Below are 55,012 nucleotides of genomic sequence, written 5' to 3'. Positions count from 1 at the left end.
GGCAACAACTGCACACTTGTAGTAGGTTGTCAGGGCGCTGGTAGCAGCTTCTCCACCTCCCCTGACCGGGACGTTGCTCGGACTCTGGCTGTTCTTCCTTCTTGACAAGGGGTGTTCCCACCCCTCGGAGAGTCTAAACTTGCAGCAGGACCACAGACTTTTATACCCCAAAAACAATTAATCATGCACCCACTCCCTCTAACATTTGTCAGTCAAAATCAAAGCTGAGCATACTATTCTACAATTTAGAAGATTAATTATTATGGAGCAGGATGCTATGATATCCTGGTTTATCTCGTAGATACAAGGACTCATTAAAACTTCTTGAGCAAGACAGGTTGTGACCAATACGTCAATTTCAGAGTGTCGTATTTGACAACTGCTTTCCCTGGGCCTCACGGTGGAATTCCATTTCAAAGTGTATCTTCAGATAAGTCCCCATGGCTGAGTTTAATTACATCTGCTAGTTCTGAAAGTAAGGTGACCTGCGTGTGGACCCAGTGTCGTCAGTTCCACATAAGCAAAAAGCATCTGAGTACATGGTTTTAATCCTCCATTACATTCCACCCCTTGGTCACAATCTGTCATTTGCGAGGCCTAACCAGTATTTGAGTACAGAGGGAGCGAAAAAAGAGAAATCAAAACAACAATTACAAAGATAAGCAATGACGCGAGCAACCAACGGAGGATAGTGTGGCCCACTCCCCCAAATGTAGCAGTTAGCCATGAGAAAGGATTCCAACCAAGGCTCAAATTATCCTTGTTGGCCACAATACCCAGATACTGGAGCTCACGAACAGATTTTGAAACATGCTGAACAATAACATATTTATATAAGCTGCACTTGAGGCTGGTGACCGAGGACTTCCTTGGTGTAATGCATCGGACCGTGTTTCCCACGGGGAACTCCCTTGGAACGTCCTCGACATTACAAATCCAATTGCTGGCATCAAAGCAGCTGTTAAGCCAGATCACCAGGAGTGTAAAATGGAGAACCTGGAACAAAGAAGCCTGACACATGTCACCTACGATACCATAAGCGTTCAGTGTTTAAACAGACTAAATCATCCTGTCCCTCAATAGCTACCCACCGAGTGTTACCCTGGGCAGGTGTCACTATTTCCCCTTTTACAGGAGGGCCACTACCTGGTGGTGCCACCCATACCTTTTGTCCAACATTCTCTAGTTCGGGGATGGGGGGCAATGACTGTTATTCCTCTGGAATAGGCTGTAATTCAGGAGCGTGAAGAAGTCGGTGGAAAGGTGTACCTCCTTTTAAAGGGCGATGATTCAAATTGTCGACTGCCTGCTGCAGCACATGGCACCATCCCTTCTGGGTCCCCAGTGATGTTAACAAATGAATTTGTTCCTTCAGTAAGCTGTTCATTTGTTCAACTAACCCGGCAGCCTGCGGGTAATAAGGAATATGGTGGACCCATAAAATACCGTTGTCATTTGCCCAATCACAGATTGCTTTCCCGGAGAAGTGCGAGCCATTATCAGAGTGAATCTCCTCTGGAACATCATAACGATAAATCAAATGGTTTTGTCCTTGGATAGTGCTAGCTTGGTCAGCCGTCTTGGTGGGAAAAGTAAAAACCAGGCCCGAAAAGGTGTCAACCATTACTAGGACGTAATATTTACCCATGCAGTCTAGCATGGGGCCTATGTAATCAATTTGCCAGACCGCAGCTGAGTGAGCACCCCGTTTTATTCGGCCATGCGGACCAGGTGGAACGGTATGGAACTTCACAAGCTGACATTCTGGGCATGTACATACGACCATGCGGACATCATCCTTATGGATGGATAAAGCATGTGTACGGGACCACATAGCTGATCCCTTCTCCCCCAAATGACCACTCTGTTCATGTGCCCATCGAGCCAGGGGGACGGTATCAGCACAGCTGATAGTGGCAAGCTGATCTGCTACTGCATTATGTTGAGCCATGTTAGTCGCCATATTGGTATGGGCATCAACGTGATAAACGGTTATCTCACGATGGTGGGAAGCATCCCACAACAGCTGCCACAACTCTTTGCCCCATACTGGGCGGTCATGTATCATCCAGTTGTTCTTTTGCAAATCAGGCATCCATACCACAAGTCCATTAGCCAAAGCCCAGGAATCAGTAAACAGGCGAAGAGGGTGATCATGGGGATCTAGTGGTAAAGTGACTGCCTTCAACTCAGCATACTGACTGGAGCCACCATCCCCCTCCTCCGATAACTGAGTTCCTGACCTGGGATGGTAAGCCACCTGTTCGTGTACGCGGCCCACCCCTTCAGGCCCTCTGGTCGCACGACTCTGAATATACCACTTCCATTTAACAATAGAAGACTGCTGAGCCCGCCGGATCTTTAGATTAGCATCATTAGCCAGGACCCAATTCATTATAGGAAGTGCAGGTCGCAATTGAACATCTGCATCGCCTGTCATTCTTTCAGTCTCTAGCAGGGCCCAGTAACAGGCTAGTAACTGTTGTTCAAAAACAGAATAACGAGTGGCAGCCTCAGGCATGGTACGTGACCAGAATCCTAGTGGGACTCGGCGACCCTCTTGTTTCTGCCAGAGGCTCCAGGAGGCCACATCATCAATATAATGGTGAATTGAGAGGGAAGGCGATACTGGAAGGTGGGTGAAGGTATACTGGCGCCCCTTCCAGGTAAAGGCGAACTGATCCTGTGAGTCCTCAGCTATAAGAATACTGAAGAAGGCGTTAGCGAGATCAATGACAGCATACCATGTTCCTGAGTTCCCAGTAGCAATGTTTTCAATAAGGGTGACAATGTCCGGAACTGCTGAAGCAAGTGGTGGGGCATGTTTGTTCAAAAAACGATAATCAACTGTCATTCTCCAGGAGCCGTCCGGCTTCTGGACCGGCCAAACAGGGCTATTAAAGGGCGACGTTGCGGGCCTCACTACCCCTTCTTCTTGCAGAGCATCGATGGTGGCAGTAATCTCTTCCTGCCCCCCAGGGAGATGATATTGTGGAATGCACACTGGTTTCGTGGGGGCTGGCACCATCACAGGATCCCACTTAGCCTGACCCACTACTAGTTTTTTTGTAATAGTTCGAATTCCAAATTCAAATCCCCCTTGGCTAGTATTAAGGGCCATACCGGCCAACATATTAATACCCAGGATACACTCGTCAGTAGCAGCCACCAGGGCATGTAACCAGACAGGGGAAGGGCTATCACCCACCATGGCACAGACTTTTATTTCCTTTGCCAGGGTGACCGCTCCTCCCAACCCCTCTATTCGAAAGGCCGGTCCAGTCCAGAGGTCTGGATTACCAGGAATCACCGAGTGCTCTGCACCGGTGTCGACCAAAGCCAAGTATTGGCGATCATTACCCCCACCCCAGTGGATTGTTAACGGTATGTAGGGCCGCGGATCCCCGTGTGTGCGCCGTGTCTCGATGGAGTAGACACGGGAATCCTGCCCACACCTTCAGGCTTCAGAAGGGTTCGGGGGCTTCCAGGACCACATGCTATTGTTATCTTTAAGAGCCTGTTTAACCCATTGTTTTACCTCATCATGAGTAACTGGAGCAGGAGAAGCCAGCTCGATAGAAGCAGCAGTGGGAGCAGAAAGCACAGCTGGGCCAGGAGGACTCAGCAGCTGGGGATGATGTTCCCCTGCTTTTTGCCTAAATCGATCTCCAATGGCAGCCAGCTCTTTTACAGAGAAATCACGGATCATTGACTCCTTCCGACCCCTGTTCCCACTTTGGCTCACAGGGTCCTCCACCCAGTCTAGGGGAGGAGGTGGAGGCCATCCAACAGAGGGAGTAGGCCATAGAGCATAAGCAGGGGTTTGGGTATTTTCCCCTGGGTCCACATGGGAAACCGGGGTATCTATCCCTTCCATCTCTACCCTTACATCATCCCCCCTTCTGTCTGTTTGGGAAATCTGCTGCCTTATAGTGCGGGCATGAACAGCAGATGGAGAGGGTAGTATGTTAGACACATGCTGAGGAGTATCTGCATTATTACCATTGTCATTCCAGATATTCCCATCCCAATCCTCAATTACATCAGGATCGTCACCATTCCTTATCATGGCATGAATACGATATGGATCGGGTTCTACTCCATGCCTTTCCTTATCTGCACAGAGCTGCTGCCGGAGTTTAATATTACGGCAAATCATTTGGACATGCTTATCTTCCCATTCTTTGGCTCTGTCCTGACTGGTACGAACAATCTCGCTCATCATGGAATAGCATTGTCGCAGGACTTCCAGCTCCTCCTCTAATTGCTTTCTTTTGCACTGAGATTCTACTTCTCTTTGAATTAATTCTGCTTCACGCTGAACGGAGTGGCGTAATGCTGTGGCCAGCAACCAAAAACCATTCGTCAGCATTCCCTTTTTATCAGGAAATTTACTTTCTCGAAGGAGAGTGGCAACCCGCTCTCCCAGAGGTGCACTTGATGAGTCTAACTTCTCATCCCAACTAATGGGTGGTCCCAACAAAGACAGGGTATTGGCCAACATGCCAAACCCATCGTCTTTGGAAGTCCATCCAGGAATCAAGAACTGCTCAGGGCTCACCTCTTTCTTTCGGTGAAACATCTTGAGACCAACCCTGCTCGCAGCGCCAATTGTCTTGGGTAAACTTATACCTCTCATTTTGTTCATTTTAGATTGGTCACAGTGTTTGAGCTACCGAAAGAAAATAGACACACACACCGAGAGCAGTTCAGTTTATACAAATGTTTATTACTAATTCAAAAGCTGATTTCACACTACAATATGCAAGCCCTTCCCAACTATACTTATCAACGCTTGGACTGGTCCCAACTGCCGAAGCGAGGCAACAACTGCACACTTGTAGTAGGTTGTCAGGGCGCTGGTAGCAGCTTCTCCACCTCCCCTGACCGGGACGTTGCTCGGACTCTGGCTGTTCTTCCTTCTTGACAAGGGGTGTTCCCACCCCTCGGAGAGTCTAAACTTGCAGCAGGACCACAGACTTTTATACCCCAAAAACAATTAATCATGCACCCACTCCCTCTAACATTTGTCAGTCAAAATCAAAGCTGAGCATACTATTCTACAATTTAGAAGATTAATTATTATGGAGCAGGATGCTATGATATCCTGGTTTATCTCGTAGATACAAGGACTCATTAAAACTTCTTGAGCAAGACAGGTTGTGACCAATACGTCAATTTCAGAGTGTCGTATTTGACAACTGCTTTCCCTGGGCCTCACGGTGGAATTCCATTTCAAAGTGTATCTTCAGATAAGTCCCCATGGCTGAGTTTAATTACATCTGCTAGTTCTGAAAGTAAGGTGACCTGCGTGTGGACCCAGTGTCGTCAGTTCCACATAAGCAAAAAGCATCTGAGTACATGGTTTTAATCCTCCATTACAATAACAATGCCTGAAAACCAGGCAAATGCAAAGAGATGGTGTTTTAATGCTACATTGTTGAGAAATCCAGACTTCTGCTCCTTTGTAAGAGGACAGATTGTCCTGTTCTGTGAAACAAACTGCCCCTCAATGGATAATAAATTTTTAGTATGGGATATACTAAAGGCCTACCTAAGGGGGCTAATAATTTCATACACCAAAAGTATCAAATGAAAACATCTAAGGGAGTTAGAGACACTGGAACAGGAGATCACAAAATTAGAAAAATACCAAAATTCAGGATCAAATGAGAGCTATTGGGAAATGGAAAACAAGAAACTTAAATATAATATTCTGGAAACATACAGAGTGGAAAACCCGCTCTTGAAATCCAAACAAAGATATATTGAACTAGGTGAAAAAACACACAAAATATTGGCATGGCAACTGAGAGCAGAGGAAACTCAACAGACAATTAATGCGATTCAGTAACTCAATATCTGGACTCAATAGCACACAACCTGAAATAAATTAATGATACTTTTAAAACTTATGAAAAATTATATAAATCTGAGGCGCCAAGAGATAAGGATAAAACTGAGGAGTTCCTGGCAAGGACTGAGCTTTTGAGACTGGTCCAAGAAGACCAGATAGAATTAGATGCCCCACTCTCTAAGGAGGAAATTGAACAGGCCCTGGGAACTTTGCAAACAAATGTCTCCAGGACATTCCAACCACCACCCCCCCCCCCCCACCCCCGAGTTCTACAAAGAATTTAAAGACTTACTAATGCCACTGTTAATGATGGTAGTGGATCAGGCGACAGGGTCATGAACTCTCCCGGAGTCTTTTTCAACAGCCATTGTTGCGGTGATTCCGAGAAAACACAGGGACCCAACAAAGCCATCCTCATACAGACCCATATCACTACTGCATACTGACTACAAAATAATAGCCAAGGTACTGGCCAACACTGATAAACCCTAACCTAGTGGGTTTTTAATCAGGAAAAGGCACACCACCAATAACTTAAATAGATTGCTCAACATTATTCACTTGGTGCAAACAAAGCAAGATCCAAGTATAGTAGTCTCAATGGATGCAGAAAAGGCCTTTGATCAGCTAGAATGGCATTTCCTTTTAAAAGTTCTGGGAAAGTTTGGAATGGGACAAGCATTTGTCAACTGGGTAAAAATGCTGTTTGACAATCCATGGGAAAAAGTCAGTACAAATGGGAAAACATCATCAACATTACCCCTTAGTAGATCGAATAGGCAGGGATGTCCCCTGTCACCAGGACTGTTTGTCCTAGCAATTGAACCATTGGTAGAGGCTATGAGAAAAGATCCATTGATAAAGGGATTCAAAGTGGGTCAATGTGAGCACAAAATAAACTTAATGGCAGGTTAACATTATTGTTGAACTTGACAGACCCGGCCAGGTCCTTGCCAAAGCTGCTCACTACACTGGAGGACTACGGAACAATATCGGGCTACAAGGCCAATGTAGAGAAAAGTAATATTATGTCACTGAATAAATTTAACTATGAAGAGCACCAAAAAAAAAGGCAACTTTAGTTGGCAGGCAGGAGCCATAAAATACCTCGGAATAAAGATTGATAACAATTTGGAAAACCTATATAAACTTAACTACCCCCCTATTGTTGCGGAGAAAGAATCAACTACCAACGCCAGGGTAACACTTCAGAAGAGTTTTATTAACAAGATATCTTGAAGAGCATGCCCAGCACCCAGCCTGAGCTTACTCTGCTCACAGCCAGTTTTAACAGAGTTTATACACAATAAATGGCAGTGCCTTCCTGCATGTGATCTTCCTGTGCAGTCAACCTGACAATAGTTTATCATTGTCAACATTTGCCAATAATTTAACCATTGTTTCACATAATTCCAAAGCTTATCATGTTTGCAGATAAGCGTGTCTGCAGATAAATCGCAACTTTGAGGTTCCCTGCCTCCACTTAAGCAATATGCAACTGTTCTTGTAAGCAACTTATGGGTGAACCCTTAATGCTCAACCCTTTGTGTTCAAATTTTCCTCCACACCTATGCTTGAGAAGATTGATGAAGATCTGATGAGGTGGAGGGAATCACTCTAATGGGGAAGGTCAACTGCATAAAGACAAAGGTGATGCCAGGTCTTCAATACCTCTTCCAATCGTTTCCAGTTCCACTCCTGCAATCCTTTTGTTTTAAAAATGCTGAATTGGGAAGTACCCAGAATAGCCTTAAAGAAATTGACATGGGATTACAGCCCGGGAGGGTTAAAATTACCTGATTTAAAGAAATACTACCTAGCAGCCAAGTTGAGGTTCCTCACATCCTTCTTTGAAGAGAGAGGGACACCCACCTGGGTGCAAATGGGATAACATGTAATGGGGGAGGAGATGGTGAAGTATTTTATATACAAATGGGACCCCAATCAATAATAAAAACACCAGGCAATCCTGTACTGAAACAAGATCAAAATTTGGTTCAAAATGATCAAAAGCATGGGGGTGGGGGTGGGGAAAAGAGTGGAAATATCATCTAATGCATCACTGATTCAAAATGAGTTGATGCCCTTGAACAAGGGCAATAAAATCTTGGAGATTTGACACCGACAGGGGATCCAATATATTAAGGACTGCTACGAAGGGAGACCACTCACATCTTTCGAGCAGCTAAGGGGAAAATACGATTTGTCCTATGGGACCTTTCTCTGTTTCCTCCAATTAAGATCATTCCTGAGGGACAGGAATGACCCTGCAATGACCCCGCCTGCACCTAGTGAGGCGAGAGGTTGCTTTGACAGGGAATTGCACTTAAATTTATATCAAGAACATCCTTGGTACTCCAAGCTGAAAGCTCAAAACACAAGAGTTATATAGATCAAAGAAAAGATGGGAGTCGGACCAGGGCATCACAATTGACGAAAGATGCTGGTCAGACTGGTGCAAGGACAGCGTCACAACAGTCATTAACTACAGGTACAGATTGGTTCAGTACTATTTTTTTTTGGATCAGCTGTACCTCACACTCCCAAAAAATCCACAAAACAAAACCCGAGGTGCCAGACACATGCTTCAGATGTGGAGTGGAGCAAGGAACATTTCTTCATGCAACCTGAACCTGCGTAAAGGTAGCCTCATTCTGGCAAGATTTGGCCAACACACTAGCCAAAATAACAAAGGTAACGTTCCCACCAGACCCAACACTATATATCTACTAGGGAATCATGGATTTAGGCTACAAATTGACCAAATTCCAAATTCAATTGACATTTATATCCCTGGTCATAGCAAATTTTTAAAAATGTATAGCGATGACCTGGAAGTCCGACTCGCCTCTTCTTATCAGCAAATGAGCTACCGAGATGTATAGCTGTGTTCCAATGGAAAAGATTACTTTAGGAACCAATACAGCACCTTCATTGGAATATGGCAACCATATCTGGAATATACGGGAGCACAACTGCAGCCAGTCCCCAACAAAAAGGTTTATCGAAAACTGCTAACAGATAGATTAAGAAAAAATGATGACACAAGGGGATGGCCCCATGGACACACATGGGAAATGCTGATGCCACATTCAACCTCTTGTTTCTTCTCTTTGTTCTTCTCCACCTTTTCCAACTTTTGTTTTATATTACATCTATCTTTTTTTCTTGGGGGGGAGGGTTAGGGGGTGGAAATGGGGGAAAGAGAGATGTCATAGATAAGTAAATCACTTGATAAAAATGACATGATCTGTAACAACCAATAATATACTCTCCTGTTTAAGATTGAAAAGTCAATATAAAATATTTTTAAAACCTATTTGATCCTGGGAAGACTGGAATTGTATTCTCCTTTTCACATTGGTGGCACAAAAGATGGTCACTTCAATTTAAAGAACATCTCTCAAGACATCTCATCAAAAGAATTGTGAGTAAAGAGGCCCGAATATATGATGTTTAAAAGCACTTTATAATTATTTCTGAACTGAGAATTCAAGACCTTCAAGTAAGACTAAAATGATGCTGAACTTTTAAAGATTGACTTTTCAGAGTGGGACTTTAATTAAACACACAGACATTTCACATTTCCGCATAGGGGGTTAAGTTTAAAGTTTAGACATAAACTATCAATAACATAACATTTCTTGCTTGATAAAAACTATTATTTTGAATTTACCATTGTCTGGTGAATTTTCCATTGTTAGTGCTAACAAAGACCCTTTAGTCCCAAACAAAAATATGGAAAAGGCTGTTAGTTCATAACAACATTTAGTTGACCTACCTTTGCTACAATTTCCCAGTGGTGTCTCAGGAGAGACACCATAAGCCAAAGGCCTCCCCCTCCCCCCAACGACTCCCCTCAGTCTCAGGAAACCCTGACTTCTAAAGAAGAGATATCATGTGGTGCTCAATCTTCTCCCCTTGCAGTTCCAAACCGTCAGCCCAGTCTACGAGTCTCCCGTGATCTGCCAGTAAAACCACTAACCTGCTAAATCCTGCACTATCATTAGTCCACCTTTGTTTTTGTACAGGGTGATGATGATGGCATCACGAAGGTCCTGAGGCAGCTTTCCTTGGTCCCAGCAGAGCTTGAAAAACTCATGCAGTTTGGCATGCAGAGTTTTGCCGCCAGCCTTCCAGACCTCTGGGGGGATTCCATCCATACCTGCTGCTTTGCCACTTTTCAGTTGTTCAATTGCCTTATATGTCTCTTCCCGGGTGAGGACCTCATCCAGTTCTAGCCTTAAGGGCTTTAGTTGCCCATTCAGAGCCAGCTCTTCAGAGTTTGACATCCTGTTTTGCGGAATCTGCCAAAATGTTTGGCCTGGAAGTCAGCCTGAAGAAAACTGAGGTCCTCCATCAGCCAGCTCCCCACCATGACTACCAGCCCCCCCACATCTCCATCGGGCACACAAAACTCAAAACGGTCAACCAGTTTACCTATCTCGGCTGCACCATTTCATCGGATGCAAGGATCGACGAGATAGACAACAGACTCGCCAAGGCAAATAGCGCCTTTGGAAGACTACACAAAAGAGTCTGGAAAAACAACCAACTGAAAAACCTCACAAAGATTAGCGTATACAGAGCTGTTGTCATACCCACACTCCTGTTCGGCTCTGAATCATGGGTCCTTTTACCGGCATCACCTACGGCTCCTAGAACGCTTCCACCAGCGTTGTCTCCGCTCCATCCTCAACATTCATTGGAGCGACTTCATCTCCAACATCGAAGTACTTGAGATGGGAGAGGCCGACAGCATTGAATCCACGCTGCTGAAGATCAAACTGCGCTGGGTAGGTCACGACTCCAGAATGGAGGACCGTCGCCTTCCCAAGATCGTGTTATATGGCGAGCTCTCCACTGGCCACTGAGACAGAGGTGCACCAAAGAAGAGGTACAAGGACTCCCTAAAGAAAGCTCTTGGTGCCTGCCACATTGACCATCGCCAGTGGGCTGATATCGCCTCAAACAGTGCATCTTGGCGCCTCACAGTTCGGCGGGCAGCAACCTCCTTTGAAGAAGACCGCAGAGCCCACCTCACTGTCAAAAGACAAAGGAGGAAAAACCCAACACGCAACCCCAACCAACCAATTTTCCCTTGCAACCGCTGCAACCGTGTCTGCCTGTCCCGCATCGGACTTGTCAGCTACAAACGAGCCTGCAGCTGACATGGACATTATCCCTCCATAAATCTTCGTCCGCGAAGCCAAGCCAAAGAAAAAGAAATTAGTCCACCTAGGGATTCTACTCTCGTGTCCAGAGATTTTGTTACTAGGAAGATGGGACTCTTCCTGCCGATCCTGTTCACAAGTCTGCTATAACACACACATACATACATTAAGATCACTTTAAACCTTGTGACCACGCGTGTCCAACCAAAGCCCCTTGAACCTTGCTTGCAGCGCTAATTGTTGCGTTGGAAGCGAATTGTTTGGTAGGTTCAAAGACTAGTGCAGCTAGACACAGACTGAATGCAGAAATAATCTTTATTGAAACACACAAGGGGATCGCAACAGGGATAACACACGCAAATACTCTCAGACACACAGCAGAGTACCACACAGTCACATCGGACTTAGTAGTACCAATTCTAGTGTTGAGCCCAGAGGACCGCTAAACCCAACAGCAATAGATATTCACCACGACAAATGGTTACTTAAACAAAATTTGTTTTTAATGATCTTCAAACATGAAGATCCAACTTTAACTTATTACTATTAACTTAATCTAACAACCCCTTTCTAATTCTAAGTGTACATGTGTGTAATGTGTAAGTTTAGAAACGTTATTTAATTCACAGTCCAATCTCACTTCTCATTCCTCCGAGTTCACTGGTTGCAGGCAATTCTTGTACTGTACACAGAATTGAACATTTATGAAGTTCACCAGGCTTTGGTGCTTGAAAGGTAAATGGTTACCGCTCAGGAAGGTTCTTGACAGTTTTCAGAGAGAGATTTGTTGGTCTCTGGACACAAACTGATTCTTTCTAATCAGCCATGTCAGTGTCTTGCTGAAGAAACTTGCCCCAATCGGGGTTTTCCAGATGATAACCTCTTTCTTTCAGGTCATCACAGAGTTCCTTCCCCCACCCCCCCTTATTTCAAGTGAATCATTAGGCAGCCAGTCCTCTCCTCTTGTTTGGACCACAAGGGCCTTGACTAAGCTGAACTTGGCACTCACAACCCATCTTCAAAATGGGGGGTTTCCACAAGCTTGCCAGCTTGTCCTGTTCCAGTCCCAGCTACTGCTGAACTATAGAACTGCAGAACTGAATTTTCTCTCTCTCTGAGAAAAAAAACCTGTTTGTCTCTCTCTGCTTGCAAAAACCACATGACCCTCTTAGAACAGCAAGCTGCACTCCAGACATCCTGTGGCTCTGAACCTAATCCTCAGAGTTCATTCATCTGCTGCTTTTCAAAACAATCCATTAGTGAAGACCCTTGGGCACTCTTCAGTTTTTGCAATGGTACTTGGAGCTGGGCTTGTCTGGCTTGGACAGAGCTCCCGTATTTTAAATGAGATCTGTTTTGAAATGTGTGTATGTGACCTACTCTAAAAACCTGCCCCAATTTATCTCCTTTAAAACATATCTATTGACAATATAAAATAGAACATAATCTATCACACTAGCAACTGTTTAAAGACTTAACACAACCATGGACTGCAATATGCAGTCCCCACTGTTCCTTGTCTAATGTAGGCTCGGCTCAGATGCTTTCTACAACTATGATATACAAGAGCCCCAATCCCTATGTAGTGCACATCTTACTGACAACTCCTCCAGCTTCATCCACAGCAGGATTAATCTCAGGGTCAAAGGACAAAGAGAAAGAGCTACTCACGTGGTGAATTTTATAGAACAGTATGCTGGCAGGTCTGGCCCAGGTAATCACTAGCTGATTAAAGGGGCCAATGGACAGGTGTGCACTAATGGGTGGACAGAGTCCAACCTTGATTGGCAGGTGATGGAACTTCCAACTAGGTTCCAGACACTGAGGACGTAATCCTCCACAATCCTACCAGGTTCCTGATGGAGAGGTCACACTACCTTCCACAATCCCACCAGGTTCCAGACAGAGGTCACATGACCCATTACACTACACTGATGTGCAAACTGCAGAAAGCTGCTGCACTGGCAGAGTGCTCAGGGGATGTGTGGCTCAGCTAGATGTTCTCACTAACATCTTTAACATCACCCTGAGAAGTGTCATGGTCCCAAAGTGTTTCAAAACTGCCATCATTATCCCCATGTTGAAGAAGTCATCTGTGTCCTGCCTCAACAATTACTGCCCTGTCGCACTCACGCCCATCATCATGAAGTGCTTCAAGAAGCTCGTCACGGGGCATATCAAGCTCCTGCTGCCCCCATCACTTAACCCCCTGCAGTTCACATAGACCCAACTGCTCTACAGATGATGCCATTGCCACCACCCTCCATCTAGCTCTCACCCACCTGGAAAACAAGGACTCGTATGTTAGAATGCTGTTTTTTTTTACTTCAGTTCACCATTCAACACAATCATACCACAGTACCTGATAAGGAAGTTGAACCTGCTGGGTTCAATTGGATGCTTGACTTCCTGTCACGGAGACCTCAAGCAGTCTGGATCAGTAACAGCACCTCCAAGAGCATGAGGGCTCCCAAGGGCTGCACATTTAGTCCACTGCTGTTCACTCTGCTGACCACAGCTCAAACCAAATCACCAAGTTCATTGACGACACAACCATGATGGGCCTGATCAGTAAAAATGAGGAGTCAGCGTACAGATGAGGTGCCGTCGCTAACGGACTGGTGCAGAATCAACAACCTGTATCTGAACGTTTAAAAAAAGGATGGTTGTTGACTTCAGGTGGGCCTGGGGGGGGGGACCATACTCTGCTGACCAATGATGGCTCCACTGTTGAGGTCATCAAGAGTATCAGGTTCCTTGGAGTGCACTTGGCAGAGAATCTCACCGTTTCCCTTAACACCAGCTCCATAGCCAAGAAAGGCTAGCAGTGCCTCTACTTCCTGCAAAGGCTGAGAAAAGTTCATCTCCCACCCTCCATCCTCACTACATTCTACAGAGGATGTATTGAGAGCATCCTGTGCAACTGCATCACCACTTGGTTTGGAAGATGTACCACTCGGACCGCAAGACCCTGCAGAGGATAGTGAAGTCGGGGGAAAAGACCATTAGAGGCTCTCTTCCTACCATTAAGGACATCTACAACCCTCAATGAAGGACTCCACACACCCCTCATGTAATCGGTTCTACCTTCTGTCATCTGCAGCACTCAGGCCCTAACGTCCAGATTGGGCAACAGCTTCCCCCACCCCCCTGCCCAAGTCATCAGACTCCTGAATTCCCAGAACATTGTGGATAGGACTGTGACTGTACACGTTCAATATTTTAAATGTGTTTAACTTCTATTCTATTTATGTAAATATGCTCCATGGTCCTGGAGAAACACTATCTTGTCTTTACCGTGTGAGCATGGTATGAACGATAATTAAAGGTGACTTGACTTTTTTAAGCCATTGAGGCATCTGTTGGTCTGCGAAGTAAACACTTCAAACTTTTACCGTCCTCTTGGAACATTGGCACACAGAAGCCATTATCTTCACAACCCCAGCCATTTTATCAAGTATTCTGAAATATCTTCACACAAAATGTTATACCCTTCCACTTTTTAAAAATTCTTAGGCATAATTTGGGAAAACACATGTCTAGGAACATTCAGTAGAACCATGAATCCTTGCAACCATGATCTCAGCCCTGATTCATCTGGTACCTTGCTGGATAATTTCACAGTTAAACCCTCACACATCTCAAGAGCACAGTACACTGGATAATGATGATCTTTCTTCCTGAACACTCTTGGGTATATTTTATGGATTTTGGGCTGCTGATCACAAAAATTACCTTAAGAATTTCCTATCATGTAATATTTTTTCAGATATAACCTATTTTTGTGATTTCTTGCCATATTTTAAGTCTACTTCAAATACAAAGCCATGAAGTGCAATATGTCATTGAAAATTAATTTTCTGCATTCACACTTTTGGATTTCTTCCCTGCTGACCTTGGTGTAGTCAGTGAAGAACATGGAGAAAGGCTTCACCAGGAGGTTGTGACAATGGAAAAGCAATATCAGGGCAACTGGAATCCATCATCACTGGCTGACTATTGAACACTGACACGAGAAGCATCAGATGCCGAGTACAAATGAAAATAAGCGGTAAAACATTTTTAGGTCAGATGAACTAATGCAATGTCTCAGGATCATTATGCGATTAAACAAGCTAAATTCAATAAAAGTAAATTTAATGTTTCTCGAACTTCCAATGTGATGCAGCAAATCTGAAATTATTTTTGAGCTTATCTTGAAGTTGTCCATCATAATCCCCAATTTTCTTTCAGAAAGCAAACCTTTTGGGAAAAAAAATGTCCAGTTTTATGAAAGGGTGCTGACAATTCTTAATGTATCTGTCACCAGAAACATCTTCACTCTCAAATGAATTTTCTGTAAGCTCGGCTTCCTCTTTCTGCAGCATGGTCCTCTGCCTTGTAGAAACTCAGTAAAGGTGTGGAAGACTCAAATTTTGAGCACTTACCCACCTCTGCCAGGAGTTACCATCACTTCAGCTGAGAAGTTAGGATCTTCCAACACGGAGAGGTAACCATTTTGATGCCATTTACACTGGCTATTGATATCTCGCATCAGTGAGAGTAACTACTTAGTGTGTCACTAACAAATGCAATACCAATAGAGGTACAGTTATCCTACAAGTGCTCATCAGTTGCTGCTTGGGAATGGTGGGAACAAGGAAGTGCAGATGTCATGGGCTAGGCAATGATTGCTACACTTCTGATCCGCCATAATTTATGCACTGTTTGGTCGCAGAATATTTTTGAGGGGCTCCCTTGAGAGGTTCTCTTTGTCACTGAATTTTTAGTTTTCCCAGACCTCCTTCGTACAGAAACCATTTACAGAAACAATCTTTGTCTCTGCTTGATTTCAATCTTTAGAGCTACAATACGTTAATAAATTTGATCATCCTTTCACAAGTAATTTCAAACCACCAGACAATTCTTTAAATGGATCGCCGTCAGTTAAGAAGCAATTACCTGGGTCCCAAAGTACAACGATTCTTCTGAAACAGTTAATGTATTCTTATTTATTGCATTTGCATGTACGAACAAAATTCACGTCCGTTATGTGACACAGAACCACAATGTGTTGAATTAACAATGCTGAAAACAAACCTCAAATATAATGATCCACAAAAGATCAAAACAGACATTTTATTAAACTAAGGATCTTAGTGCACACAATGTTTTTTTTTTAAACATAATTTTCACAGGAGCTTTGGCAACCAAAGTACAAGAAAATAGCCTCAAATCCATTGAGGATGTTTGACTAGAAAGGATATCTGTAATAAAAAGCCTTTTCACTGTTTGGCCAAGTTTATTCTGCCAGTTGATAATGAACAATAATAGTGCAGGTCACTTCTTGACTTCTCCAAGGTCTTCAATGGAGTCATCATCCACCTGCAAGAGTAATCTACATTCAGTAACTGGAAGCTGAAACAGTTTAAAACCGGATTGATTGACATTGAACAATGCAAGACAAAATTTAAAAAAAATAAATCACAGGAGGAATATTGTGTTATTGAATAGTCCTTAAACACCATGCACATTCATAAAGTAGCTGCATCAGAGGGGGAAAAAGGAGCCAACCAGCAGATTATTTCTAAATCCTGTATCTACTGATGCAATGATGCTTCTGCGCTGATCTGAGAACACAGTTATAAGTGTTATGTCTTTATAGTCCCACTTCATTGAATTGAATTTGGCACAATGTGGAAATCTGCTTATCTTGTTGGGAATTGACTGCTTTGCTAATCTTTCAAATTCCTGTTTTACCTGGATCCTTCCCTGGTCACTTGCCTCCTTGTTCATTTCACTAGGAAGTGCTAATGTGAATCATCTCCATCCCTCTGCAATGATCGACCAGGAAATTTAGAACATCTTACTCACCAAGATCCAGTCCTGTTACTGTAATATAATCGATGAAAATGCTGATACAAAACAGAACAGTAACTCTCTGGACACTACCTCCTATCTATTTGAACTACCTCGACGAAGGGCGAGGTAGTTATCCATTGTTTCCTAGAGATGTGTGACCTGCTGGTTTTCTCCAGCACTTTTATGGATTGCATTAAAGATTAATCATTATTTCACCTAAAATGTCACCACATCTTATCCTCCAACTCCAAACAAGCTTCATTCATCTTTCCAAATCCAGAAGCATTTTCCCGAGACCAGTGTTTCTCAACCTTTTTCTTTCCATTCACATAATATCTTAAGTAATCCCTTACCAACCAGAGAGCACCTATGGCATCCTGTGGTTAGTAAGAGATTACTTAAGGTGGAAAAAAGGTTGAGAACCACTGCACATTAGCTTTTTCTTTCCAAGGATCATATTTCTTTCGAGGTGGGGTGGGGGGAGAAGGGGGTTTCCTTACCCAGTCACCTCAGGTCTACATTTTGACTATACAAAACTTCTGCTGCACTGTGCAACTTCATCACCAAATAGGACAGAGCAACCACTTCCCACAGGACATTTGCTCTTAACAGAAGCCATACCAGTTTACATTAACAATCACCTTCCACTGCCTAAATGTGTTCTTGAATTTAAACACTCCTTCCAATTCCCCCAAATAAAAAGAACAGCACAGCACTATCCAAGCCTGCCTGGTTATGAAATCAGTCTGAACCCAGTTGTTTCAACCTGATTCCATGTCCCTTCCTTTTTTTCCATATCCGTTATTGTGCAGAACAAGAAAATCCATTTAACTTTGTTCCTCATTGGCCGTATGTTGGAGAACTTTGACATTTCCTTTCTTCAACTTCTCCATCTCCATTTCTGGGGATAAGGACCAAGCAATGCCAATTATAAGCCTGCTGATTCCCATAGCTAACTTGATCACAGGTCCTTTCTTCTTGCTTCCTGTAGCGATGTTATTCCATTCTCTTCTGTGGTATCTTTTCTTACAATGCCATAATGCCCATTGGTCTCATTTTAAGTGGTGGCAAGGGCCCACATATGCTGTTTCCCAGTAACTATTCTTTTGCCCTCACCTCTTTTATTCCCTCCTGTAATTATTAAAGTTCACCTTCCAACCCACAAGCTTCAATTTCAGTGAATCATTCTCTGTTAATTCAATAACAAACACACCTTGGTCTCCTTTCTCAGTATTCCAAATGTGCCATTCTTTCCCTGTCTGATTATCCACTACCCTCCAACAGTGTTTGTTTCACATGGATATTAAGTGTATCCTGAGTCACCACCACCACCCCTTGCACAAACTTTTTGATACATCGGAATCTGATCAGGATGACAATAAGATTAATACATTTTTATCCCAAATAAATTTGCCCAGTTTAAATGGTCAGGAACAAAGAGATTTAAATTCTTTATTTATAGCAAAGGAAGTTGGTGAAGTAATGAGTTCATTACAAAATAATAAGTCACCAGGGGAAGATGGATTTCCTGTAGAGTTTTATAAGAAATGTAATGTTCTTTTGATACCTCAATTTTTGGAGGTGTTAAATCAAGCATTGAGGGTACATTCTCTACTGGATTCCTTTTCAACTGAAATTATTACTGTGACATCAAAGAAGGATAAAGCTGCTGAAGTTTTAGTGAATAGGTTGGCAAAGTATTTACCAAAGTTAATACATGTGAATCAAACTGTAGTTTTTAAAGGTCAGAACTCTGCAGACAATGTGGCAAGGTTAATTAGTTTAATACATTTAGCTCAAAAGAGAGGAGATTTAAGTATTGCTGTGGCATTAGATGCAGAAAAAGCTTTTTTATTGGGTGGAATGGGATTTCCTCTTTAAAGTTCTGGAGAAATGTGGATTAGGAGCAATGGTCAGGTTTCAGTACCTTTTTAGCTAACTAGATCAAGTAGACAAGGTTGCCCATTGTCACCAGCTATATTTTAGCAATTAAACCTTTAGCTCAGTGGTTCTCAACCTTTTTCTTTCCACTCACATATCACTTTAAGAACTCCCTATGGCATAGGTTCTCTGTGATTCGTAAGGGATTACTTAAGGTGGTATATGAGTGGAAAGAGAAGGTTGAAAATCACTGCTCTAGACCCAATTGTTACCAAAATATTTTGCTTGAGAAAAATTGTTCTTTGGAGTTATAAACTGTGCACATAACAAGTCAATGAGGTACGATTAAAACAGTGGTTTTCAAACTTTTTCTTTCCACCCACATACCACCTTAAGCAATCCCTTACTAATCACAGAGCACCTATGGCATACGGAACACTGAAATGGTGAGTGGAAAGAAAAAGATTGAGAACCACTGCTTTAGCTCAATTGATAAGACAAGACTCAATGATTCATGGTATTAGGGTGAATCAAGATGAGAATAAAACAAATTTATTTACTTAACAGCTTAAAGTTAGATTAAAAGAATTTGGGGAAGTATCAGGTTATAAATTGGGATAAAAATGAAATAAGCTATAACAATGTAAGAGAGTAATTGAATTTAGATGGCCAGATGCTGTAATAAAATATTTAGGTAAATGTGTGGAACAGTTTAAAAATGTTCTTAAATTAATTTATTTATGACTATTAAAGAAAATAAGACATGATTTGGAAAGTTGGAATACGTTACCTACTACTTTAATTGGTAGTGTAAAGATGAATGTTTTTCATAGAATTCAATATATTTTTCAATCAATTCCAAATTCCATTCCCCAAAATTTTTTTTAAAGGATTAAATATTTCTGATCTGAAATTTTTGTGGAAAGGGAAAATGGTAAGGTTTCCTTTGGATATTTAATGTGGAATTATGAACTAGTGGGGTTGTAGCTCCCTAATTTTATGAATTATTATAAAGCAGCCCAGTTGCGATTTATTAGTGTAATGTATGATTTAGATAAAATTCCAGCTTGGGTTAATATAGAACTTGATAAAATAGGAGAAGCAAATCCATAAATAGAATTCACAATTGTTAATAACAAATAGAGAAACTCTGATATTGAGAATTTAATTTATCTTTGAAATAAAGTTGATAAACAAATTTTTAAAGATTTGGAAATATAAGGGTATTAAAGATGATTGAAGGTTGTTTTGAAGCAGAATGAAACAAAAGTTTCAGGTACCTGAAAATACAAGGTTCTGTTATCACCAGGTTATGAACTTTTCGCATGAAAACTTTGGTTACAATCTGCTTTGCCAGTGGAGTTACTACAGGTACACGATCCTTTATCCAGACAAATAAAATCCGGAAAGCTCCAAAATCCAGTGGAGAGGCGGCCAGCGCTTGGGGGAGGCGGCGGGGGCTTGGGGGAGGCAGTGGGCGCTTGGGGGAGGCGGCAGGCACTTGGGGGAGGCGGCGGGCACTTGGGGGAGGCGGCCGGCGCTTTGGGGAGGCGGCCGGCGCTTGGGGGAGGCGGCTGGCGCTTGGGGGAGGCGGCCGGTGCTTGGGGGAAGCGGCCGGCGCTTGGGGAAGGCGGCTGGCACTTGGGGGAGGCGGCCGGTGCTTGGGGGAGGCAGCGTGCGCTTGGGCGAGGCAGCGTGTGCTTGGGGGAGGCAGCGTGCGCTTGGGGGTGGCGGGCGGGCAGCCAAGGGACCGACGCTTAGGGGAGATGGCCGGGCGACTCGGGTGGGCTTTCTGAAATCCAGAAAAATTTGAAATTTAAATGAAACTCTGACATTCCCTTTCTCCTAAGGTCTCTACGTAGTATAGAGTACCTCTGTTGAGGATCTCTTGTCCTATATATCTCATCTTTTCTTCTTTGTAGGGGGTTAGAGGGGGGGATGGGATAATAGAGGGGTTCCTTTTTCTTTCTTTATATATAGATACCACATATATTTGTAATGGATTTCTAATATTACATTATAATTGTAATTTATTTTGTGGTTTTAACACTTATAAATAAAATTTAAAAAAACTTTTTGATGCATTTCCCACCCTTTTGCTCTTTCATTCAAAGACTAACCCGCTCATTGTTCACCCCCATTTCTGTTTACTGCCTGACCTACCAAAAATTTCTAGCATTTTCTGTTGCTTTCTGAGAATTGGAATGACCACTGCAATGTTTGTAACTGATTTCTTCACTGCCAGTTGCGAAATCCAGGCCAAGAACACTTGTTGCTGATCTCAAAGACCTGTTACATTGGTCTTTTCTTTATTTATCAGGAACTACTCAAGCATTCCATCTGTTGTAACATCTTCAATCTGACCAAGTACCCAACTGTGTTAAAGAATAATTTTAAACTAATATTTTAAACATTTTGCAAATGATCAGAAAACATCATAAATGAAGTTAAAAATAATTTTTAAAGAGGGATTAATATCCACTTTTAAAATAAGGATTAAAAAAGTAGTAATTATGATAAACAATTTTGAAGTCTCATTCAGACCTCCTGGAATAAAGGGTAAAGATTACAGTATAATTTGTAGCACATCATGTTCATTTTATACCAGAGGTTCTCGTCAATTCAATGAATTTCCCTTGATTTTAGTGTCAATGGACACTAAATCACTGAAAAAAAAATGAGGAATTTCATGCAAATGCTAAAGTTCCTCATTGCAGTCAATTTATAGGTCTAAAAAAGCAAAATTCAGTAGTGCCATTGTCATTAGAACTGCAAAATGAACATGAATATTCAACGATGAAGGATATCAACACATACTGAAAAGATGTCTTTAAATTTCAAAAGATAAAATCGCTAAACATCACTGGATAAATTGTTTTTAAAATCAACCTTTGGTAAGGTGGAATTTAAACTTTGTTCCAAATCATACTGAAATACAGAAGCTGCAGGTGCCGTGAAATGAACATACAAAGACTTGCTGGAGGAAATCAGAAGGTCAAGATAACATCTAATGGTAGAAAATGTCTTTCAACATTTAGGTCTGGAACCTTTATCAAGGCTTGATACCACTGTCAAACCCTTGTTTATCTTACATTTTTACTCTAAAGTATGATTCAAACTTCAATTACTCCAGGGAAGCAGGCTCTTAGTCAGAATTCAATTGGATAGAATTTTATGTTTACACATTCCAAATACCTTCTTGAACCATTTGATAGTTTCCCTAGTTAAGCTGTAAAGGCTTATGCTGAGAAATTCTTCTGTACTGCACATACACAAATTGCAAGCATGGAATGCCCACAAGATGTAAAAACTTCTATCAGGGGACTGTTCTCTGAAAAATTCTCAACTTCAGATCTTGATATCAAAACAAAAAATAAGACCAGGCTTTGTGAAGATTTTCAAACACAACCTGAAACTTTTCAATGAAAATTGAGTCTTACCTCTGGCCATTTCTCTTGAATAAAATCCATAATATCATCTGTAACATCACCCTGAATTGTGATTTCGTCTTCTCCTGTAACTGATGCTCCACAGGAGAACTTCTGAGCAAAGAATCGCTGAGCTTCTTTAAGTTCGATCTCTATTTTACATACATTAAAAAGGAACCATTAACAATCATTTCACTGACATTTAGGGATGAGCTAACCAGATTCCAAGCTTAGAATGAAATTGTTTGGGATAATAATAAGAATAAAAAACATTTCATTAATACACAATCTTTTCCTCTTTTTTATTAAATTACAACATGCTATTTATAGTTTTAAGGGAGGCAATCTTACAGACAATAGCCAAGAATACAACATGTAGCAAATCTCAATGCGGGAAATCTCAATTCATATTCTTTCTACTCAGGAAAATATAAAATTACAATAAAATGAATAAAACTTAATACTTGCCAAAAGTTGCAAGGCCACAGACTCTTGTTACATATTTCTTTTTTGCTCTTGGAATTTTGGCTATTGTAACCTTTTGGGGTGCCGTCTTCTTTTTTTGTTTAATTATGCCTCTGCCACCTTAAAAACATTCAACATTTATGTAGACGACAACTTTATTCTGAATTAAGAATCTCCACCTGCATAACATTGCAAGTTATAGCTATATATGAGAATAGCAATAGTGGGTTTAACTGTTGTATAAATACATCATTGGGAGAAATTGAAAAAAGCATAAATGTCTGGGGTGGGGGGCACGAGGATGGAGATGTATGGGAAGTAGATGGGTGCAAAATGTATAGCCTGTGGTGAGGAGAGGAATTGTGATGACAAAGAGGGTGAAGTCACCAGGAGGTGGGAGGGGGGAAGGGAAGGGGGGGGTGAAGGATTAAAGGGAAGGAGATAGAGATGGGGAATATATATTGGTAAGGGGTTAGAGTTTGATGTAGTTCTTTGTGTTATTTTTGATTTTTTTTTCTTTTTTTGTTGATTTTTTTATTATCTGCCCTTTTGGGGTTCGTGGTCCTTGATTTTGTTTTACTTTCCAAGGTTTGCCATGGGCCCGGCGGGCTGGAGCAGATGGCTGAAGGATAAAGGTTGGACGAATGATGGATACGGGCAGTGGAGGTATGGGGGAAAACATGGGTCTGGGAGTCCCTGGGGTAATGGCTAAGAGAATAAAGAAAGTTAGTTTCAATGTTAAGGGCTTGAATGGACTGGTGAAGAGGAAAAGAGTCTTGCCTCACGAAAAAAAAAAGAATGGATCTGGCCTTTCTCCAAGAAACACATTTGACGGAGCAGGAACACCAAAAACTAAAAAGGGGATGGGTGGGCCAGGTAACATCCACATTGCTCAGCTCAAATGCAAGGAGGGGGAGGACGGCAATTCTGATAAAGAAGAGTGTTCCTTCCAGTGAGAGTGCAGAAGATTTGCAATGGAGTGCCAGATATATTCAGAATCCTGGACCTTATTAAACATGTACGCCCTCAACTTTGATGAAAAGTTCATGCAAGGCATTTTCCCAAGATTGGCAGAGGGAAAGAAGAACATGCTGATTGGGGCGATTTTAATTTTTGTCTGAATCCTATCTTAGATAAGTCAACAAAGAAAATAACTAAAAACAAAGACAGGGAGGTATGAAGGAGCTCAACTTGATGGATGTAGGGAGGCAAACATCTGAGGGAGAGATTATTCATTATACTAAAAATAACATGACTCCTACTCTAGAATAGATTTTTTTTCTTGGCTTCAACCCATGTAGAGGGTAGGATCATGGAGGCCAAGTACACAGCAAGACTTCTCTCAGATCATTCACCCCTGACATTAACAATAGAAATGCCATTTAAGCTGGATATGGCATCTTAATTTCTTTCTTTGGCTTGGCTTCGCGGACGAAGATTACATTGCTGCTAAAGAAGCCAGAATTTTGTAGTTTTATAAAATAATGCAGCTAAATACATTCTGTGAGGCCATCTGTACCTCTATTCCAAATAAATTTGTCCAATGTGATACCTTCAAAGCATATTTGAGAGGTCAGATAATTTGATACACCAAAACAGTAAAAACAGAATATATGAGGGAAGTGGATTAATTGGATCATGAAATTACTCATCTAGAAAAGGATTTCTGAAAATCAGGTTCAGAGGGCCATTACAGGGCTCTAGCCAATAAATAAAAAAATCTGAAATACAACATGCTCCAAATGTATAGTATGGAAAAGGCCATAATGTGGTCAAAACAAAAATACTATGAACTGGGAGAGAGAGCCCATAAAGTCCTCTCTTGGTAGTTGAGGGCATAACAGGCCCCAAGGACAATCAATGTGATATAAACTGGAAATGGCAGGATCTCGCACAAGCCAAAAAGAGATTAATGAGACCTTCAGGGAATTCTTGAAGGCTTATATAAACCAGAGTTAAGAGTGGGGGAGAGGGGGTCAAATAAAACCAGTGGGTTCCTGTCTAAATTAGAGTTACTATATTTAGACCCAGAAGAAAAGGAAAGCCTCAATCTTCCCTTTATGGAGGAAGAGATAGGGAAAGCATTGAATTCGCTGCAGATTAACAAGTCTCCAGGGGAGGATGAGTTTCCACCTGAATTTTATATCTCTTTATATGGAGGCAATGGAGACTTATACCCTCCTGGAATCTTTTTTGACAGCAATCATTATGATGATTTCCAGACCCATTTCTCTATTAAAACACAGATTATAAGATACTGGCCAAAGCTCTGGCAAATAGTTTGCCAAAACTAATAAATAAAGATTAAGCGGGCTTTGTGAAGGTTTCAGAGAAGGCCAGGAAGAACATAAAATCAATTTATTTGCCTATAACACACTCATATATCTGACAGACATAGAAACTCATTGTCCAAACTACACTCTACTCTGGAGGACTATGGAGAAATTTCCAGCCACAAGGTTAATTGGGACAAGAGCAAAACCATGTCACTTACTAAGTGGGATTACAGTCAATGTCAAGAAAACATTTACAGTTGCCACAATGCAGGATTAAATATCTAGGAGTCAGCATAGACAATAACTTGAATGATTTGTATAAACTAAATTATACCCCATTGCTTTGGAGAATTGAGGAGGACTTAAATAGGTGGATGTCCCTGCCCATAACCTTAGTGGCAGGGTCAACTGTGTTAAAATGAATGTGTTGCCGAGACTTCAGCACCTCTTCCAGACACTGCCTGTGGCATTTCCCTGGGGATTCTCCCAAAATTTGCTCTCATGAATAAGAACATTTCTATGGAATGGAAAGGTAGCCAAGGTTTCTGTGGAAAAATTGACCTGCGATTACAATGTGGGCAGACTACGAATGGCAGACTTCAAGAAATACTATTGGGCGGCCCAATAGAGATATATTGCCTCACTCTTTGAAGGGGGAAATGCACCATCCTGGCCACAAATTGACCTGCCTGTGCTAGAGAGAAGGTAGCAGAGGTCTTTACTTACAAATGGAATGCTAAATTGTTATCTGGGAAAGCAGGCAGCCCTATACTAAAACAAATTATTCTCATTTGGAATAAAATTAACCAATATCTAGGAAACATCCTTGCCTCCAAATAGATTAATACCATTAATGGCAGGTAACAAGATTCTGGACACCTGGCATCATAATTGCATCAGGTGCGTAGAGGACTGTTATAAGTGGGGTCAGCTAATGTCATTCGAGCAACTCAAACACAAGTAGGATTTATCAAATAAGGCGTTCTACTGCTACCTTCAGATAAGATCTTTTTTGCAAGACAAATTAGGTCCAACTATGGCCCTACCATAGTACAGGGGAACACACAGAAGTTCATCTCAGCAATGTATTTTTTGCTCCAAGTGGAAGGACCCAAACCAGGCCTTCACAAATCAAGGCAGAGATAGGTGTCGGACCAGCATGACTGCAATCATTAATGCACTGTACAGCCTGGTAAAATATTATTTTCTCCACGAGCTGTACCCGACACTGCAAAAATTGAACAGATCTAAACCAGAATTATCAACCAAGGCTTCAGATGCGGCATTGAGACAGGATCCTTTGTGCACGCAACCTGGACATGTACCAAGGTGAGGCCTTTTTGGGTGAAACTAGGCCAAGTCCCAGGGAACATTATAGGTAAAGAATTCCCGCAGGATCCAGAATTGTTCCAGTTGGGAACATAATGGACACAAGACCTACAATATATCTGTTCAAATTTTAAATCCAATTTGTAATGATTGTGCGCTGTAACACGATAATGATAAGCAGCGTTTCCCTGGAGAAAATTACTTACAACTTAAGGAAAAACTATGACACTTCTAAAAAGAAAAATTGGCAACCATACTTAAATTCCATAGGAGCACAACTATAGTGTGGACCATCGTGCCTCGCCGCCCTATCTCCCCCACCTACCCCTCAATCGGTTTTGGGGGTGGGGAGGGCCATCCCAAGCAGGAAAAGTCGAGAAAAGAAAGCAGCCTGAGCACTGGCCAACGTGCTGTGACAAACCCATAAACCCCTGATATACGTTTCACACCTTTGTTGTGAGTTTTTCCATGTTGTGTGTAACTGAGGTTAATTAAGTGTTAAATGTTAAGGGTTTGGAGGGTGGGAAGGGAGGGGGATGGAAAGAGCTTGAACTCTGCAGAAAACTTTGTTTCGAACTGATAATTGTAAACTGTCGTCAATACTGATACTGTTCAGACATAATGATAATTGAAAGATTTATAACAAACATGTACATCAAGCTGCAAGAGAAAGAAAATGATGAAATAAGCTATAAACCCAAACAAAAGTGGGAACAAGATCTAAACATAAAGATAAAAAATATGGGAAAAGCTATGCTCCGGAACTATAAGAAATACAATAAACACGAGGTTATGCATGATACAATATAATTGGTTACACAGGCTATACATCACACCCCAAAAGTTAAATAAATGGGATCCAACATTATCAGATCGATGTTTTCGCTATAAGAAGGAAACGGGAACAACAGTACATGCAATTTGGGCATGTGAGAAAGTGAAAAAGTTTTGGGAAGATCTAAATCAGGTGTTAAATAAAATCACAAAAAGCAAGATACCAAAAAATCCAGAGATCTTTCTTTTAAGTAATAAAAGAAGTAAAGAATAAGGCCTTAAACTGGAGGAAGCGCAAAAAAGATTTATTATGATAGCCTTAGCTGTAGCAAAAAAATATATGTCAACTTGGAAATCAGAAGAGAGCCTGAGAGTACAGCAAAGGTACATCGAAATTAATAAATGTATTCCATTGGAAAAAAAATATATAATTTAAAAAATAAAGTCACATTATTTGAACAAATTTGGTAACACAACAGAGAGGGCCTACCACGGACCTCCACCCCCTAAAATAATAGAATGAGAAGACGAAATGAACTGATCCAGTGTGTAAAAGTAGATGGCACAATTTTCTTGTTTATTTTTATTGTGTGATGACATTGTTTAATGGGTTTATTGTATTGTATATGCTGAACATTTAATGGGTTTGGAAGGGGGTGGAAAGGAGGGAGGGAAGGGAGAAAAATGGGAGAAAATGACTGTGTATATTCAAGAGGGAAATGTTTGTGTATATTTTGGTTAATAGGTGGTGTTTAAGTTTGGAAAATCATAAATAAAATATTTTTTAAATCTCCATGTGCTAAGCTTACTTTATATAGAGATGCATCAGATATTGTAAATTAATAGAAATTAAAAAGTTAAAATTTATTTTGAGTCACATCAAAAACACTTTTGTTCTGCATTCATTTGGCATTTAGTTATTTAACTTGCTACTTTAAGTATAAATCATACTGTTGTGTTGAATATTTTAAGGTTTTATAATATGGAGGCCAAGAAAATAGCATAGTGCTGTTTTAAAAATTTAAACTACATTTTAAAAAATAAAATGTTTGGAAAATAATATTTTTGTTTAACACCCCTTTTGAGGGTATCAAAGATTTTCAAGAATTTCATGAGACTTGTGTATTCCAAAAAAATATCATAAATTAGTTACGACAGACCTGCCTGATCTTGCTGAACCACAAATTAAACTTACTGAGGTTGAACGTGTGATATAGAGATTGTCTGGAAGCCTCCTCATCATATCAATTAATTTGTTCATTGAACTATTAACTCTTGCAAGATCAAGAAGACTCACTATTTGCGGTAAGATTTGCTAATTGCCATTCAGGATATTGAATGTTCATTATTCATTGGTGAACACTGTAATTCAATGGTTAACGGTAATGGTATTACACAAAACCAAAGCACCAATGGAACAGAAAATTAAGTTAGCACATTGCTGTTTTTAGTTTACCACACTTCAATGATAAATGTACAACTTTGCTGGTAAAGCACAAATGTTTGTATCAATACATGGCGATACCAGTCGTTCTTAATGAATCCGATCTCTCCCTCTTCTGACTACTGAAATGGAAAAAATTGAATTTGAAAAGGGAGGACTTGCAGTATAAAAGGAGCTTAATTTAATTGAATGGAATATGTCTGCAATATACAATGGAATTTATTTTCAAAATGAATGGAATATGTCTGCAATATACAATTACATTTGACCACAAGTTAAATTCAGATTCAGAGATGTCATCTGTTAAGCAGAAAGTATAGTACAACTGTATCTCATTCAGTGGCTTCAATGTGAGCTATTGTAGCGCTCACCAGAGGCTTAATCGAACTGGCTCGGAAGGTTCAGAGTGACATCATGCAATATGATAATGTCATTGGGAATGCGAGAGGATATTTCAAAAACTACATGTGACTGGTTGACTTTTACTGAACTTTGACTCAACTCAACTGGTTGAGTAGTGGGTTTCCTTTGGGACCTACCAGCACTAGGCAACTACAAAGCCCTAAAAGCCCTCCTTCTCCAGATTTATGGTCTCTCGCGGAGCGAGCAAGTTGCACAGCTCCTGCATAATCTATGGCCTGGGGGACAGTGCCCCATCGGAGTTAATGAATGACAGGCTGGCACTGGCAGATGGCCATAGGCCTTGCTTGCTCTTGGAGCAGTTGTTTTTGGAGCATATGCCAGAAGACGAGCCTCATGTTGGGTGACGACATTGATAACCCTCAAACAGTGGCTGCCCGTGCAGACATTCTATGGCGCGCAAAACAGCAAGGTGCAAGGACCACAGAAATTAGTGCTGTTTCACACCCAAAGGCCCAGGCTCCACGAGTACTGGCAACAAGGACGTACATTCACCCGGACAAGCATGACTCCATAACAACCATCTGGGGTTCTGGAGCTCACTGTTGTCGACCCCCTTGCACTTTTCCGGAAAACATCATGCCCAATTGTTGCTAATGGCTATGACGGCTGGCCACCGTAACAGCCTACTCCAAGTCTGGGACAAACTCTCCCAGTGCAAATTTCTAGTCAATGCGGGTGCATAGGTTAGTGTCCTTCCTCCTTTGGACTTTGACCCCTGTACCAGGAGCAAGGGTCCGGCGCTCACTGCGGTGAATAATAGTTCGATTTCTATCGCCACTTTCTACCCTCTGCAGCTCATTTTATGAAACTCCTCTTCGACCTCATGTCCAGCGGTGCCAAAGAACTCGAGTGGACAAAGGAGATGACGGTAGCATTCCAGCAGACAAAGACACCTTAGCAAAAGGAACATTGCTGGTCCATCCACAAATGGATGCACTAAAAGCCTTGATGATTGACGCGTCAGAAGGTGGGGCCTTGGAACACTACACTGCACCAATGGACAATGGAAGCCTCTAGCGTTTTTTTAGTGGTCACTTCCGCCCTCTGGAAACTAAATGTAGCACATTTGATAGGCAACTGCACCTAGCGGTCAGACACTTCCACTATTTTTTGGAAGGCAGGGACTTCACAGATTTTACTGACCACAAACCGCTTTTACTTTTGCGAAGGCTTCAAATCCCAGGTCAGCCCACCACCTCGCGTACATATCTGAGTTTTCAACCAGGATTAAACACATCTCCGGTAAGAGTAATATGATGGCTGATGACATGCCCTGCTCCTTTGTTCAAGCAGTACATGCCCTCTCTCTGATTGTAGACTACATGGTGCTCACCAAAACTCAGCACTAGAACGATGAACTTGCAGCTTAGAGAACTGCTGTCATGAGTCTGCAACTCAAGGATATAGCCTTTGGGCCACAAGGTATCACTCTCCTATGTGCCATTTCCACAGATCAGCCTCTCTCTATCATCCCTGCTGTGTGGAAATGTTGGATTTTCAATGCCATTCACAGACTGTCCCACCCCTCCATTTAAGCAATGGTCCACTTGAGAACCGATGAGTTTGAATGACGTGGACTCAAAAAGCAGGTCACGTACTGGGCAAAGACAAAGCAGTAGGCCTGCCAATCTGCAAAAGTGCAAAGGCACGTGAAGGCGGCACTTCAGCCTTCCAGCCACCACGGTGCAGATTCAACCACGTTCATGTCGACATTGTCGGCCCGCTTCTGGTATCACAAGGGACTAGATACTTTTTAACGGTCATCAACAGATTCACTAGGTAGCTGGAGGCAGTTCCTATGATGGATTCATCAACCGATTCATGCGCCAGTTGGTTTATAGAGCCCAGCTCTTTGTACCTGGGGAGTTTGTGACCGCAGCAAGCGGATAGGAGGTGCCACTGACTGAAGTCTTAGGCAGACTGTGGGAGTGGGTTGGAAAATGGCCCCAGTTCCCATGTCAAGGCACGGAACAATGACACTCTTCATCCCAAAGGAACTGTGGGACTGTGAGTTTGTGTTTGAGCATAGAGGTGCACACAGGCCACTCTCATAGAGGCCGTATGTGGATCTTCAGAGTGCTACAAAACAATTGTACAACTTATATAGTAGACGTTGGGGGCGGGGCATCCAGAGATATTTATGATTGACTAACTAAAACCTGCTTATCTTGACCTTGATCGGCCCTTTACATGACCCCCCGATGCAAAGACGTGGATGTGGACGTCCTTCCAAGAATGGTGGACAGTAATGGCACCAGAGGTTTAACCTCCTATCGTTAGTTCTGGAAAATGGGGGGGGGGGGGGGAGGGAACATAGCGACTCACCAGAGGCTTAATCGAACCAGTTCAGCAGGTTCTGAGTATCACCATGACGTCACAATGTGATGACATAATTTGGAACGCGCGGGGTTTTCAATAGCTGTGTTTGACTGTTTGAGTCAATGACTCGCTGAACTTCGACTCGACTACATCTGATCATTTTCTCGTTCTTTATTTCACACTGTGACACAGTTGCTACACTATAATCTTATTACTTGCAAACTCATGAGATTTGTTTCTGGAAATCCAGAGATTCATAAAAAGCACTTGTTCTGAAAAAAAAACTTGGCTAATTTGGGATAGACAATAAATCAGGCTATGTTGTTTTTAATATTTGTAAATGTCTAACATAAAAGGCACAGTAACCTCGTCTTTGTTTTTTCTTTTCTTCCTCTTCTCCAGCTGGTGGCTCTCCTCCTCCCGAATCCTGTTGTGGGGACTGATCTATTAAAAACAAATTATAGTTAATTTTCATCGGAAAAAAAATTACAACTAATTTTTAAAAATTTATTTTTGATGTGGGTTGTGATATTTAATTGTGAAATACTTGTAATATTTAATTGTATATTTTGTTGACAGTGTTGTTGACCAAGACTGCTCATTTAACAGCTTGAAAATAAACAGTTAAAAAAAAATCTAATTTTTTTTAAATCGGTGCAAGGTGAAAGCCAAATTCTAAGACTAACTAAAAATTGTTAAGTGTTATATTGGAACTCAAGGTTCACAAATACATTCTTATAAAACTGTTTCATGAATAAAAATTATTAGTTAGCCTTGAGTATAGCAAGTTGAGAAGATGCAATTCTTGTTAACTGTTATAATACCACTGAACACACGTGTTACACCCTTTTCAAAGAAAAATGACAGATCAAGAAATTTTAAATAGTGCACCATCAGTAAAGTTCCATTTATTCAAGAAAATTCAGTGAAACTGGAAATGTCAGGTCACGTTTGATTAAGTACTTACATTTCTGTGTATTTTGTCTTATCAACTGTGCTAAAGGTTCAATCACTAATCCAAACAAAGCTGGTGATAAAGGACAACCTTGACGAGTTGATCGAGTTAACTTGAAAGATTCCGAAATCAAACCATTACTCTAGCTACCGGTTTACTATATAGAGCCCTAATCTAACCAATAAAAGAAGGACCAAACTTAAATTTCTCCAAAACTTTAAACAAAAAATTCCATTCAACACTATCAAATGCTTTTTCTGCATCTATGGATATCACCATCGGATGATCTAAAGATTGTCTTGTCGAAATCTACTAATCAAACTAATCACTCGCAAAATATTATCTGAACCATATCTATTCTTTATAAAACCTGTATGATCAATATGAATCAACTTTGGTAAAAATTTAGCCAATCTATTCACTAATACTTTAGCTATTATTTTATAATCTACATTTAACAACGAAATTTAATTAAATTTATTAGTTCATTGATGGATTTGGTACGGCCTCCTAGTTGGGCTAAAATTGAGATGGCAAGTATTTCTGAATTTGAAATACATCAATTTTGTTTAGGTGGAATATGAATTTGTTACAACAATATAATGTGTCTATACGAAAACATTTACTGAAGTTATGGATAAAGAAAAATAAAATGATAGGTTCTAGGGATAAATTATTGGCTTTGACTCCATTGTATAATAATCAACTTATTTCTTTTTCAATACATAATCAAAGTTTATTGCATTGGAGATTTCAAGGTGTGAAAAATTTGGGAGATTGTTTTAAAGAGGGTAAGTTTTTATCTTTTAATCAGATGAGGGAAGATTTTGGTATTGATAAGAATTCTTTATTTCTTTATTATCAAATTCGATCTTTGGTAAAATGTATGTTTGGTAGAGAGATGATTTTACCTAAAATGACTAAATTTGAGACTTTTCTTATGAAGGTACCAGAGAAGGGTTATATTTCATTTATGTATCAAATATTACAGGATGATATGGATAAAATGGGTTGGGATAGATCTAAAATTAAATGGGAAGCGGATATTGGTTTAACTTTTTCTGAAGAGGATTGGTTAGATATTTGTTATGATAGTGTAATTAGATTGATAAATGCACGTTATACAATGATTAATTACAATTTTTTTTACATCAAATATATTTGACACCTGAAAAATTAAAAAAAAATGTTTTTAATGCATCAGATTTGTATTTTAGATGTGGTGATACGGTTGTAACTTTTTTATTGCTGTTTGGTCATGTACACATATACAATCTTTTTGGAAGAAAATTCAATCGTTTTTAGAATATCTGTATAAGATTAAAATAGTTTTAGATCCAACAGTATTTTTATTGGGTAGTTTGAAACCTCTGAAAGGCTTGGGATTAGATAAGTTTCAGCTTGCTTTTGTATATTTAGCTTTATCCGTAGCCAAAAAATGTATTGCTAGTACATGGAAAGATACAAATATGATTGATATTAATAGATGGCATAATGAGATGAGATATTGTTTAATAATGGAAACAATTACATATGTTTCACATGATAATTATAATTTTTTTATTAATAAGTGGCTGTTATACTCAGAATAATAGCAAAATAAAAGCATTAATTAAGGAGATCAAGGGATTGCTGGAGGATGGAAAGCCAAAATGAATCAAATATAATGCTTATCATGATGTGGAAATCATTGAAAATTTACAAGTAGTTTTCCAAACTTTTTTTTTCCACTCACATACCACTTTAAGTAACCCCTATGCCATAGGTCAGGGGTGTCAAACTCAAATTCACAGAGGGCCAAAATTAAAAACTTGGACTAAGTCGTGGGCCAAACTAAATATTTATTGAAAATTTTCAACAACATCTGCATGTTTTCTCTTCTTTTAACATATGTAATGTTAAACTTTTTCTTATTAAAATAAATGTTTAATAATAGTTTGGTTAAACTATTTCCAGAGGAAGCATTAACAAATGAGAAATAAAATATAAAATAAATAATATTTCTCTATAGCCTTTAAGCTCCTTTTAAATGTATTTTTTTTCACAAGCCAACAAGTCAAAAAAATAACAACTTGCTTCAATGAAAATCCAATCTTTCAACTATGAACAGCCCAAAGTTAACCAAAGAAAATATTAATCCAAGCTTAGCTTGCTACACTGTGATTTACTCTGATGCACCTGGGTCTAAACCAGATACTTGGCATCTCTTCTTAGATGCAAGTTCATCAAACTCTGGGGTCAGAGTTTGCCTCACACCTGTCTTGAAAGGTCCTGTTTTCTGTCTTTCGTTTGGCCATTTTTCGTAAGGGGTTTATTACACGTGAGTTGGGCGACAGGTCGCAGATGCTAATGAAAGTAAAGAGAGGAGGTGGGGGCGATTAGCGGGCTGACGGGCCGGCGCCAACGCATTTGCAAAGCATTCTGGGATTTGTAGTATTAGCTGTGCATGCGCTATACTGGCGCGGCGGCCAGCAAGCCAGCTCCAATACATATTTGATATGATCTTGCGGGCCAAATATAATTATATCATGGGCCAAATTTGGCCCGCGGGCCTGAGTTTGACATGTGTGCCATAGGTGCTCTGTGATTAGTAAGGAATTATTTAAGGTGGCATGTGAGTGGATAGGGAAGGTTGAGAATCACTGCTCTAGACCCAATTATTACTGAAATATTTTGCTTGAGAAAAATTGCCATTAGCCCATTTCCTTTGGAGTTATGAGACGGTGCACATAACAAGTCAATTAGGTACAATTAAAACAGTGGTTTCAAACTTTTTCTTTCCACCCACATACCACCTTAAGCAATCCCTTACTAATCACAGAGCACCTCTAACATATGGATTAAGTAAAGTGGTAGATGAGTAGAAAGAAAAAGTTGAGAACCACTGGTGTAGAGGAAACTCCAGTGTCACTGTTGGATCACAAGTATTTGCCAATTAGTAGTTGCAGAGACTATGGGACAACACTAGCAGGAGTCCTAATAATTGGCAAAATAAATGTGCAGAGTGATGGTGAAAGGAGCACGGAACTGGATTTCTCTTGCAAAGAACGATACTGGTAGAGTGGCCTGCACGGTCTAATTTACAATGATGTGATTCTCTGCAAAGGAAATTTTAATCTTCACATCTAAAGGATAAATTAATAAAATTCTGTATTTATTTCTAACAATATCTACCAATCGATGAAGTAGATGTTAGGATTTTATTTAGTAATGTGCTATTGCAGTCAGAGAGCATGAACTAATCTTTAGATTTCATTCAGTAGTAACAAAGACTGGCTACTTTGGTTGCAGGCAGGCACCGAGATAAACTCAAGGCTACAGAACATTGAGTCAGAGAAGGACAACCTGAGGAAAATTCTGGCTGAAGAGGCTGAAGTGTACTCGCTAAAAAATATGCTTCAGGAGTGGGAGATGGTGATGTGCACTGAGAAAGAGAAAGCCTCAATGAGGGTGGGTGGGTGGGGGAGGGAAACAGAAATTTTGGCTTCACGCAAGGATATTTTCATAGTTATTTCATGACGAATATTGAACATGCTCCTCTTGTATGTAATATGGCTGCTAATACTGGTCACATTGTTTGTTTTACCCAGTTTTTCAATCAAAATATTAATTATAGTAAATGCTGGAAATACACAATATAGAATTCTATTCTATTCCATTCTATTTATTTATTTATATTTACACATTCAGCAAAGTAACTGGCCATTTCGGCCCACGAGTTCGTGAGCCCAATTACTCCCAATTAACTTACACCCTTGGTATGTTTTTATATTTCTCATTTCTTTCTTAGCACAAAATTATCGAGATCAAAGTTTGAAAGGAAAATTAACGTTTTCAACCTTTTTTGGCAAGAGGTTCACAGCAGTAAATGTTTCTTCTCTCTGAATTGATTTATCATTTTTCTTTTGGTTATCTTAGGAGATTAAATGGTTAATGGCAGGTTGGGATCCCGTTCTTTGATAAGGGAGAGCTCATGTGGACAAGCTCCTCCTTCCTGCCAATCATTTATTTAGTTTGAAGCTGTAGCAATAAATTTCAGTGACTGGAGATAGCTTTTTGGATATACATTGTATATGCACTGCACAAGATGCCAGAAATAGCATTATGCTGAAAACATACATTTCTCTCAAGGAAGTGTTATTAATATCCTGACGCACAGATCTTTTATATTTAAAAACAACCGGCACAAGAAATACTTCCTTCTCTTATACCTATATTGAGTTTTGCAAATTCCTCAGGGCAATTCTTCTCCAGCCATTGTCTGCATTTGGTATACTGAGGCATATATTCACAATACTGCAAAAACAAAAAATGTGTGCTTAATTATTTTTTAGAAAATGAGTTAAGTTTCCCATTCAAAGAGTTTCTGCTGTAAACAATAATGCGTGAATCAAGTGGTCAAGCAATTAATGTTGAGTGAACGAAATGCTGCCCACTGCAACTGTTTTGTGGGGTAATGCATCATACATTTTTGGAAAGAAACCACAGAAGAAAAGCACAAATGTACAATTCATCAAGGTCAGAGAATCAAACTCTACTATGATAGATGAACATGTTCTAGATAAACTACTATTTAACAACCCGAATTTTATCAAGTCTGATAAAAGACCCAGAATGTTGAGCATTTTTAGCATTTTCTATTCTTATTTCAAGTTTCCACCATTTGTGGTTATCGGTTTTGTAATTTAAATTTAGCATGTAGAATTTCCTTTATATTTTGTTTTGTTACAGACTCTTCTAAACATTGGTTATTAGCTTCCAAATGAAGCTCAATCAAAAAAGGAGCAGCAAGGCACAGAAAACTATTCAGCTTCCAACTGTGAAAAGTTATGTCAGGAAAGTACTTAATTAGTTTTTAAGACTTATCAAAGTGTCACACATACAAATGTTACAAATTTTAGAAATGTGTTTGTCCTAAACAAGCCTGCCACTCTCACTCAATGCAACAAAGGTATTGACTCTTTACAGTTACCAAGATCCTACACAGTCTGCCTCCTACTCCATTGTAACTATATTTAAGTGGTATATAGTATGAATGACAGCTACTTGGCATTTTGAAAATAATTGCAAAACGTCAATTTTTTTTTGAAAGTAAGTGGCCTTAAGGGCCTGGATTTTGCTGTGATAAAGGTTGCTAAACTCCTTGTTTTCTGTTACGACTACGAAGTGATTAGCAACTTCTAGACTATGAATATGTATTGAATGCATAAACACAGACACTCTTGCCAGTGATTTATTAGCCTTCCCTGGCTACATTAATTTGCAAACTTTTCTCAGGTAATCAAGAAAACAAACCAAAATCACTTGAATTGTTGTGAAGTTAGAAGAGTCCACAACGTAGCCTTATTGTAAAGTATTCATAAAATAACACTCTTCAATAGATGGTCTTGTCATGTCCACAACATAGCCTTATTGTAAAGTATTCATAAAATAACACTCTTCAATAGATGGTCTTGTCATGCCAAGTCACACATTGTTATTGTATTCAAAAAGGGCATCCACAAATTTAGAATATTAGTTCTGTATTAACATTGCACTGATGAGACATTATATTCTAGTCTTACAATATTTTTTCATCTTTAAAATAGGATATATAAAAACTTGTTGCATGTACTACTTGTGGCATTGACCATGGCCTGTCAGCATGAAAGCATTCAAAATTTATCATCCAAGATTCCCATAATGGGAGATTTAAATATATACTAAAACGTTACTTTTTCGTAAGTGATCATTTGTCCAATCAGAATTTAAATAAAGATAACAGCATTTTATAAACAGTACCCTCTTGTGTAAATCAAAATATGGGTGCCTTAAAGTTTCACAAAATCTTGACATTACTCTTTCTGCTACTTTCATTTTCAGTAGTAAAGCTGCAGAAAACCTGAATGGAAAATGCTATATTCTCACACCAACAGGGGCTCAATAGGACTCGAAAAAGACCATTCTGAATGGAAAACAAATGAGTAACCTGAAGGGATAAACACGGAGAGGATAATGCATTTAATATAATTAATTGTGCTTACCTCTGTTGGCAATGAACAGACTAGAAGTGGAGAGGAAGAAAAAATAGTAAAATGTTGGCATATTCTAACCCAAATAACAATTACTACATTTTGAAACAACCGATAAACCAATAGCTTAGAAGTCCTTGCGTACAATTAAATCAATTAACTCAACTGATTTAAAACAAAAGTACACGCATTTTAGATGTGTCAAAATCACGAAAAGCAATTTAAAAGAAAAATCTCTTATCCATATACTAAATTAGATTTATACACATGGATTTAGTAATTTTTTTTTCTGAATATTACTTTAATTAAAGGATAGGCTATAAAATCAATCCAAATTTTTGTTTTATTTATCAAATTTATGAGCAGAAAATATAATGCATATTGATTTATTAAAGGCTCATTTCATCCATACTGCTGTACTTCGAGCACATATTTCTGGTTTAATGTTCAGTTTCTTGTATTAGTTGTATGTTAGAGAGGCTTTCAACTAAAATTTTAGATCATCATCACATTGTATTGATCTGCTAACATTTGATCCTATCTACAAATCATCACCTGCATCAACTTGCTGCAAATTGGCTGGTGGGGGTGGGGGAGAAGTCATGTGATGCTGTAATGTTAGAATGTAGGAACCTAACCCTCCTAGTAAACTAATAAAAAAGTACCAAATAAGCAATGTTTTAAACTAATTCAAATCTTTGAAGTACATTTAAACACTGAAACAACATTTTAAAAATGCCTCCAAAGGAAGAAAAAACTGCTGGTAGCCCTACCTGGAGTGCGTCGTGAAGAGAAGACCAGAAGAGATCTGAGGGCTACTGCAAGCTTGAAGCAGGGAGCTAGCGTTCGGGCTGCTCCCTGGGTAAGTGACTCTGTGGATTGTCTGCCGACGTCAGAATTTAAATAAAGGGAATTATGATGGTATGAGACGGGAGTTGAGTAAGATTGATTGGGTGGTGTTTATGGGGGGGGGGGGGGGGAGAATGATGGTGGATAGACAATGGAAAGCATTCAAAGATCTAATGGAAGAATTGCAGAAATCGTTTATACTGGTTTGGCATAAAAATATACCAAAAAAGGTGACTCAACCGTGGATAACAAGGGAAATTAGAGACAGCATTAGGTCCAAAGAGAGAGCATATCAATTGGCCAAAAAAAAGTACCAAATCCGAAGACTGGGAACAGATCAAGATGCAACAAAGGAGGACAAAGGGATTAATCAAGAGGGCAAAAATAAATTACGAAAGTAAGCTTATGGCAAACATAAAAACCAACTGCAAAAGCTTTTATAGATATGTCAAGAGGAAAAGATTGGTGAAATCCAGAGTAGGCCCCTTGCAGTCAGAATCAGGGGAATATATAATGGGGAATAAGGAAATGGCAGACCAAATAAATTCTTACTTTAGTTCTGTTTTCACAAGAGAGGATACAAATAACCTCCCAAGGATGTTGGGAAACATAGAGACTAATGCGAGGAGCTAAAAGAAATCAGTATCTCTAAGGACATGGTCTTGGGGAAATTGAAGGGATTGAAGGCCGATAAATCCCAAGGGCCTGATAATCTACATCCTAGGGTACTTAAAGAAGTGGACATTCAGATAGCAGATGCTTTAAGAATTATTTTCCAGAACTCGATAGACTCAGGATCAGTACCCATGGATTGGAGGGTAGCTAATGTTACCCCACTATTTAAAAATGGGAAATTATAGGCCAGTGAGCCTTACATCAGTAGTGGGCAAAATGATGGAATCCATTATTAAGGATGTAATAGCGGAGCATATGACTAGCAGAGAAGGGATCGGACAGAGTCAACATGGATTTACAAAAGGTAAATCGTGTTTGACAAATCTATTGGAATTCTTTGAGATGGTGACAGGTAAAATAGATGGGGGAGAGCCAGTGGATGTGGTGTATCTGGATTTCCAAAACGCCTTCGATAAGGTCCCACATAAATGACTGGCATGTAAAATCAAGGCTCATGGGATTCGGGGCAAAGTATTGATGTGGATTGAGAACTGGCTGGCAGATAGAAGACAGAGAGTTGGGATAAATGGATCATTTTCTGAGTGGCAGATGGTGACCAGTGGGGTGCCACAGGGATCTGTACTGGGACCCCAGCTGTTCACAATTTACATTAATGATGTAGATGAGGGGATTGGATGTAATATTTCCAAATTTGCAGATGATACTAAGCTAGGAGGGGTTGTGTGCACTGAAGAGGGGGTCAGGAAGCTCCAGTGTGAATTTGATAAATTGGGGGACTGGGCAAATACATGGCAAATGCACTACAATGTGGATAAATGTGAGGTTATCCATTTTGGTAATACAAACCGGAGGGCAGATTATTATTTGAATGGCAATAGATTGGGAGATGGGGAAGTGCAGAGAGACCTAGGGATTCTTGTGCACCAGTCACTGAAGGTGAGCATGCAGGTACAGCAGGCGGTTAAAAAGGCAAATGGTATGTTGGCCTTCATATCAAGAGGGTTTGAGTATAGGAATAAGGATACCTTACTGCAGCTGTACAGAGCCTTGGTGAGACCCCACCTGGAGTATTGTGTGCAGTTTTGGTCGCCTTATCTGAGGAAGTATGTTCTTGCAATGGAGGGAGTGCAAAGCGATTCACCAAGCTGATACCTGGAATGGCAGGAATAACTTATGAGGAAAGGTTGTGCAATTTGGGATTGTACTCACTGGAGTTTGGAAGATTGAGAGGGGATCTCATCGAGACATATAAAATTCTGGCAGGACTGGACAGAATGGATGCGGAAGGGATGTTTCCAATGGTGGGGGAGTCCAGAACCCGGGGCCATGGTTCGAGGATAATAGGCAAACCATTTAGAACCGAGATGAGGAGGAATTTCTTTACCCAGAGGGTGGTGAATCTGTGGAATTCATTGCCACAGAGAGCAGTAGAGGCAGGTTCATTGAATATATTTAAGAGGGAATTAGATATATTTCTTCAGTATAAGGGAATTAGGGGTTACGGAGAGAAGGCGGGGACGAGGTACTGAACTTTAAGATCAGCCATGATCTCATTGAATGGCGGAGCAGGCTCGAAGGGCCGAATGACCTACTCCTGCTCTTATCTTTTATGTTTCTATGTCACTCTCCTGCAGAGCCGGAGAGATGATGTCGGGGAAGAACCCGGAAGTGAACTGAGCATGTGCGAAAAGCTGAGGCTTTCACTGACACCATTGGAGGAAGAAGAGTTGGGCTTGCAAGGGATCAGCATCGAAAAGGAATAAGAAAAAGAGGAAGAACACAGCAACAAGAAAAGGAGACATTGAAAGAAGCTAAGATTTTTTAAAGTAAAAGCAAATGTAAAGTTGAACATATAAACCAACAATGATTTACTAATAGAGAATTTTATGGAATGAAAAGGAAAGCAAAAGGGGAAATAAATAAAGTCTTGGAGGTCGTTAATAAAATGAAGAGAAAATTAGATAAGTTAGATGGAAAAACAAAGAAAATGCAGGAAGAAATGCAGCACGTTGATGATGGAGTGTCAAGAGTGGAAGACACTACAGTGGAACCCCAATTTAACGTGCCCCGATTTAACACAAATTCGGATATAACACGATGAGTCATTGGACCCCTTAACGTCCACATTTTGTTCTTTGAGATGGGACGCTAAGCGAGCCCATTTTTAAAAATGCAGTACTAGGGATGGCCACCCTATGGCACAGCGGATGTTTAGAAGTGGTGCGTCTAAACGATGAAGGCAAGTACAGTAATGTTTATCTTGGCGGGGAATTCATCACATTGATGAAGGTGGTGTGTGTGTGTATGCTGCTGAGAAAGGGGTGGGGAGGTGATGAGAGCTGCCACAAATGGGGGGGGGGGGGGGGGAAGGTGTGCTGCCGCGATCGATGTGTGTATATTTTGCACACAGTCGTAGAACCCCGGTTTTTTTTACCTGAACCATCATATTATAACAGGGTTCAACTATACTACTGTTTTAACTATGGAAAATCAAAAGCTCCAGCAGAAAGTAGATATACTGGAGAATTTTAGTAAAAGAAATAATATTAAAATAGTGGATCTTAAAGAATGAGTGGAGAAGAAAGACCCAACTGGCTTTTTTCAGAAATGAATTCCTGAAGTGTTCGGAAGGGAGCATTTTGATCACCCTATTGAGATTGAAAGACTACACAGAGTTCCTAGAGAAACACCGCTTCCAAATCAGAAGTCGCGTTCTGTGTTAATTCAATTTTTTTCAGTCAAGATAGAAAGAAGATTTCGAGTTTGGTGGAGAAAGGGGTAAGAGTAAGAAAAGGCTGACTTAAGTATGAAGAGGGTAAAGTTCTGCTTTACCCTGATAGAAGTGCAGATTTAGTAAAAAGAGAATTTAATCCTCTTCCGAAGATTTGTTGTGGAAAAAGGATACCGATTTGTACAACATCACCCTGCTACCTTGAAGATTTTTCTGCTTGGAGGTGATAATAAGTTCTTTCAATTTTGTGCAAGCAGAAGAGTTTGTGCAAAGTAGTCCAAGAGCTAGGTGGATTAAAGCATTAGACAATCAGCAACTGCCACTATGTCCTAGATGGACTAAATATATTTGACAATTTTGTAGGACTGAAAAATTCAGAATAAAAATAGCTACTTATTTTTCTGTTGGATTTCGGAATTTTTTTAATGTACGAATTAAATGATTAAATATTAAATGGTAAATGTACCAAGGTTTTTGGGGGGAGGTTTGGGGAGGGGAGTTGAAGTTCTAACTCCCACTAGATCACATGGGCATTTGTAACTTTGGTCGCAACCTGTAAAATAGAGGGAGGTAGTGTTGTGTATTATTTAAATAAAACTTGTTGGGTTTTTTTTTCTGTTTATATATACTTCTAAATGTGGGAATATAAACATTTTAATTGTAAACTTATTTTCTTTTTTCTACTAGGATTGGCGGAGGAAGTGCGCACTGACACATCGGATATTGAGTAATGGAGTTGAGGGAAGAGGGGTGGCAGATGAAGGTTTATTAAGATAAGTTATACAGTGAGATTCGTAAACTTTAAAGTTAATGGGTTAAATGGTCAGGTGAAGAGGAAGTAACACATTAAGAAAATGGAGTTGATTTAGCTTTTTTGCAGAACATTTGAAATTTTAAAAAGAGATTGGGTTGGGTATGTGGCAGCCTCTTCATTTAATTCTAAGGCTAGAGGTGTGGCAATTCTGATGAAAAAAAATCTTCCAATTAAAATCCAAAATGTAGAAACAGACCCTACAGGGAGATATGTGATGGTGCATTGTCAAATATATTCAGAATAATGGACTCTTTTGAATGTATATGCACCAAATTTGGATGATAAGAAATTTATACAAGAAACATTTCTTAATTTAGCAGAGACACATGAGAATATTTTAATAGGAGGAGATTTTAATTTTCGCTTAGATCCATTTTTAGATAGATCTACGAGAGGAATGACAAGATAAAGCAGCAAAGACTACATTGGTAATAATGAGAGATTTGAACTTGATAGATGCATGGATGAGAATTCATCCTAGAGAGAGGGATTATTCTTTTTATTCAAATAGGTATGATTCTTATTCTAGAATTGATTTATTTTTAATTTAAGCACAAATGCATGGAAAGATTTTAGAAGCAGAATTTAAAGTGAGAATTTTGTCAGATTATTCACCTTTATTATTTATATTGAACTAATCTATACATCAGCTGTATTAGACACCACAAAAATTGAATAGAATGAAATAAGATTTGTCAGGACAATGCTTTAGGTGTTGTGCTGATCCTTGGTGTTGCATGCTTGAATGTAGAATGTAGTTGCTCACTGCTAGCTGGTATGGAGGACTGGTGCCATAGGGTGACTAGGGGGAAGTAGCCTCCTTGCTTGCATACAAGTGTTCCTGTCCACTGCTCCCAGCTCAGATTGGGACTAGCCTCGTAGATAGCTAACATTGCCATGTTCTTGCTAATAAAAGCCTATGTTATTTGCATAACTCCTGTCTCATGAGTTATTGACTGTGGTTCAATTTTATTAGCAAGGTTCATTTGAAATGATTTCAAAAGCAGTGCCAAATCCAAAAACAGAGTCGGGGGATGAAGACAATGGAGCAGTTAGAGGAGCACGGGTTCGACGACTGGAGGCTCAACAACTGCCTCCTCCGCCTCCACTCCCTCCTCTGGGGACTGAAGCACCAGCACATGTTCAAGCCCCACAGCCAATACAGCCTTCTGCATCGCTGGAACAGATACCTGCGCCCAGACCTCGACCTCTGGTAAGAATGGAGCAAATTATGAAACTCGACAGGCTCGAGCTCGATTGATGAGCCCAGGAGGCTGTGACTCTCTGAGCATTGGCTGCGGTGCCTGGAAGCATTTTAGATGTGGCTGGAATAGTGGACGACGAGCAGAAGCTACTCATACTTCTGACCCAGATAGGCACCAAGGCCTACGCAATGATAAGAGACAGAGACTTATTTGGCTGCTATCGCTGCTCTGAGAGAAAAATATGTGGCCCAACAAAAATGAAGTGCATGCCAGACACCTGCTGGTTACTCGCAAGCAGCAGCCGGGGGAAATCATTCAATGACTTTATCCTGACTCTTCCTGATCTGGGGAGAGTGTGCTTAAGGAGAGTGGAGTCTACTGAAGAATTTGTTGATATACTGGTTCTGGACTCATTGGTCTCTGGAGTGAAATCAAACTATGTGAGACAACGGCTGCTAGAGGCAGGTGAGCAGGATTTAAATCAAGCTATAAGAATTGCCGAGTCTATAGACCTTGCATTTAGAAGGTGGTGGGGGGGGGGGTCATATCTTCTCATCTGAACCAGCTGCTGAATCATAGCCTCGTGCCCCTACTCTGCCAAACATCCCAAATGGCCAGACTCAAGACTCGGCTGGTGACCCTATCGTGGCTGCGGCTCCACGAAATCAAATGAAATGCTACCTCTGTGGACAAGCAAGCATCCGAGATCCCGATGCACTGCTGGAGAGGCTGTGTGTGTTAAATGTGGCAAGAGGGGTCAATACAGAAAGGTCTGCAGAGGATTCTTTTAAAGGACCACCAAAACTGCTCTTATCTCTTAAGGGGAGCAGGAACAGCCATCAATCCCTTCTGCCTGTTTATCTCAAAATCTCCCACCGGCACACAATGCTTTGTGCAAATCTAGTCGGACAGCACTCCTTGGAGACGAGCGACATGAAGAACAGGATGATTCATCACTGACTATGCTGGCCTCACTGACCATGATTCAACCCATTCCATGCTGAATATAGAAGTAAATGAATGCTGCACAAACTGCTTGTTCAACAGTGGAAGCACTGAGAGTTTTATCCACCCTGGTGTGGCTGTCTTCTGCGCTCTCAAAGTGCGAAGTACTAACCGTAAAATTCACCTAGCCTCTAGCTCCCACACTGCAGAGGTACATGGCTACTGAATATAAAGATTTCCAATTGCTCGTCCTACCCAATCTCTGTATCCCTGTGGATTTTGGGCTGGATTTCCTGAGCCAGCACAAAAGAATAACCATAGCTTACAATGGATCCCACCTCCCTCTGATAGTCGGACAACCCTCCTGCAACCTCTTGACACCGAGAGTGTCCCCATTGCGACTCTTCACCAATCTCACACCTGATTATTGCAGACCCACAGCAACCAAGAGCTGGCGCTACTCTGCTGCTAAAAGAACATTCATCAAATCAGAAGTACAACGAATACTTCAGGAAAGCATTTATGAAACCCAGCACAAGCCCCTGGTACGCTCAAGTCATAGTAGTAAAACAAGGGACAAAGAATCGGATGATTGTCGATTACAGTCAAACTATAAACAAATTCACTCAATTGGATGCTTATCCCTTACCGAGAATAAATGACAAACCAAATAGCTCACTACAAGCTCTTCTCTACCATAGACCTGAAATCTGCTTATCAGCTGCCCATTCATGAAAGTGATGGTAGGTTGTATTAATTTCTCCGTGTCCATTGTGGGGCCACTAACGGAGTGTCTTTATTCCAGAGAGAAATGGACCTCATGGTGAGTGACAATAACCTAACCGCCACCTATCCTTACTTAGATAAAGTCACAAAATGCGGTCATAACTTACAGGACCACAATACTAATCTCAACAAATCTCTCAAAGTTGCCCAGAATCTAAACCTCACATACAATGAACAAAAGTGCACCTTCCGTGCAACTAAATTGTCCATCCTGGGCTATGTGGTCGAAAATGGTGTGATCAGCCCAGATCCTGACCGGATGCGCCCTCTCCTGGAACTATCGGTCCATACAACTCAAAGTCCTGAGAAGATGTCTGAGATTTTTCTCCTACTATGCCTAGTGGGTACCTCGCTGCACCGACAAAGCCCAACCTCTTATCAAAACGTCCTCTTTCCTCCTTTCAGAACAAATTTTTGCTGCTTTCACCAATATCAAGCAAGAAATTGCCAGAGTCTCCATGCATGCTATCAATGAATCTAAGCCATTCCAAGTGGAAACTGACACCTCAGATTTTACCCTGGCTGTTACCTTAAATCAAGCAGGCAGACCATAGCTTTCTTCTCCCACACCCTGCAGGGCCCTGAAATATGACACTGCTCAGTTGAGAAAGAGGATCCAGCAATTGTCGAAGCTATTAGACACTGGCGGCATTGTCTAGCAAGTAGACGATTCACCCTAGTCACTGACCAATGATATGTTGCCTTCATGTTCAATAACCAGGCTCATGGCAAAATTAAAAATGACAAACTACTCTGCTGGAGATTGGAACTATCCACCTTCAACTTCGACATTCTGTACCGCCTAGGTAAACTCAATGAACCCTCTGAAACCCTGTTCAGAGGTATTTGTGCCTCTCTAAATGTCATTCAACTCCAAACATTACACAATCAGTTATGCCTCCCTGGGGTAACAAGGCTCTACCATTTTGTGAAATCACACAACTCCCTTACTCTGTTGATGAGGTTTGCGCAGTCACGCGCAATTGCAAAATCTGCGCAGAGTGCAAACCACAGATTTACTGACTACATCGCACCAACCTCATCAAATCCACCCATCCTTCAAACGCCTCAGTATCGACTCAACCTTACACCTATGCCAACATATACATCCTTATCATTATCGATGAATTTTCCCGTTTCTCTTTCGTTATTCCCTGAAAAGACACATCCACCACTACGGTAATCAAGTGCCTCAATCACCTCTTCTCCCTCTTTGGTTATCCAGAATATATACACAGGATCCTCCTTCATGAGGGACGAACTCTGCCAGTACCAACTGACCAGAGGCATTGCCAGCAGCCGTACCAATAGACACAATCCACAGGTAACAGACAAGTGGAGAAAGAAAACTCCACAATCTGGAAGGCCATACTCCTTGCTCTCAAAACTAAAAGCCTCCGTGTCTCCCGCTGGCAGGAACTTCTCCCAACTGCACTACGTTCCATCCACTCCGTCCTCTGCATAGCCACCAATGTGATGCCTCACAAACACATCCTTCCTAAGGAAATCGACTACTGGAATGACGATGCTAGCTCACAACCCCTGGAAATGCTGCTCAAGCGTCATGTCAGACCCCACAAATCAGATCCATGTCTTGAATGAATTCAACTCCTTCATGCCAACCCACATGATGCCTTTGTTGCTTTTCCACACAGGAGGGAGGACACTGTGTGTGTCTGTCCGACACCTCACACCAGCTGGGGCACCTGTCACTACCTCCACCTCAAACACCCAGCCCATCCACACAAGTACCACACTGTACCCAACTCTTGTGGCCACGGGGATGAACAATTGTCGGCCCCACTGAGGGGCTCTTCACCCCACTAAGTCCATTTTCTTCCACAAGAATCTAACCACACTCCTGCTGATGATGGCGCCGAACATCCAACCACAACGCCATCATTTCCACCATCCCCTACGACACTGACCATTGGACCATCTCCAACTCAGGTATTACCACTACAAGAGTCTCCAACTCAAATCTCACCACCGCAGGAGCTGAGATGGTCCAGACGTCACATCAAGCCACCAGACAGACTCAACCTGTAATTATAACTCCTAATACTACACTTATGTAGTACTCTTAATTTAGCCTTTAGTCCATTATTTTACCAGTCTGTCATGGCTGGCTTTTTTTAAAAAAGGGGGGGGGGGGGGGGGGGCGAGTGTGGTGATCCTTGGTATTGCATGCTTGTATGTAGAATGTAGTTGCTCACTGCCAGCTGGTATGGAGGACCGGCGCTATAGGCTGACGAGGAGGAAGGAGCCTCCTTGCTTGCATGCAAGTGTTCCTGTCCACTGCTCTCAGCTCAGATTGGGACTAGTCTCGTAGATGGCTAACACTGCCCTGTTCTTGGTAATAAAAGCCATCGTATTTCATATATCTCCTGTCTCGTGAGTATTGACTGCAGTTCAGGTGGGGTGAAGAGACAGGAGCTTTCTTGTATTCAATTTGGTCATATCTCAAGGTAAAGCCTTTTTGGGTGGACTTAGGGAATTTTTTTTTAGAACAAGTCACAGGTGTTAAATTTCCACAAAATCCAGAGTTATTTCTATTGGTAAATATAGAAGGAACAAGACCCAAGTTGAAGCTATCAATGTACCAAATTAAATTTGTTAAAATAGCATTAGCCATGAAGTGTAATGCAGTGACCTGGAAGTCAAATTCATATTTGGGTATGGGAAAATGGAATGCAGAAATTCAAAGGTGTATCCCCTTAGAGAAAATAACATATAATTTGAGAAACAAATGTAGTGTAATTTTGCAAATTTGGAGCCCGCAAATGAAAATTTTAGGTATAAATTTGTAGTAGTATTTTTCCAGCCAAGACCTAGTCAATCTTCTTAATTAAATTGAGCAATCCATGAAGCTATTTTCTTTTTCTTCTTCTTTTCTTTATATTACTATATATCCTTTTTATATATGTAAATTTATTTGGGGGTGAGAGGTTTTGGGAGGGAGCGAAGGGGAGGGGTTATAACCATCATGTAATGATTGAAACTCTCTTAAATTTAAATTCTTATATATAATTGTTTATTGATCACATGTATGGAAACAATTTTAAATAAAATATTTTTTTAAATTGTTGCAAACTTTGGACTTTATGGCAGTCAACCACTCCCCACCCTGCTGCTCTCTATCCATCTTCCTTCAACTAACAAGGAACAGCCTGAGTCATGAATTTTACTAAAAATTTCTGTTCTGTTTGATCAAATGGAGCAATGCATTTCTACACTGCATCTTGAATACAATTATCTCCGACATTGTAGCAGCAGTGCAACTGTTTAAAAATATCATGTCAAACCATCAAAAATATTTTAATCTTGCCATATTTCATCACATAATAATAATAGGGCCCTTATCATGTTACTGGTGCACTACAAAACAAATTATTTTATCTGGCAAACTTACTTCCACAGTAGAGCACTTTTACTGGACATTGAATCTTATTGCTGGCTGGTTTTTCTTCCCTTTTGCTTTCTGAATCAGCATTTTCAGTAGTGGCCATCTCCTCAATCTAAAGAACAGATTATCCAAAACAAACAAGATAAATAGTATTAAATTGTCATCTCTGGAACATTGTTTGAAACTTTCACACTGCTAGCCAGCTTAGCACAACTCTGCAGAATGGTTATTCATAATTTTCTTGGTCCTCCAGTCCAAAAACCTAGGAGGTAGATATTCTCCCATACACATGAAAAAAAAACATGCGTTAGATTGGATGGTATTATGCTGGAAGTCTGGAGCACATCTCTCCTCTCTGTCAGCACTCATGCAGTGATGAATTGCTTGGTGTGGAAAGGCAGCCTTTGAAGGTGGGTGTTGGATGGACTGGGGTGAGCAGCTTCTCGGCATTGAGATGTGGTGCTCATGACGATTGCAGCTCATTGTTGGGAACTGACTGTGGCTCTTCCACATACTGACAAATACAAATTGCCCAGTTTCTTCAGTCTCCTTCACACTAGGTGTGATGGCAGTTCCTGTTTCCCCATCTCTTTATATGACTGCTGAACTCTGGAGATTTTTCAATGGTCAAAAATTCAATAAGGCTGCTGGCATGGTCAGTTATGTATCTCTATGCATACTGTTATGTTGAATTTTAATTTTCAATCCTGGGAACTCATTAGAGCACCCAGTGAGATACAACTGTATCACCCTACATGTAGAATCTTTTCCCAACTTTACATCCAAAATATCTTTTTTTATTAAATTAAATTGTTTATTTGTCACATGTACCAAAAACAACAAGTTTCAGTTGTATATCCAGGCAATCCAACTTATGCAACAGGTAATACAATGATAACAAATAGCATTGACAAATAAATTTGTAGTCAAATAATGCTGAATATGAGGAAGGTACAAAAACATATTGTAGGGAATATATTAATGCATAGTTATATAGTTCAAGGGCATCATCTTTTGCCAGTGAAAGATCCATTCAAAAGTCTGATAATGTTAAGAAATAAACTGTCCTTGAATCTGGATGTTCATGATCTCAAATCAATGTATCTTCTGCCAGACAGAAAAGTGGGGTGTGGGGTTGGGTGGTGTTGGTGTGAGAAGAGAACATGATCAATTTCAGCAGCCCTTCTGAGACAGCAGGAATGATGAATAGGGGGTTGGTTTTCACAACAGTCTGAGCTACTTTTACCACTCTCAGCACTTTCACACAGCCTTGACAGAGACAGGATACTTCTCATTGTACACCTGTACATGTTGGTAAGAGCCCTAGAAAACATGCCATAATTTCTCAGGCTTCCAAATAGAATGACTGGTCCACATTCTTGTGGTTAGACCAGGACATGCTGTTGGTGATAATGTACTCCTAAAAACTTGAAGCTCTCTACCTCAGTGCCTTTGATGTATACTGGGATGTGTGCTCCTCTCTGTTTCTAGAAATCAATGACCATCTCCTTTTTTGGCAAAGTTGAGGGAAAGCTCATTATTCTGACACCATGCCACGAGTCTATCTCATTCTCACCTTGTCATTGTTTGAGATCCAACCTACAACCAAGCCTCCTATTCAAAGACTCCCCAATAAACAAAGAATTTCTCCCTATTTATCCTGCCAACTCCCAATTCCATATATAACACCTAGACTCTGGATAAACAAGATCAACTTTCACTCAGTTAATCCCCGTTCTTCTCACTTCAATTCACTCTATTACTGAAAAAAACATTATCAGATGGCCCAAATAACACCAGGTTTTGCATTGATCAGTTTCCTACAACTACCCATAATGACTGAATTTTAGTCCATTCCATGAACTCTTGCTTCTGCTGTTAACTCCATTTCCTCCCGATTGCCTACTCAAAACCATAGAACACGACAGCACAGAAACAGACTCTTTGTCTCATCTAATCTGTGCCGAACAATTATTCAACCTAGCCCCAATGATCTGCCTATGGACCATAGCCCTCTATACTCCTCCCATTCATGCACTTATCGATTTTTTTTAAAATGTCAAAATGGAACTAGCATTTACTAGTTCAGCTAGTTCCTCACTCATCACTTTCTGCAATGAAGAAATTCCCCCAATGTCCCCTTTAACTCCTAACTCATGTCTTCTAATTCTTGTCTCAATTATTCTCACTGGAAAAAGCCTGTTTGCATTTACTCTATCTACACCCCTCATAATACCTCTTATCAAATCTCCCCTCATTCTTCTATGCTCCAGGGAAATAAATGCCTAAACTGTTTAACTCAGTTCCTCAAGTCCCAGCAACATCCTAGTAAATCTCTGCACTCTTTCAGTCTTATTGATATAATTGCGGTAGTTAAGTGACAAAAAGCGCACACAATGCTCCAAATTTGACCTCACTAATGCCTTAGACAACTTTACATAACATCCCAACTCATGTACACAATACTTTGATTTATGAAAGCCAATGAGGCAAAATCTCCCTTTTCGACCTCACCCAGTGGGCTAAAGAGAACAGTGTGGAACGTTATCATGTGATTTACCCCGACCAAGGCTTCAACTCTCAGTCACAAATCTTTGACATTACCTTATCCCCACTAAGGGCAAAAACACGTCATTTCTCAACAACTTCTCAAAATGATTCTTAATTGGCTTTCCATTGGACATAAATTTCAACTTTTCAAAACGATGTGGCTGCTTCCTCACTAGAGTCCACCACGTATGCCCATCGGCACACCATCACTGACCAGAACTGGCTTTGTGCCCTCTCAGGCGTTAATTTAAAAATCAAGTCTCCTCCATGGTTCTGCCCCAGACCACTCTTGAAATCCTCCCTTCACTTTTCCAGATTTAGTTTTCTGAACATGGACCATATTTATTTCTCTTTTTCCAATATTTTTATTGAGTTTTGTATGTGTGTGTGTGTGTGTGTGTGTGTGTGTGTGTGTGTGTGTGTGTATATATATATAAATATTTAAATATTAATACACAAATAAGAATATATATATCCAAAGTAAACATATTAACAGCTGTAAACAACCTATGAAAGAGACAAAAAAACAATGTATATAAAACAAGAACTATTCTAAAAATCGAACCCTTCCTTTGTGAAGTGATTAAGCATATATACTCCATTAATGCATGAGAGAAAGAACAACCAAACCATAAAATGGGATCAAATAATCTTATAAATTCTGAAAATAATTAAACATCCCATAAATTTAGAAAATGTATTTCCTTCTTATGCCAGGGTCACACCATTGGTGATGGGGTCTCAACTAAATAGCCAATTTATGGATTTCATGTGATGTGTATATTTCCCCCAGTGAGTAGCACAAAATAGAGTCACAACAACTTTAAACTTCAACACATTATCAACGTGAACATTCCAGCCTTATAATGATTGTATGTTATTGCAACAGATACTTTACCACTTGCTCGAAAACAGATTGGGGAAACCCATCATATGCCCATTCCAGTTAGATTACAAAATAATTTCATCTTTTGGTGTGAGCAGGAGAGGTTATTTGAAAGGTGTAAGAAGGGATTTATTATAATTCTTGCCAATGACTGAGGATATACAGTATGGCTTTTGAGGTCTATTCACATTTCTCTCACCCATTTTTTCATTTGTTCTGCAAATCTGTGTGGTTCCCAGATCAGCCTACATCCCAGATTTGAGAGAATTAGTTCAATCCTACCTAGCTTTGCCATATCAAAATTTGGCAAAGCTAATTGCCATAAAGATAAACCAGCTGCTGCAACAATTTACTGACAACATAGGCATCAAACATGGAACAATTAAATTCAGGAACTAACAAGTGGCCTTTCTTAGTATGCAGAAGATTTATAGGAATGAAGAAAAATACAAAGAGATGGAAGGATGAGACCAAAGGACTTAAAATATAAATTGCAATTGCTTAAGTTGATGACCAACATAGGCCGCAGGCATAACGATGAAGGGAAATGGGACTTTGAGCTAGTGAGGTCATAGGCATTAGAGTTTTAGATAACCTAAATCTGGAATGTTGAAAGAGAAAGGATGGCCAGAAATGCACTGCATAAACAAATATAGTACAAGAGAAAAATCTTGCATCAATTTAACAGTAGCAGCAGATATTTGGAGTGGGGTAGAAAAATTAGATTATGATCTAGGAATGGGATTGTAGGCAGTATTAATATTGGCACAGCTGTAAGGTGCAAAAAATGACTTCACATGGCAACAAGATCAAGAATAGTTTGGTTTAGTTTTTGATAAATTCCAGGAGAAAAAAAAAATTCAGGACAAAGAACAGTTTGTAATGGCAATGTGCTTGGTTACCCCAATACATTTTTGCAACTAAATTGGATTCAGCTAGTGCTAACCATCTGTCAAACAATCTGATCCTTGCACTCTTTTTTAAAAATATTTTAATTAAAAAAATTTCCAAACATTATCAAATTCATCATATTAAATACTAAATACAAAGAACAATCTAAAAGTACACACATAATGGTATATAGACCCCACCTGAAAACCACCCTCCCCTTCAGAAATATCAATATAAGAATAAAATATAATGAAATAGAAGGGGGGGGAAAACCCTTTCAGGATTGCACAGTGGAATATCTTCCACACACCTGTTTAACCAAAATCGGTTAATACATTCTAGAGGCCCAACATTATAAATTTAAACCTAACAATTGAGTATACGGCTGTCATATTTGTCGAAACATAGCATATTTATTTCCTAAATTTATGTAATTTTTTTTCTAAAGGCATACAACCTTGAATTTCTGTCTTTCATTGTGCCAAACCCAGATGCGTATATGATTTCCAAGTAACTGCAATACATTTTCTTGCCACTACTAATGCAATTTTAACAAACTTTAATGGGTATATTGACAACTTTAATTTAGGTCTTGTTCCTTCAACATTTCCTAATAGAAACAAATATGGATTTTGCAGAAATACGACACCTGTAACTTGTTCCAAAAAGTTTGCTAATTCTAACCAAAAAGGTCTTACCTTGGAACAGGACCAAGTTGAATGTAAAAAAGTTCCTACCTCTTCACCACATCTGAAACATTGATCAGATAAGTCTGATTTCAGTCTATTCAATTTGTGGTGTAAGATATAACAGATGTAGGAAATTATATTGAACTAATCTATATCTTACATTAATAGTGTTAGTCATACAATCTCTACAAAGATCCACCCATCTTCACTCATCGATCCTTGCCTTCTTTATAAAATATAAAGAGGGGCAGTGATTATACTAAAAACACAGAAATGCTGGAGAAACACAAGAGGTCTTTTAGCATCCTTAGGAAGTAAAGATGTATTAACAATATTTTGGGCCTGAAACATCAGTTGTATATCTTTACCTCCTATGGACATTGCAAGACCTGCTGAGTTCTTAAAGCATTTCTGTGCTTTTAGTCCACTCACAACTTCTGCAGACTT

At 40.3% G+C, this 55,012-nt stretch overlaps 1 protein-coding gene across 1 annotated transcript; it reads right to left on the bottom strand.

Moving 5' to 3' along the window:
- Nucleotides 1-16,130: 16,130 nt before the first annotated feature.
- Nucleotides 16,131-54,595, bottom strand: denr (density-regulated protein). The gene is made up of 10 exons (XM_069933226.1): nt 54,575-54,595; nt 49,556-49,661; nt 40,688-40,814; nt 38,951-39,060; nt 38,190-38,209; nt 36,378-36,462; nt 31,578-31,655; nt 22,650-22,766; nt 22,194-22,333; nt 16,131-16,395 (listed from the first exon to the last, which is right to left on the bottom strand). Exons 2-10 carry the CDS (start codon nt 49,650-49,652, stop codon nt 16,351-16,353), a joined length of 819 nt encoding a protein of 272 aa, XP_069789327.1. The 5' UTR covers nt 49,653-49,661; nt 54,575-54,595; the 3' UTR covers nt 16,131-16,350.
- Nucleotides 54,596-55,012: the final 417 nt, after the last annotated feature.

Source organism: Narcine bancroftii, chromosome 4 (genome assembly GCF_036971445.1).
Source record: "Narcine bancroftii isolate sNarBan1 chromosome 4, sNarBan1.hap1, whole genome shotgun sequence".
Taxonomy (NCBI): domain Eukaryota; kingdom Metazoa; phylum Chordata; class Chondrichthyes; order Torpediniformes; family Narcinidae; genus Narcine; species Narcine bancroftii.
The sequence above is the reverse complement of the archived record's forward strand: the minus strand, read 5'-3'. Positions and strand labels throughout refer to the sequence as shown.

Bases quoted from the DNA above. Each gene is read 5' to 3' on its own strand.
- denr (XM_069933226.1), bottom strand. From the start codon at position 49,652: ATGGCCACTACTGAAAATGCTGATTCAGAAAGCAAAAGGGAAGAAAAA. The intron at 22,334-22,649 runs GCAAGTATTAAG...TATGTAAAATAG, and splicing joins CTGTGGCCTTGCAACTTTTG to AGATCGAACTTAAAGAAGCT. The intron at 16,396-22,193 runs GTAAGACTCAAT...TTACTCTTGCAG, and splicing joins TTCAAGAGAAATGGCCAGAG to GTGGATGATGACTCCATTGA.